This window comes from Leptopilina heterotoma, unplaced genomic scaffold (assembly GCF_015476425.1).
Source record: "Leptopilina heterotoma isolate Lh14 unplaced genomic scaffold, ASM1547642v1 Lhet_82, whole genome shotgun sequence".
Lineage (NCBI taxonomy): Eukaryota > Metazoa > Arthropoda > Insecta > Hymenoptera > Figitidae > Leptopilina > Leptopilina heterotoma.
The window spans coordinates 812,626-884,714 of NW_025111187.1; the positions used below are offsets into that span (position 1 = coordinate 812,626).

At 25.8% G+C, this 72,089-nt stretch overlaps 1 long non-coding RNA gene and 1 other non-coding gene across 2 annotated transcripts; one reads left to right on the forward strand and one right to left on the reverse strand.

The window, feature by feature from the left end:
- Positions 1-16,359: 16,359 nt before the first annotated feature.
- LOC122511442 lies at positions 16,360-51,635 on the reverse strand. The gene is made up of 3 exons (XR_006302520.1): positions 51,448-51,635; positions 32,486-32,638; positions 16,360-16,592 (listed from the first exon to the last, which is right to left on the reverse strand). It is a non-coding gene; the product is annotated as an uncharacterized LOC122511442 (long non-coding RNA).
- A 16,790-nt stretch (positions 51,636-68,425) lies between these two features.
- On the forward strand, positions 68,426-68,545 carry LOC122511447. The gene has a single exon (XR_006302521.1). It is a non-coding gene; the product is annotated as a 5S ribosomal RNA (ribosomal RNA).
- The last annotated feature ends 3,544 nt before the right edge of the window (positions 68,546-72,089 follow it).

The window sequence follows — 72,089 nt, forward strand, 5'->3', positions numbered from 1 at the left end:
CGATTTTCGGATCGCATTCCTTAGCGAATTTTCGGAATAAAATCGAAAACCGGATTAGGGTTAGGGTCTAAGTAGAAACTACTAGTTTTAATCACACCCCTAATTTTCGATTCTGCAAATTATTTATAATTATTTACTAGTTGGAACAATTAGAAATAATTCTTCAGAGTAAAAATTGGCTCTTCTTTACTTCAGAAAAAGTAGAGTAAAAGTAATGAAAAATCGACGTGTTTTTAAACAAAAGTTTACTTAGAATATATTACTTTAGTTTCGATATTTCTATTAGAATTTTGAATTGTAAAAATTAGGAATATTTATTATTGTAAATAGTGAGAGGAATATTTTGGTCGTGTAGTGAGAGAAGAAAAAAAAACCAAGTCCGGAGCTTGAGAGGAATACATATAGTATAACCAGGCGTGTTTCGATCGGAATAGGACCGCAGGCGTGTCGAGTCGAGAGCAAGGGCCATTTTCAAATTCCAGGGATTTTAGAAGGGAACCACCCCCGTGACGTCATTGGACAAGCGGTCGGCCATCATGAGGCTCATTATGCAAACTATGTTTGGAATCCATGATGGCCGCCGTGGCTCGCACCAATCAGAAGGTCGTGAGCGGCGGCCATCGTAAAAAGGGTCGATCCCGCGCTCTATCGGCAATTCGCTCAACATTCAGGTTCACTCACCACCAGACAGATGTCTCTGCTCCGCAGATCGACAACTTCAATCAAACCTCTCACACTTTTCGCTTCGTTTCCCCTCCTTCATCCTCCTCCACCACATCGTCGCTCTTCTCCTCTTACTCTTCTTTTTATGTCTTCATTATCCACAAAACTTTCTTTTCCATTTTTATCGTCTTCAATTATTCTACATTATCTTCAATTTTTCTCTGCTTTCTAGAATTTTCTTTGGTTTTAATTTATGTTTGGGGTTTTTAATTTATTTTTATTTACTGTTTTCGGTTTTGTTTATTTTTGTTTTCTATTAATGTTACGATTTTGTTTTCTTCGTGTTTACATTCTCTTACGATTTGTTTACATTCTCTTTTCTTTAACTTTTATTCATTTTCATTGTCTTCAGTTTATGTATCTTTTGCGTTGACTTTAGTTTCTTTATATTTCTATTATACGTTGTCTTCAGTTTTTTTTTAAATAATGGTTGCGTTAACTTCACTATGTTTATATTTGTTTTACATATTTTTGATTTGTCTATATTTTCGTTGTCTTCAGTTTGTTTATATTTGTTTTTAATACTTTCCGTTTGTGTACACTTGTGTTGTCGTTAGTTTGTTGCCATTTTCTTGCGTTACCTTCAGTTTGTTTATACTTTGTTTACACTATTTTCTGTCTGTTAACTTTCTTTGCGTTACATTTGTTTTCACTATTTTTTGTTTGTTTACATTTCGTTGCGTTACCTCCAGTTTATTTTTAAAATTTTCTTTTTTTACATTTGCGTTGTCTTTAGTTTGTTGCCGTTTGCGTTAATTTTTGTTTTCACTATTATCTCTTTGTTAATTTTTTTCCCGTTACTTTTGGTTTTACTTTTTTTTGTTTATTTACAATTCCTTGCGTTACCTCCAGTTTGTTTTTAATACTTTCTTTTTTGCATATGTGGGTTGTCTTTAGTTTGTTGTCATTCCTTTGCGTTAACTTTTGTTTTCACTATTATCTCTTTGTTAATTTTTTTCCCTTTACTTTTGGTTTCACTATTTTGTTTGTTTGTTTACTTTTCTTTGCGTTACGTTAGGTTTGTTTATAATTTTTTTTTATATTTTGCGTTGTGTTTAGTATGTTGTCATTCCTTTGCGTTGCTTTACATTTTTTTTATATTTTGTTTTCACCATTTTCTGTTTATAAACTTTTCTTTACGTTACTTTAGTTTGTTTTTATTCGATTTCTGATTGTTTACAATTTCGTTGACTTTGGTTTGTTTACAATTTTTTGCGTTACCTCCAGTTTGTTTTTAATATTTTTTTTTGGATATTTGGGTTGTCTTTAGTTTGCTGTCATTCCTTTACGTTAACTTTTTTTTTCTCTATTATCTGTTTTTAATTCTTTTCCCATTACTTTTGGTTTCACTATTTTTTGTTTATTTTCTTTTCTTCGCTTTACTTTTTGTTTGTTTTTAATATTTTTGTATATTTTTTTGTATATTTTTGTAAATTTGCGTTGTCTTTAGAATGTTGTCATTCCTTTGCGTTACCTTTAATTTTTTTATGTTCTTTTTTCATCATTTTCTATTTATAAACGTTTCTTTGCGTTATTTTAGTTTGTTTTTATTCGCTGTCTGTTTGTTTGTTTACATTTGCGTTGACTTTAGTTTATTTACAATCCTTTGCGTTACCTCTAGTGTCTTTATACATTTTTACATCATTTCTTTGTTTACGTTCACGTTGTCTTTAGTTTGTTTACATTTCTTCGAGTTTCCTTTATTTATTTACAGTTTTAATTGTTCCATTTGTTTACATTTACGTTGTCCTTAGTTTGCAAGGCGATTTCCACACGGGCTTGAATCTTCTTTTGTTTTCTTCTTTTAGTTAATATTTTGAATGTTCACGTTCTGATTTATTTCGAATTGTTGCAAAATTGTTTCGAATTGTTTCTAGAATTACATTTTCAATTCATTTACAATGTTCTCCAACTTGTATTTTTTCATTTTTTTATCTTCAGTTTCGCATTATTTGATTGCGTTTATCTTCAATTTTCTTACATTATCATCTGTTTACCAACATTGTCTTCAATTCGTTTCCTAAATTATCTTCCTCAATTTGAATACATTTAGCTAAAAGTATTTCAATTAAAGACTTAAATTTCATTTAATGGAATTTTTATACCTCTTGAACTCCCGAAAGTTCATTAGTTGTAGGAGATTAAAAAAAAGAATTAAGCAATTAAGATAAAGCTGAGAAAAAATTTTTCTTTCGCGGTCTTATCAAAATAATCCATTAAACATTTAATTACGATTCTCCTTTTATGGTGCGCAATTAAAATTGACTTGGTTTAGGACTTAAATGAAAGGAATTATTTCTAAAAAAAAAATGATTTCTAGTAAAACACTAATTTAAAAAAAATCCAATTGTTTACATTTCGGGGAATCGAACAAGGAAATGTGATTTTTTAATGAAAGAGAAAAAGAAAAGTTTTCATAGGAGTTCGTTGTCGAGTTTATTAGAAATAAATAAATACAAATGTCGAGAAGCAAGAGATAATCCAAAGTTTTTTTTTCCTCTCTTTGCTTCGAAAATGATATTCTGATTCTTTGTCATGTTCCCTATGAGGCGATTACAAACGTGTATTTACAACCTGATAAAAATACTTGACGCTGAATGAGATTCAGTCGGAGTAACTGAATCTCGAAACGAATCACCGGTTTTTGTCCCTTAGAAAGAGTTTCAACTTGAATCCGGATGATTATATTCACGGGTTTATTATGCCCAGTGTTCGCGACTTTATTTCACCGGCATAAGGTATTATGAGAGAAAGAGGTAGATAGGCAAGACAAGCGCGCATTGGCGGTGCAAAAACCTCGACAAGAAAAGCTCGTTGGAATCCATGATGGCCGACTTGTAGTTTTTTTTTCTTCTTTTTTTTTTTTTTTTGTTTCCTTCGAATCCTCCGACGCCGCCAAGCCTTGTAAATGGCGGATATAATACATATATAGATGCGCTTTTATAAAATGTGTTAGTGAGTACAGAGTATATCTAACCTGTCGCTCGTGTATAGCGGGGCACGCAAGTCCCCATCAAGATTGGTAATTTAGCAGAGATGTCTCTGGCAACACCCGAGAATCCAAGTAGCCCTGCAATAAAACTTGTTGTTTTCTTTTGCAATTTTACTTCCCAAGAGGATTTGCATCCCTTTGACTTTAATAACAGTTTAGGATCCTCTTTTTTTTCTCCATTCCTCCATAACGAAATTCAGGTTTCGCTGACCCTTCACGCCCTATTTGATTTTTTCATTTCCTAAAGTGTCTGTTTCTAAATCGAACAATTTCGACGCATCAAAACTTTTATTCCGAATATTATATTCACTTTTTCATTTCTTATTCTTAAGAATTCTATTTTCGAAAAAAAGGAATTTAAGGAAAAGGAAACTCTAAAAAAAACCGCAACAAATATTTATGGTTATATTGTCAACAGTCCTTTTTTCCGTTCATTGTAAACCTTTCGCGGAGCAAAACGGTTCAATGGACTTAGGAAATCCCGAAAACCCAAACGAATTTTTTTGGTGAAGAGAGAAACTTTTATGGCTCTACGAGTTAAAAATGGAAGGGTGAAACACGAATCTGTCGTGACACATACACAAGAGAGAAAAAAAAAAGAGAGAGAGATCCAATATGCCGCCGCTTCCCCCTTTTTTTTCGCCCATGGGTCTTTCATGGACAGTTGACACGTAACTCAATACCAGCGTGCGTTGTTTACGACGCCATAAAATTACCGAGTTGATGCTTTAAACTGGAATAAAACGATTGCAGCGAGCGTGCAGTTCTTTCTCTCTCTCTCTCTCTCTCTTGTGTCTTGTCTGGATCGCTAGTTATCCACTCGGCTGACCGACACTGGATATTCCTCTTCGACAATGAGTGCATCTATATATGTATAGTTAATGGACAACGTGGTTTATAAGATGGTTAAGCACCAGTGAACGAATAACCAAACCGCCTATTTTAACTTTACCTGTTCCTCAAGTTAACGAACCTTGATCATGTTGGAATTTTATGTTTTGCGCAAGAGAGAAAAAAAAATCTTTCACTCTTTTGATGAAGAGATAAAAGTCCTTTCCCAATGGCTACTAAAAATAGGGCACTTATTATCTTTATTGTATACTGGGTCAATATCAACAAAAAATTTAATTTTCATTCTGCTCTGTATTAAATTATTCATTCGTTTAATGCACTGAAAAGAAATGTCAAAATTAAGAATTTTTCTTTAGTTAAAATAACTGTTGTTCTATTAACTAAATCTATTAAATAAATTAATAATTATTAACTATATTAATCTTCAATATTCTTTTATTCTCTCTAAATTTGAATCAGTTAAAAATAACTGATTTAGAAGCAAAAAGTCAGCCACTAATTAAAATTCTAATATTTCTAATTTTCTACTGACAATTAGTTAAAAATAACTGATTCCCAGTTAAAAATAAATGATGTTTCAGTAAATTTTTTTTTCACTGATTCAAATAGTAAAGTTTAACTGATTTTTCAGTTATTTTTTACTGAAAATCAGATATGTTTTTTTTTTACTGAAAATCAGTTATTTTTTCACTGATTCAGAAGCAAAAAGTCAGTCACTGATTTTTAGTTAAAACCATGATTTTTAACTAATTCAAATTAAGAGAGTTCATTCTGTCCGCAATTTTAATAAAATTCAAAGTTTTTTAAAAATAATGGAAAAAAATGTTTATAAATTCTATTTGTCAATTACAAATTATTTAATTGAAAACAAAATTTTTTGAATTTTTAGAAAATAAAGGAAAAAATTTTACTCAAAAAAATGTTCTGTTACATATTTATTTACGAATTTCTTTAATTGAAAAATTATTTAGAAACATCAATAACTTCTTTTTTAAATAAATATTTAATTTTAAAGATGTTTAACTTTTTTGGATTGTTCTAATATAGTAGAAGATGTTATTTATTTTTTAAAAAACAAATAACATCTTTTAATAAATATTTAATTATTATTTTTTTCCTTAGGAATTAAGATTTTCAAAAATTTCAAATTCAAACCTTTTTGAAATTAAATAACTTTAAAAATATTGTTATAAAAAATGAAGAAATCGATCACTCCGAGTCTTCTACTCGAAGCAAACGATTTCTTCATTTTTTATAATAATTAAAGATGTTCGAAAGATAAAATTTTATATTATAAAAATATTGTTATTGTAACTTCTTCAAAATTATTTTCATATTCAATTGTTATCTAAAGTTTTAACTAAAATACATTTTTGAATAAATTTTTATTGGAAATATCGAAATATTGGAAATATCTACAAAAATTCGATTATTTAAATACAAAAGTAAATTATTTATTGAATAAGTGAATGTTTTTTTAAATTTAATTCTTTTAAAGAATTTTATTACCTAATTTTTAAATTATTGAATTCTTTTAACGAATTTTTATAAAATTTTTAAGAATAATTACATTTTTGAGGAATTTGATTAAAATTGTATTAAAAATTATTGAAATTCTGCGCTGAGTTTTATTATTTATGAAAATTATTTAATTATTAAGAAGAATGTTATAAAAAATTTGTAAATAATTGAATTCCTGTGAAATTTTTATTATTTATGAAAATAATCTAATTATTGAAAAGAATCTAATAAAAAATTTGTAAATAATTGAATTCCTGTGGAATTTTTATTATTTATGTAAATAATTAAATGTTTGCGTACAATTTTATTTAAATTTTTAAATAATTGATTTTTTTTTAATAGTTTTATTAAAATAGTAAAGATATTGAAAATTATTGAAATGAGGAGAATTTTTAAAAATAATAATTGAATTTTGAAGAAGAATTTTTTTATTTATAAAGATAATAATTGGGGTTTTGTCGAGATTTTTTTTGTAAAAGTTTTGAACATAATTGAATTTTGTGATAAGAATTTTATTACTTTTTAGAAGATTTTGACTGATTAAAATTTTTCAAAAATTTAAGTTCTTTAAAATTTCTAATTATAAATTCATTTAAAATTGAAATTTTATAAAATTTCAAATTATAAATTCATTCAAAATTGAAATTTTATAAAATTTCAAATTAAAACCTTTTGAAGTTCAATTTACAAAAAACCTTTTCAATTTATAAAAATTGTAAACGCAACTCTTTTAAAATTGAATTAATTGAGAAATATTTGAGTAAAGTCATTCATTTAGCTCAATTTGCTATCCTTAAAAAAACAGTGATTCTTGTATTTTTTTATTTATCTTTTAATTGCAAAGAAGTGAATAATTACAACTTTTGAATTTTTTAACTGCAGGATCCTAGTCCTTGGTATTTTTTTCCCTACATCGACAGTTTATGACAAAATACTTTGCAAAGTCACGATTTTGTTCGAAAATAATAGAGATAGATTTTAAAAGTCGATCCGTCGGTAAATTCTACACTTCTCGTTCGTCTACTTTCTGAGAAAATTTGTAAAAATCAAGTAAATATTGTTGTTAAAATATGGTCAATAGATTATGAAAAAAAGAAAGTTTTGTCGGGACCACCCAAAAAAGAGACGAAAAACGAAGAATAAATATCAAGATGGAGAGAAAAAGGACAAATTTTCTTCTTTGGACGACGATGTTATCCTTTTCCATCCAACAGGTGTTGGTAACTTTTTTCCCTTTAAAAAATATAGATAAATATCATTTTCTTTTTGTCAAACGAAGCAGAAATTTTCAAAAATATACAATGTTTTTTACTTTTTATTCTTTTTTATTTATTATTTTCGTATTTCAAAACAAAAAATTCTTGAAAATAATTTCGTGTTTAAAGATTTATTGATAAACATAATGGAAAATAGAGCATGAAGAATACAAAAGTTTCGGAAAATTTTTCTAAGAAGCCACAAAAAATTGGGGGGTATTATTTTAACACCAAATTGATTAAAATAATCTGTACTATTAAATTAATTGAAAAAATAGTATATTGTGCATCTAGAGAGGAAAATGGTTATTTTCTTCCCCCAAGTTTATTTTCCTTAATAATTTTAATTTCAGAATTATTTTCAATTTATTATTGAGTTAATTAATTAATTTGTAATTAGTCAAATTTTTACTGATTTCTTTGTTATTTATTTACTAATTTAGAGAAATCTTTTAAATTTAAGTTAATATTTTTCTAGTTAGTTATTTCCTATTAATTTATTATCTATTTTCTACCTGATATTCTAGTAAAATTCTATAGAAACTCCTACTCATTTATATTTTTTATTTTCTCCATTTATCTTTTATTTTAAAATGATTTGGTATTTTTTTATTACTTACGGAGGATAAGAAGCAAAATTTTTTAAAAATTTATAACTTGTAATTATAAAATATAAAGTAATTTAAAAAAAATGCAAAAAAAAAAGAAAAAAAAAACGAAAAGAGATGAAAAATAAATGAAAATGAAATGAAAGTATAATTACAAAGTGTAGGTGTAAAGAAGTAATACAGATTAAATAAAAAGTAAATTATCATTTTGGGAACAATTTTCCAAGCGAGTTTTATTGCACCACTAAAAATTGAACGTCTCCTTATTCAAATGATTTGAAACTTCCTTTACACAATGCACATATATCAAAAGAGACATAAAAGATCTAAACAACTTATTCAAAATGACAATATAAACTTCATTTATGGTAAAACGGATTCTCAACTTTGTTGTATTACAAATCCAATTTCATTTCAAGTGCGAGTATACAAAAAGTATTGCGGTTTTTCTTTTATACTTATTATGTAAAAATATTGTTGTAAGGAAGTGAAAATGATAAAAAGTGGCTAATTTCCTATATATAAGAGAATAATTTTCTTTTTTTTTTTAATAAAATCTTTCAATTGCTTCTGTCAATTAACGTGTTAAAATATAGAGTCGTAAAGAGAATGTTTATATAGAGAAGGCAAAGAGGAACTGAAATTGACTTCATGGATCATTAGATGATAAAATTAATGATCAAACATTTATAAATGTGTCATTTTAATTCACGAATAGGTCTTTCCTGTAATCATTGCGAGTACCATTAATTTTGCAATTTTTACTTATTTTCAAATGTTACTCTTCGAATAATCGTCGATATTTAGTTTCGAATTTGTTTTCGGAAAATTAATACTCAACACTTTTTTTTTATTTCTATTGAAAACAGTGTATTTTTCTAGAAAAGTCTAATTTTAATTTAAATTAAAATGTGATTCTAAACAAATTATTAGTAGATTCTATTTAAATATTTATTTCTCTAAATAAATAAATAAATAAATAAATAAGTTAATTAATTAATTAATTAATTAATACTGGGAGGCGATTTTTTAATTTGACTTTGCCATTCGATTCGATTTTGTCTTTCATTTTCACTCTGACTATTACTTCGACATTGACTTTCAAAACTTAAAGTCAAAGTCAAAAGTGAATCAAAAGTCAAAGTCAAAATACAAAATGACATTTTTAAAAAATTTTAAATTTTAAATTAAATATAAAAGTTTAATTTTAAATTCAAATATTAAAATTAAAATCGGGTTCTAATTAAAATATGATTTAAATTGAAATCTGTTTTAAATTAAAATAGGATTTGAATCAAAATATAATTAATATTAAAAGCTGATTAAAATAAAAAACAGGTTTAAAATAAAATATGATTTAAATTAAAATTTTATTTAAATGGAAATATGAATTTAAATTGAAATATGATTTAAATTGAAACATGATTTAAATTGAAACACGATTTAAATTAAAATATGCCTTAAATTGAACTAAGATTCAAATTTAAATCTGATTAAAAACATAAAAATGATTTGTCACTTAATCACCCAAAAAAGAATACTTTCTAATTATAATTAAGTATCTACACTGAAAAAAAAGTTCTGGTTGGAATTACCAGAAAACCTGTTTTTAACTAGAATTTCGTGTTAAATATGCCCTAACTAGATTTTTTCTGGTTAGGTTAACCAGAATTCTAGTTAATTTAACCAGAATTCTGGTTGTTTTAACTAGAATATCGTGTTAAATATACCCTAACCAGAACTTTTTTTTCAGTGTAGAAATTAAAAAGAAAATTCTTCAAAAATACTACGCAAAAATGAATTGCAATAATTCTAAAAGATTAATTGTCATTTTGTATGGATTAGATTTTAGCTTTATTAATAGAAAATAAAGTTCTTTTTTTCTTCAATTTTAATTTCAATTCAAGATTAGCGAGAATCTCAAGTTGTAAATTTAAAATCCCAAAGACGGAAATCGTCGATCTTGAGATGTGGATAATGTATTCTGTCAAAGCAGTTGCAGGACACTTGAGTTCAGAATAAATTGCATATTTATGTATATATGATGCCTGTAACATAGAAAATTACTGTTCTTGATTTATCACACTTTCAACCTTTTAATGACATTGTCTTGTCTACCTCATTTTAATAATTGCAATAACAAAAAAATAAATAAATAATATAAATAAATAATATAAATAAATTAAAATAAATTCCAATTCTTATTATTATTTTTCTTAATGACCATGATCTAGATTTGTTTTTGGTTTTAGAGAAAATTATTGTTTTATTCCCAATTGGAATATGTATAGAATTTCACTAAAATAATCTAGAATCACTAGAATTGAACTAAATTAATTTCATAAATTAATTAGGGTATCCATTAATTAAATTAAATTAATTTTATAAATTAATTAAATTAAATTAAATTAAATTAAAACTTCTAAAATTTCTACAGAAATTTTATTTATTTATTTCTTATTACACTTTTTCCGTTGTTCTTCGGGAAAAAGTAAAAAAAAGTAAAGGTAAAAAAGTAAAAGTAGGGAATAAACTCTAATAAATATTTTGTAGAAATTTACGCAATTATTTTTTTATCGATATTAGTTTGTTAGATATTATGATAAATAAATAAATAAGTAAATAAATAAATAACTAAATATTAATATATTATTAATTAAATTTTTCCTTTTTTGAATTTCGCGCCAATAAGTTCATTAAATCGCCGCCTACATGGCATGAAAATTCTCTCATAAACGAAATTAAGCAAATATATTTCTTAATTATTAGTTTTTTCTTCAACACAAGTAGTAAAAATCCCAAATAGTATAAAAGTAAAAAATTAAATGAGGAAAATTAAAAATATAAAATAAAATAATTAAAAAAAATAAAAAAGTAAATTAAACAAATTTTTATTTGTTTGAATTTCGCAAATGAAACGAAGTGAATATATTTTGTCTTAATATTTGCTTCTTATCCACTTTAAGTGACAAAAAAAATATCCAAACAGTTTTAAAAACAAGATAAATGAGGGAAATAAAAAATATAAATGAGTAAAAATTTCAATAGAATTTTACCAGAATATTAGGTAGAAATTTACTCTCTAAATCTAAATTAGCTAAAAATAACTATAATTATTAGTAAAATCGCCCAGTAAAAAAAAACTAATTCAAATGAATTGAAACGAATTAACATTTTTGGTAGGCTCCAATTCGTATTTGTCACAAAGCGGGATTCACTCAAGCTCTTTGTATATTCAATTGAATTTAATTCAATATGTACCAATTTGTCCAAACGAATTCGCATTCGAAAGAAATGGCCAAGGAATGCATTGAATTCGTGCTAACGAATTGAAAAAAATTAAAGGCTCAAAACTTGTCCAGTGAATTGGTACGGATAGAAGGTTCGGAAGTTCAATACAGTTTCACGAATTCAGGAAAATTGCATCATGGCTCCAATTCGTATTTGTCACAAAGCGGGATTCACGAAAGCTCTTTGTGAATTCTTTTTAATTCATTTCAATTAGTTTTCGTTTACTGGGCGTAGTTGACTTTTTGCTTCAGAAATTAGTAAAAAAAATCAATGGATAATTACGAATTATTAGTTTATAGTAGAAATAACTAATTACTAGTTGAAAATAACTAAATATTGTCAGAAAATAACTAATTATTACTAGAAATGTAATTATAAGTAGAAAATAACTTATTATTACTAGAAAAATAATTATAAGTAGAAAATAACTAATTATCACTAGAAATGTAAATATAAGTAGAAAATAACTAATTATTAGTCGAAATTGCTAATTATTAGCAGAAATAGCTAAATCTTAGTAGAAAATAGCTAATTATTAATAGCAAATAACTAACTAGAAAAATACTAACTCAAATTTAGAGAGTTCTCTAAATATAAATTAGTTAAAAATAACTTATTGTTACTTATTGTGGACTTAATTGTTGACTAAAATTTTGACTAAACTTGTGCTTCAGCAATTAGTAGAAAATAATTATTTATTAGTAGAAATTAGTTAATTAGAAAATAAATAACAAAAAAAAAACAGTCAAATTTTGACTAATTGACTTAGTTTTCAAAAATTTCAGTTAGTTACTTATTTTTACATAAATTAAAAACTGAATTTAACAATTAGTTATTTTTAACTATTTTATTAGTAAATTAATACTGTTTGAATCAGTGACTGACTTTTTGCTATCAAATTAGTTATTTTTAACTAATTCAAATTTAGAGAGTACAGAATTTACATTATTTCAATTTTTTAATTACAATTGTTTTAATAAAATTCAAAGTTTTTTTTAAAAATAAACGAAACAAATGTTTATAAATTCTATTTGTCAATTACAAATTTTCATTGAAAATGAAAATTTTAGAATTTTTAGAAAATAAAGGAAAAAATTTTCCTAAAAAAAAATGTTCCGAATAAAGACATTCAAAAATTCCAAATTCAAACCTTTTTGAAATTAAACAACTTATAATAGTATTTTGCTATAAAACATGAAGATATCGATCACTCCGAGCCGAAGACTCGGAGTGATCGATTTCTTCATGTTTTATAATAATTTATAATAATTAAAAATTTATGAAAATAATTGAATTATTACGAAGAAATTTATTTAAAAAAAATTGTAAATAATTGAATTCCTGTGGAATTTTAAATATTTTTGACAATAATTAAATGTTTGTGTACGATTTTATTAGATTTTTTTTAAATAATCGAATTTTTCTCGTAAAATTTTATTAAAATAGTAGATATTGAAAATAATTGAAATTAGGGCAAGAATTTTATTGTCATTTTTGAAAATAATTGAACTTTGGGGAAAAATTTTGTTATTTACAAAGATAATTAGGATTTTTAAGAGAATTTTTTTTTAATTTTAAACATAATTGAATTTTATGAAAAGAATTTTATTACTTTTGAAAATAATTGAATTTCTGCAATAAATTATTTGCAATTTCTCCAAAATTGAATTATTTTAGTGTTTTCAACAAAAATTTGAATTTAAAATTTTTGAATTCTATTATTTTTAAAATTGCTAATTTTATTTAAAAAGTGAAGTAAAAAGTTAGCCGCGCGCTAAAGCGAATTGTCGCTGGTTGCAATAATAAATTATGAAAAATTAAAGAAAGAGAAAGAAAATATATATTTTTATTTCTATTAATTTATTATTACATTTTTTTTTCATTTATTTATTTTTCCATAGAATTTTTTTTCGATCGTTTTTGTGTAAAAATTATGAAAAATATTTATAATAATCATCATGCTTAATGAATCGGATGAAAAATATTTTTTTATTCTGAATGAAAAGATAATTTTGTTTTTTTCTTCCGTACTTTTCTCTTTTGACTTTTATAGATTTGATGTCCTCGAATGGATAGAATAGATGGAAAGTTCCTCTCTTTGAAAGGAGGTTTTTTGTCGTCTGGAAAAAAAAGAGTTGGAGGAAAGACCTCAGTATTATCGATCAGAGCGGAGGAGGGTCACGAGAGTTCGACCGCTCGCTCTTTTATACTTTGCCAAGGGAGGCGCGTCGGCAAGAATCGTGAGAGCCATATGGCCCGGATTGAAAAACCGGAAAGAATATAAAACATCACACAGTCGCATGTTCGGGGAAAAAAAATGCGACGCACTCAAAAAACATGTACTTATTCGATCCACTTGTCAAAATTTTTCTTTAAATATGGCCGAACCCAAGAAATTCGAATAACTTCAAACCCAATAATCTTTGCCGCGTGAATAATTTCGAAAAAATTGTTCCTAAATTTAAATCGTACTTTGAAAATATTCTCTGTCTCAATTTACAAAAAAAAAAATTCAATATTTTCAGAAAATTCTCTCTCTGGGTAAATTCTAAAAATTACTTCTAAATTTTTTCGAAATTCCGTTTTTTTGGTGTCAATTTCAAAAATTTAATTAAATTAAATAATTTTAATTTTTAAAATTTTTTTTTATGATTTTTACTGAAAAATGAAAAAGTAAATTATTACATTTCTGCGGGAATATTGACGTCACTTGTACAACACAGAAGTTGTATTTATATCGACTAGCCGCTTTATGCCTCCCCTGACGACTCAATTATCGTTTAATTTTACTCTAATTGCACAATATTCTGCTCGTAATACATTTTATAAAATTGGCGCCTACTTTCGAGGGAGTTGTATTTATTAAAAAAAAAGCAACAAAAAAAAAAGATTTTTTATTCTACCCAATTCGAGTAGTTTTGCAAAGACACAAATCGTAAAAAATTCCTATAAATATATAATTGATGTACTAAAAAAACATTCCAACAACATTTAAAAAATTCTTTCCAGTTTATAATTTCTCGTTCAGAAAATTTTTTTTCCCCATTTTCTTCATTCCAATCGTTTCAAGTTCATCAAATTTTACATTTCCGTCTTTTTATTCATTTTATTTGTTTAAATAAAAATAAACTTGTTTAAATAAAAATAAATTTGTTTAAATAAAAATAAATGTGTTTAAATGGAAATAAATTTGTTTAAATAAAAATAAATGTGTTTAAATGAAAATAAATGTGTTTAAATGAAAATAAATGTGTTTAAATGAAAATAAATCTGTTTAAATAAAAATAAATTTGTTTAAATTAAAAAAACTTGTTTAAATAAAAATAAATTTGTTTTAATAAAACAAAATAAAAAATCTTGTCCAAAAAATGGAATTCGATATAAATTGGAACAAAAGTGTTAGAATAAAATTTTTCTTATTTAAAATATTCTCCAAAAATACGAAAATTGATAAAAATATGTATACGAGAAAAATTATTTTCAGTATTGAAAATTAAAAATTGAAGTTCGTTTTCTTCTAAATATATACTGGGATGAAAAAGATCGGCCTTAAATTTTTCCTATCAGATGTTGTCAATTCATTAAATGTGCAAAGTTATTTCTGTATTCAAGACGCGCGCATTGCCGTTTAGTTGAAAATGTGCATAAATTCACTAAAAGTATGATCTTGAAGGCACATAATTTTTGGTCAATTTCGTGCTTCCACATCTAAAGGTTTTCAATGCAAAAAAAAGAAGAAAGAGAAAATATTAATCATATTATTTATTTTATTTCTCGAATATGTTTAACAAATAAATTATTTATCAACAGAAATATTATTCTAAAATGATTTTTTTTTATTAAAAGTCGATACATTTTTAAAGATAAAAAAATTTCTGTTTTTCTCGAAACATATTAAGAAGGAGAGAAAAATATTATATTTTATAAAAATATTTTACAATTTTTGGGGAAAAAAGCGACAAAACGAAATTTTTTTATAAAATACTAAAGTTTTAGAAAAAACTTTAATTTCTCAAAATAGCAAGAATATTAATTAAATAAAAATTCACTAAATTTCAGAGAGTTTCTTTTAAATTTTAGTATTTTTTTAATCAAAATTTCGCTTTGACGCACTTTTTACCCGATTTCTAAAATACTTTTACAAAAATTTAATATTTATTTCTCTCTCCGTTTGCATAATTTCGAAATTCAATGTTTAACGAAACATTAAATTAAATTAACATTTAATTAAACATTCAATAAAAATTCAGAAATAAAATTTTTTTGTAAAAAGTCTACACTTTTAAAAATTTGTGTTTCTAGTTTCTACGAACTGAATAATTTTTAAAAAAGAATTTTTCACAAAATTTAAAATTATATCTAAAAGTACAAATTTTTTTTTAAAGTTTACACTTAAAAAAATTGTTTTTCTTTCAAAATTATTTTGAAATTATGTTTAAAAATTTAGTGAAAATATTCGATTAGCAAGTAAATTTTGATTATAACGCTTTTTATAGTCGACGATTAATGAAAATTATTGTCAATTGTATAAACTAAAAATTTAGTGAAAATAATATTTTTTTTCCACAAATTACAAAATATTTTTTAGAAAATTTTGATTTTAATGCTTTTTATAGTCGATGATTAATAAAAATTATTGTTAATTATATAAACTAAAAATTTATTGAAAACATTAGATTAGTGAGTAAATTTTGTTTTATAGTCGTTGATTAGTAAAAATTATCGCTGATTATAAAAATTTTAAATTTAATGAAAATTTTGATTATAACGCTTTTAATAGTCGATGATTAGTAAAAATTATTGTTAATTATAAAAATTAAAAATTTATTGAAAATATTATATTATAATGAGTAAATTTTGATTAACGCTTTTTATAGTCGATGATCAGTAAAAATTATCGTCGATTATAAAAATTAAAAATTAAACAGTAAAAATGTTGAAAATATTAAATTAGTGAGTAATTTTTGTTTAACGCTTTTTATAATCTGATTAGTAAAAATCTAAAAATGATTATTTATTAGAAAAATTAAAGATTTAGTAAAAATTATTTTTTTTCACAAAATTCAAAATATTTTACAGAAAATTTTTATTATAACGCTTTCTGTTGTCTCGATAATTAGTAAAAATTATTGTTAATTATATAAATTAAAAAAGCGAAAATAATTTTTTTTTTCACTTTCAAAATATTTTATAATATGAAAGTTTATAAATGAAATATTTTTAGATGATTTCTCCCCGGGGCAAATGTCCTTCAAATGTTGCATGTCACACATCCTGTTTATGTCGAACTGAACGTCCATGAACAGTTGAATAATGACGGTGTGTGTGGGTGTCCTTGCGCCGAATATTCTGTAATTAAAAAAATCACCCGTTATCCTTCGTGCAAATAAATTTTCAAAAAAAAAAATTCTATTTTTCTATTTTTAAAGGGAAGAAAATCCTTTTGGAAAAAATTCACCTTTTCTTTGGGGGCGAAACTTCATTTTTGAACGAACATCATTTAGTTTAACATAATTTAAAAAAAATCATTTAGCTAAAAGTGATAATATTTATTGTGAAAATTAATTAAAAATCTCTTCAGGAAGTAATAAAAAAGCTGACAATTTAATGAATAAATTGAGTACTTAATTTCTTTTTTGCTTCGTTCGACAAAAATTAATTACCATCATCTCTCATATATGCGAGAGTGAAAAGAGTACGAAAAGAATCAGAAAAAAAGAAGAAAAATATTTATAAAATGTATTTTTTCGAGAATAAAAAAATTATTATACATTTCAGATTATAATGAATCAGTTGCTCAAAAGTTATCGACTTGTTGGTTATAAACTTTTCAGTTATAATAAAGTGATAGTAATAAAGTTTATAATGAACAATTTGTTCGAGACGAAAGAGTCTTTTAATGAAAGAGAAGGATGCTGTAAATTATAACCAACATTTTTTCTTAAAATTAAGTAATGAAATATTCGAGTAGCCGCGCTAAACAGAAATCAAAAAACTTTTAAATATTTTTGAATTTCAAATATCAAAATTTTCCCTCATTTTTATCAATTTTACTACTAAATATATATATATATATATTAGTGGGAGAAAAAAAATGAATCTTTAAGAAAACAGCAGGAAACTGTTGGAAACAGTTTCGTGACATTTTCTATAGTTTTTCTTTGAGATCGAATTTCTTGTTTTAACTTCCATCTTGTGAGGGAAAATTTTTCCCGATAAGATTATATTTAAATGAGTGAACGTGAGATAAACTAAAATTAGTTTTTCACTAAATGCGAGCGTCGCAATTAAAATTAGAAAGACTCCTAATTGATGCGCGTGCTTGTCGTTCATCCATTACTGAAGCTATTTTATGACCCTTGAAAACTCGTAAAAGAGTCTCAAAGTTTCTACCAGAATACATACTATATCGTTTTGGAAGTGTCGGTCGTCTACCTACCATACTGACTGTAAAAGGCATCTTTTTCGATAACAACGCTCCATTTATAACTGACTCCTAACGATGGAGTCACTCATCGTGGGCAGAAACATTTTTTTTTCTATTTATCGCAGGGGGAAAATTGAAATCATTCACAAATCGTTTGGTGCATTTTTTTCTAATCAAGTGTTGATAAATTCCTTTCGAATTTTTTCACTATTTTTTACTTATTGACGATTTTTTTACATATTCACGATTTTCTTTACTATTTTTACTAATTGACGATTTTCTTTACTATTTTTACTAATTGACAATTTTCTTTAATATTTTTTACTTATTATCGATTTTCTTTATTATTTTTTACTTATTAACGGTTTTCTTTACTATTTTTTACTTATTGACGATTTTCTTTACTATTTTTTACATATTGACAATTTTCTTTACTATTTTTTGACTATTCTTTACTTATTATTGATTTTCTTTACTATTTTTCACTTATTGATGATTTTTTTTACTATTTTTTACTTATTAACGCTTTTCTTTACTATTTTTTTTACTATTCTTTACTTATTATCGATTTTCTTTACTATTTTTTAGTAAAGTAATTTTTAGTAATTTTTAATCGTCAATAATGACGATTTTCTTTACTACTTTTCACTTATTGATGATTTTTTTACATATTGACGATTTTCTTTACTATTTTTTTACTATTCTTTACTTATTATCGATTTTCTTTACTATTTTTTACTTATTGACGATTTTCTTTACTATTTTTTTACTATTCTTTACTTATTGTTGATTTTCTTTACTATTTTTTACTTATTGACGATTTTCTTTAGTATTTTTTACATATCGACGATTGTCTTTACTATTATTTAGTTATTGACGATTTTTTTACATATTGACGATTTTCTTTACTATTTCTTACTTATTGACGATTTTCTTTACTATTTTTTTACTATTTTTTACTTATTATCGATTTTCTTTACTATTTTTTCTTATTGACGATTTTTTTACTTTTTTTTACTTATTATCTGGTTTCTTTATGACGATTTTTTTTCCTATTCTTTGTTTATTTTATTACTATTACTTACATATATTTTTTAATTATATGGAGCACGGTAAATTTTTTCCAATTTTTATTTTTTAATCTCACTTTTATTTATTTTTCAATTTTTAAAGTTTAAACGCTATATTACGAGCACTTGGGCAAAAATGGCCTATTTTTCTCCCGAGGTTTAAAAAAGCTTGTTTCAAAATTAATAAACTGTAGTTTGAATGTTTAAAAAAAACTTTTTTCCTAGTATGTTGAAAGCGGTCATTTTTATTTTGGTTTAAATAACGTATTTTTTCTTCCTTAGAGTAAAAATTGCAGATTTTATTCCCGAGGAATATTAACTCAATTTTTCATCCTAGATTTTAAGAGATTTTTATTTCTATAATTAAGACTATTTTTTTCAAGTTTAATAAAACGCCTCTTTTAATAAAGAAAAAAAATTGAGTTAATATTCCTATGGGAAAAAATAATTCTTTTTGTTAATTCATAAAAATTTGTTAATTTTTTAAATGGATTATTTTTCCCATGCAGATACTGACGCAATTTTTCTCTCTAGAGTCAAAAAGGCCTATTTTCTACCTTCTTTCTTTGAAAATCACTTCGTTCCTTAAAATTAATTAATAACACACTTTCCCTCTCAATTCTATAAATTTTTTTAGTTAAAAATATTCACTAAATTTTTCTGCCTGGATTTATGAAACTTATTTTTCTCTCTAGAGTTAAAAAAATTCTATATTTTCATTCTTGGAATTATTAATGGCGGTATTTTTCCCTCGATATTAAAATGGCACATTTTATTCCCTAGGAATATAAACTCAATTTTTCGGCACAGATTTTAAGGAATAAGAGATTTTTTTAGCTTTTAATTTTTTAGAGTTAAAAACGTCTTTTTTACTTGGGTTTAATAACGTATTTTTCCTCCCTAGAGTGAAAATGGCTAATTTATTCCCTGGGATATTAACTTAATTTTTGAGCCTAGTTTTGAAGAGATTTTTATCTCTAGAGTTAAGAATACTTTTTTCCATTGAAGTAATTATTATTTCTAACATTAAAAAAAACACTTCTTTTGTTCCCTAAAGTAAAAAAAACCTCTTTTGTTTCATAGAAGAAAAAAATACTTCCTCAATTCCCTAGAATGAAAACCACTTCTTTTGCCCCTTGGGATAAAAAATGCATTTTCTCTCCCTAGTTTCAAAAAAGTATTTTATGTTTTAGGAAAAAAGAAGTATTTTCTATTCTAGGGAAGAAAATAAGTATTTTTTGTTTTAGATAAAAAAGAAGAATTTTTTGAATTTTAGAAATAAAATAAATAAAATAAAATTTTAGTTTTAAATCTAGGGAGAAGTGTTAGTAAACGTAGAAAAAATGCTGTTTTTCCTAAAACAAAAAAATACTTCTTGTTTCCCTAGAATAAAAACACTTCTTTTATTCCCCTTTGATAAAAAGAGAAATTTCTCCCTGAGGAGTAAAAAAAAAATTCTTTTCGAGAAATTTTTAATCAAAAATTATAAAAAATTTCTTTTTCGTGTGATACACTAAAAGGGGTTCAAAGTTCTTATGCGTCTGATATGGAAAGATGGCGTCAAGTATAGTCTGGCATGTATGTATATACACGTAACTATGACATATAACTGCATCACGTTCCAGACAGGACGTCGACGGTATAAAGCAAGAGCAGAGTTTCGTATCGATCGAACCGGATGCTGGGAGCCTAGGGGCAAGTTGGGGAGGAGGATGCCAGGGGCAGACAGAGCCGGGTCGAACCAACCCCCAGAGCAGCTAGCAACGATCCTGGGGTTTCAGAGATTCAAACTTTACGCCGATTCTGCTCTCTCTCTCTCTCTCTCACTCTCTCTCTTGCATACCGGAAGAATGGTCCAGAAAAGGCGTGCCACACTCTTATATACACATGCCATTCTTCTCCACGTGTATTAACCATATTTTTTCTTCACCCCACCCCCGCCCCCTTTTTTCTTCTCTCTCCACCAAAAACTTTGACCATTTCATCCTTTTCTTAGAATCGTTATCACCTTCTGTTTTTTATCTACAATATTCAGAAAAAAATTTCTGGACACCAGATTCTTGATTGGCTAGAGATAAAATCTGCATTCATGAACATTTCGATGGAGAGAGAGAGAGAGAGAGAGAACGAAGAAATTATAAAGTTATTTTGCCTTTGAACTGGATCGATGGTAATTTCTTCTTCTTCTTCTCCTTCTTCTTTTCCTCTCAGAATGCGAAGGAACTCTAATCATTAGTTAATAATTGTGCGAATATTTGTTTTTTGCTGAATGCGGTAAAGTAGTTTGAAAGTCGTTTCAAGAGTTTATTTAAGATATTTATATAGGGATTAAATTCCTTTTTTTCAATCAAGAAGAAGAAGAAGAAGTTGGTTTGGCATTTCGTTAAGTTAACAAGGCGAGTTCATTAAAATTAACATCGAAATTTAGTCGATAACTTCAATGTCTTACTTTTCAAAATGTTTCTTTTCTTTTCCTTTTTTTCCTTCTGTCTTTAAGCAAATTCTTGGAGTAAATTAATTTACAAGCGTACTGTTTTATAATTGTCTCTCGTTTGAATTTTTTTTCTTTATAAACTGCTGCTTATTGCAAACTGAAAAAGAATTTAGTCGAAAAATTCAACTATACCATTATGTATAGGAATTGAGTGGAAAGTTATTAAATTAATTACTTTTAGTTATACGAACAAAGTTTGCTTTTAACTTAAAAATATCGAATTGCAACGAATTGATATAAAAAATGTGGATTAAATAAAAAATTGATTCACATTTTTGGCATCAATTTGATACTTTAAAGAAGACTGTGACAATATAACTTCTTAAATTCTGTTGTCACATTTTTTAAATTAACATTATTTATTGGAAAAATTCTTTAGAGTAGAAAAAAAACTAATCAACCATTTTTTATTCTGTTTCAGGTGAGTTCAGTCTCCATTGTTCGATAAAGAAAATCGTGAGTTAAAAATCATTTCATTTGGACTTTTCTTACTTTTTTAATTAACCAACGTTAATTAAGAAATAATTTGATTAAAAAACAAAAATTGGAGCACAATTGGTAGATGTACAATATAATTTTTTTTATTTCATACATTTTTGCTACGACACATTATCTAATTATAAAGGGATAAAAATAAGATTTTTGTAATCCTTCCAACGAACCCTTATGCTCTTGCTAAAATCTTGGTCAAGGGCTACCAAGTTTTTTCTTTCAGGTGCCCCGACCCTGAATGCTCCGCTCTTCCCCAGTAGAATAAAACCCATTAATCTCAATTTGAACAAAAGGAAAATATTTTTACACTAAAGTCACCATGGAATCTTAATATCAAATATATAGTGTTTCGAAACGAAATCCACAAATCCAAGACCATAAAAAGTGGAATTTGCCTCTCCCCTAATAGAATATATTCATAAGATTGAAATATCACGTCTGCAAATATCTATCTCCTATGTATAAGATTGCAGAAAACTTGACTCTGCATTTTACCAAGCGACTTAAGCGTCTTGGGGGTAAATATTTAGCCAGCAAGTCTTAGCTACTTTTTTCTAAAAGGACGACGTTGTACCTATATCACAAGCAAGGCGCCGTTCCTCGTCGGGTACAGGGCGCTAAAAAATCCGGGGAGTTATGTCGTAAAGAACCGACGCGTCTCCGAAGCGGAAAGAGTATGAAATTGCTTATGCCTTATAAAAAGAAGGAGAACGAGAGACAGAGAGAGAGAGAGAGAGGGTCACGCACATGATGAAGGTGAGACGGTATATATTGACGCCAAAGAAAATAAGATGCAAGAGGAGGAAAGCAAAAAGAAAAAAAAAAGGAGAAAAATAATATAATAAATAAAGAACATGTCTAGTCGTGAATAAACGAATGCGCCTCACACCATGAAAACCATTTTTTTCCATTTTCTGTGAAGGTAAAAGGAACGTGGGTGTAAGTTTGTGCCGTAGAGGTGTGGTCTTGTCAACTTGCATTGCTCTAAAGTCTTAGGATAGCAGAGCAACGAGCATATAAGACATTGTATATACGACTTGTAGCTAACCCTCCTGCTATATCTGTAGACCGATCCAATCCTCCGGATGATAGAGCGGGATATTTTTTTCAGAAATAGGTCCCGAAGGCGTTTATACACCGATAACCAATTGATTCTTACTGTTTTTTGTTTTCCTCTCATTGTTTTTATTGTCCTTTTTCTTTGGTTCCTAAAAATGTTTCTAATCTTGTTTCTAAAAGTACTGTTAATTTTGTTCTTAAAAATGTGTCTTATTATGTTCCTTATTATGTTCCTCATTAGACGATGATGACGAAGCTAAAATTGTTACTATAGAGTAAGAATTAAAAATGCAACTACCATCTAATATTTGTCAAAAAATAGTTTGGATGATGATGAAGAAGCTAAAGTTGTTACTAAACAACAAGAACTAAAAATGTACTTATCATTACAATCTAATCTTTATCAAAAAATTGTTTGGATGCTAATAAAGAAGCTAAAGTTGTTACTAAACAACAAGAACTAAAAATGTACTTATCATTACAATCTAATCTTTATCAAAAAATTGTTTGGATGCTAATAAAGAAGCTGAAGTTGTTACTAAACAACAAGAACTAAAAGTGTACTTATCATTACCATCTAATCTTTATGGAAAAATTACTTGGATGCTGATGATGATGCTGAAGTTTCTACTATGCAGTAAACATTAAAAATACATCTACCATTATCATCTAATCATTGTTAAAAATCGTTTTATTGATTCTTTCATTTATTTCTGATAATTACTGAAAGGTTGATGATGATGATGAAGCTAAAGTTGTTACTAAATAACAAGAACTAAAAATGTACTTATCATTACAATCTAATCTTTATCAAAAAATTGTTTGGATGATGACGATGAAAAAGCTAAAGTTGTTACTAAACAACAAGCACTAAAAGTGTACTTATCATTACCATCTAATCTTTATGGAAAAATTATTTGGATGCTGATGATGATGCTGAAGTTTCTAATATGGAATAAAACTTGAAAATACAACTACCATTATCATCTAATCATTGTCAAAATTTTTTTTATTACTTCTATCATTTATTTCTGATAATTACTGAAATGCAGCTATAACTTTTACTTTACAATAAGAACTAAAAATGCAACTACCATTATCATCTGATTAATAAAGAAAAAAATAATAATAATCGTACAAAATGCACAACAGATTCTGATGATAAATGAGGAACATTTTTAACAACAAAATTAGGAACAGTTTTAGGAACAACATTAGAAACTTTCTAGGAACAAGAAAAACAGGATTAAAACAATAAGGAACATAAGAAGAAACATGATAAGAAACATAATAAGGAACATCCTTTCAGTAATTATCAAAAAGAAATGAGAGAAACAATAAAACAATTTTTTGACAATGATTATATGATAATGCTATTTGCATTTTTAATTCTTATTATTTATCATTAGAACGATTTTTGATAAAAATTAGATTGTAACGATAAGAACATTTTTAATTATTGCTGTTTAGTAACAAATTTAGTTTCAATCATCATCATCCTTTCAGTAATTATCAGAAATAAATAAAAGAATCAATAAAACGATTTTTAACAATGATTAGATTGTATTTTTAGTTTTTATTCCATATTAGAAACTTTAGCATCATCATCAGCATCCAAACGATTTTTACATAAATATTTAATTGGTAATGATAAGTACACTTTTAGTTCTTGTTGTTTAGTAACAATATTAGCTTCTTCATCATCATCATCATCCTTTCAGTAATTATCAAAAATAAATGAAAGAAGCAATAAAACAATTTTTAACAATGATTAGATGATAATAGTAGATGTCTTCTTTAAATCTTATTACATAATAAAAACTTCAGCATCATCATCAGCATCCAAAAAATTTTTTGATAAAGATTAGATTGTTTAATTTCTTCATCATCATTCTTCAAGAAGCAAACAATTTTTTGATACAAATTAGATGGTAATCATGGTAGTTGCATTTTTAATTCCTAATCTACAGTAACAACTTTAGCTTCATAGTCATCACCTTTTTATTAATTACCATAAAGAAATGAAAGGAACAATTTTTTGACAGTGATTAGATCATAATGCTAGTTGCAGTTTTAATTCTTATTACATATTAGAAACATCATCATCATCATAAGCATTCAAACAATTTTTTGTTAAAGGTTAGATTGTAATGATACGTTCATTTTTAGTTCTTGTTCTTTAGTAACAACTTTACCTTCATCATCATACTTCAATAATTATTTGGCTGAAGTAATAAAAAAATTTTTTTTAAATAATTAGATGATGATGCTAAATGTCTTTTTTAAATCATATTACATAATAGAAATTTCAGCAACGTTATCAGCATCCAAACAATTTTTTGATAAAGATTAGATGGTAATAAGTACATTTTTAGTTCTTGTTTAGTAACAACTTTAGCTTCATCATCATCATCATCATCATCATCATCCTTTCAGTAATTATCAGAAAAAAAGCAAACGATTTTTTGATGAAGATTGGATGGTAATGATAGTTACATTTCTAATTCTTTTTGTACAGTAAAAGGTTTATTATCATCATCATCATCATCATCATCATCATCATCATCATCATCATCATCTTTTCTGTAAACATAAGAAAACAACGATTGACTTTATTCTGATTATCTTCATTAGATTCCTTATTTCAGATAACATCCTATTTTCCTTCCTGGGAAACATTTCCATCCAACTACTGTTGAACAGAAATATAGTCTTCCTTTGTTCGATTCCTCCTCTTGCTCTAATAACAAAAAAACAAACCTTGACTTATCTCAAAAACTATTTTGAAACAACAAAGAATAAAAAGAAAAAAAAGTTTATCTATACGTCAGAATTAGAATTGTCTTGGATCTAAATGGACCAACATAAGAACAGAATTTGGTTACTGAGAAAATCCGGAAAAGAGAAAATGTCCGAAAAGAACAGATCGGATCTTAAAAATGAAAAAAAGATATGGTTTTCTTTATTGGAAGTGGACTCAAAATAGATAATTTTTCCTCTATTCTAAAAAGAGAAGAATCGATTAGACTAAAATTACCTTGCTCAGCATACATCCGGTATATTTTTTTTTTTGGGGTAAATTCTCGGTTATTTTGTCTCCTATATCTCTATCCCATAAGATCCGAGTTTCTCCGATAGTAGCGAAACGTGTGTGGAGGACAAACTCTCCTCTTTCCCTTCCCTCCTTTTATATATACCCTAACCATATAACCCTTTCCAGAATCCAATTTATACACGTTGGGATTATTCCGCGTAGGCTCGAACTGACGCAGCAAAAAGTATTTTCGTTATCGTGGGTATAATTTGATTGCAAATTACATGGAAGACATCCTTTCGTGTACAGTAGCATTTTTCTACCTTTTAACAACAAAAACAAAAAAAAAATTCCCTTGTCGTCGTCTAAGTTACGACCTATTTTCTAATGAGGTTTTCGCTAAATCGATTCACGTCTCTTTCGATTATGTTTGGAAGAGTACAAGGACACGAGACTTGTGGTAATAAAATACTATCTTTTATTATACCATTTAGTCACTACTTTCCATAATTGAAAATATGTCATAATTTATCGCATTCTTTTGACTTTTTTCAAAACAATGATAAATCCGAGGATGAATTAAAATAAATCTTTGATAATTTCCGAAAATTGGAGTTGTATTTTGAGTATTATTTCTTTATTGCGAATTAATGTATTATTAAATGTATCGCAGAATGTAATTTGACACCTATTGAAAGCAATTCAACAATTAGGAATAGTCAAAAGACCGCAAAAGAGGCTTTTTGTGAACCATAGTTTATCCAATAAATTACGGAATATTGTCGAATGTAATGAGATTTTCTGAAGAGCGAACTGAAGAGAAAAGAGGGATTTTCATCCAAGTTTTGGAGGTGTGTTGTGTGTACATATATATTGTTCGTGTTTGCGCACTGTTGGTACACACCCTCAAATGTTACCCTTCGAGAATCCAATTTATACGCTGGGATTATTCTGGGGACGTAGAAGCTGGAGGCTGATTCGCCAAAGTCGTAGGGATTGTCTGGCCTGGAGCTTGAATTGCCGAATTGTAGAGAATTGGATGAGTATATAGTGTAGGATTCAGAGAAAAACGGGCATGCCATTTCCGGACTTTTGGAACGAGTAACTGTCGATCAAATTTGTCATTCTTTTTTTCTTTGGTTTCAATGTATTTTTCATTCTTCTTCATCGCTTCTAAATCTTTTAAATGAAAAATGTTTCTGTATTTTTAACTTTTTTTCTCAACAAAAATGTTCTCAACATTTTTGTTGAGAAAAAAAGGACAAGAGGTTAAAAATTGTATACATTATTACTTGGTGGTATGAAATAATTTTCATCTAATCAGATGATGTTGATCGTAAAAATAAATCTCTTTAACAAGCATTAAAGGCAATGTCAAGAGGGTCATGTGAGCTCATTAATTTTTTTTGAAAAATGTCTGATTAAAACGCATGACAGGTATAGATAAATTTAGTTATTTGTGTTGAAGAGTGAGATACATTTTCCCACCTTTATTATTGTAGGTTGTAATTTACCGTCTCTTTCTTGCTCCGTAGAATGTTCAACAAGGCGTGTAAAAGTGCGCATTAATTACAATTTTTTCTTTCTGCTCGACGAAAGAATAAATTCTTCTGCTCGTGCATTGGCTTCCATTCGATTTACGTTAAACGAGGGCGAGCAGACGCTCCCTTCATACAATGGTGTGTCACGCGAATATGGCGCCTTGTGAATACAAAGCTCACAAGAGAGAGGTATTCCAAACCTAGTACTGAATACCAGAAGTGATGAACAAAACAACGGAACCCGCTAAAAGGTTTGTAATATAAAGACCAAAAGTGAAGAAACTAAAAAGCGAAAAGAGGATTTTTATTAGGTATTCAGTTTTCTTCCGTTATTCGGATATGCTTACGATTTATCTTCATTACAAACCTTTCTGGATTTGCTTTAGCAAACTACTATTTTTATTTATATTCGATTGTTTCCTAATATAAACAAAAATAGTAATCGTTTCAATCTTTTATTTGTACGTTTTAAGCTATTTTTTCAATTATTTGTAGATTTTGTATTTGCAACAACAGAAACAGACGAAAATAGGGTGAGGGTTTTTTTTTGAAGAATTTAGTAGCAGCGTAAATTTTCTGTCATTATATGTATGTATACACAGAAGCAGCAAAGAGTAAAGTCAGTGTATTATATTAAGGAGTATAGTGCCATGGTGAATATAGTAGATGAGTATAGTGGTCGTAATGGGGTCGTGTAACTTGACAGTGGCGCTTGGAAGGAGGCCATTTCCTAGACCTAGACAACTTACGACAAGAGAATATCGCGTGAATTTATCGTTGCGTCTCTCGTTCACCCCCAACATAAATCCTAATTCCACTTTCCTCGGGCCTAATTTACACGCAAGTTATTCTCCGTTGCAAAAATGAAAAAGGAGAAAGACACAACATTTTGCATACCACAGCTTTCAAGTGTCTAATAGAAGCCTTTATCTTAATTGCTTTATCCTCAGTTCGAAAGTGTGTCTCTCTCCTATAAAACTGTTCACGAGAGAATATTCGCTACTCTTCCAAAAAGAAAAAAAAATAATTAATAAAATTCATTGATCGAACTTCGAATTTAGAAATCGTTTCGTTTACAAAATAGAAATCGGCAGAAGTCGGTCTAAAAATAGGTGCACTATTTAAATGATGTTGATTTGAATTCCCTTATACATACAAAAATGTTGAAATTAATACCGCTTGTGAGAGAAAAAATTACTTTTTCAAATAGATATAGCGAAAATGTTTAATAACTTAATTACATTATTTTATAAATCTTCTTTAGACTTATTTTTATCATTGTTAAATAAACTATTTTTTTAAGCTTATAGCATATTTTTTATATGACATGCAAATGCACTCATCTACTAAAACTTACTATTTACTACTTTTTTTTACGTTATGCTACTATTTAGGCACTTTTTTTAGATTTTAGCCATTAAAAGCTACTATTTCTGTTTTTTTTTTTAGAATTTCCACTACTTTAAAATCGCTAATAATAGAAATAAAAAAACTATTCTCAAAAATTGTAATCAAATTCTTTAAAACGATTCAACTATTTTCAAAAAATATTCGAAATTCATTTTCAATATCTAGTATTTTATTTATTTATTTATTTAACGTGAATTTTCTTCGTATTTTCTTAATATTTCGCAAAAGAATTCAATTATTTAAAATAAAAATTGATAAGATTCATACAAAATTCAATTATTTTCATAAATAATAAAATTTCCACATGAATTCAATTAAATTAGAATAGCATTTTAAAAAAAACATCAATTATTTAACAAAATTTTTATACGATTCTTCACAATAATTCAATTACTTTCACTAATAATAACATTTTTCATGGAAATTCAAATTTTTAAAAAAAAATTTTGATAAAATTCTAATCAAGAATTCAATTATTTTTATAAATAATAAAACTCATCGAGGAATTTCAATTATTTTTAATATTATTTTAAATTAATTAATCGAAAAATTCAATTATTTTCACAAATAAAGTTTTCCACAAGAATTGAATTATTTAAAATAAAATTTTCATAATATTTATTATATGTTTCGAAAAATTTAATTATTTAAAACAATGTTTACAAAATTCTTATGAACAATTCAATTATTTTCAAAAATAACAAAATTTTTCACAGACATTCAATTTTTTTTAAACAGATTAATAAAATTTTTCGCAATAATTCAATTATTTTCATAAATTATAAAATTCTTCTCAGGAATTCAATTATTTTTGGAAATTTTAATAAAATTCTTTATAATTATTCAATTATTCTCATAAATAAAAAAAAAATTCATCGCAGGATTTCAATTATTTTTAATACAATTTTACATGAATTGCTCAAAAAATGTAATTATTCTTAAAATTTTAATTTCAATTCTTAAAAAAATCAATTATTTAAAAAACTGTTTTTTTTTTAATTTTTCGGAAGAATTCAATTGTTTACAAAAATATTAGTTTTTCACAGGAATTTAATTATTCTTTTAGATTTTAATAAAATTCTTCGCAAGAATTCAATTATTTATTAATTAAGTCGATAAATAACAAAATTATTCTCGAACATTCAATTATTTTGAGTCATTTTAATAAAATTCTTTGCAAAATTAAATTATTTTCATAGACAACCATATTCATCACAAGAATTCAATTATTTTCAAAAGTAATAAATTTCTTCTTGAAAATTCAATTATTTTAAAAAATTCTAATAAAATCGTTCGCAAGAATTCAATTATTTTCATAAATAATAAAATTCTTCTCAGGAATTCAATTATTTTTGTAAATTTTAATAAAATTCTTTTGCAATTATTCAATTATTTACAAAAATATTAAAATTTTTCACAGGAATTCAATTATTTTAAAATATTTTAATAAAATTGTTCGAAAGAAATCAATGATTTTAAAATTTTAAATACAATTTGATTTAAATTTTTTTGAAATAATTCAATTGAGGCCTTGGATCCAATAACTCGCCCGACGCTTGGAGGAACGCGCAACTGCCAGTCAGTGAGCAGTGAGCGCCTCTGGGCCACTCACTGCTACCCGACTGGTATTAGCGCGTGCCTTCGAGCGTCGGGCGAGTTATTGGATCCAAGGCCTCAATTATTCTTTTAGATTTTAATAAAATTCTTTTCAAGAATTCAATTATTTACATAAATACTTCTTCGAAATGAATTCAATTATTAAAGATAAATAACGAAATTATTCCCAAAAATTCAATTATTTTGAGGCATTTTAATAAAATTTTTTGCAAAATTCAATTATTTTCAAAAGTAGTAAATTTTTTCTTGGAAATTCAATTATTTAAAAATATTTTTATAAATATTTTTCTTCGTAAGAATTCAATTCTTTTCATGAATAATAAAAATTTCTCAGGAATTCAATTATTTAAATTAGAAGTTGCATAAAATTAGTCGAAAGAAATCAATTATTTAAAAATTTTTATAAAATTCTTTACAGGAATTCAATTATTTTTATAAACATTTAAATTCTTTCATGAATAATAGAATTCTTTGTAGGAATTCAATTTATTAGCAGATTAAGAAAGAAGTAAATATTTTTGATGAAAAGTAGTAAAAAGTCAGAAAAATAAAAATATGGAATGGAATTTTTGTCAGTTTTGTGAAGTGTCTAAAACGAGTTTTTTTTGGTCGTCAAGTTTAATTTTTCGATTGCTAATTTTTTACTACTTTTTAAAATTTGAAAGCTACTTTTTGCTACTTTTTTAAAATTAATTATCGAGTGCGAAGTCTATAATTTAACAAAATTTTATTTAAAATAATGGCAACACTTATTTCAAACTAATTAATATTTTTTTAATAAAATAGTATCAACCTTACATCTCAACATTTTACATATTTCATTAGACAACATTATGCTTCTAGTTCTAATTTACAAATTATTATATTTTCATATTTTTTTAATTCAATACAGAAGTTATTGCTTCAAAAAAATTGAATTCAAATAGCATTTGCGCTATTGGGCCAATAGATTTTTTTTCTCTTTGTGGCGCAGATAATTCGAAATTTGAGGGATAATTTCGAGTGACCTAACTTTTTGCAATTTATCAGTGACATTTTTAATTTACTAAAATGACTGCAGAATAATATCGAAGACGGAGCGGTTTTTATTAATAAACCTTTCCAAATGTAATTCATAGAATGACACAAGTTACGTGTTATTGTGCTCGATTGTAAATAGAACAATAAATTGTGGGAAAGAGTCAGTCGGTTAACTGACATTCAAGGCTAGAAGATTTGATATATTAATGATGATTTAGCCGACGGATGATTTATCTCCCTCTCAACGAAGTCTCTGTCTAAAAATTCTCTACGCACACACACAACAAGTTTCAAAAACTTTTTCCCCTTGGCCTCCATTTTTTTTTTTTTTATATAAACAGCAAAACTTATTAAACTTAAATAAAGCTTTTATGCTTTTAAAAGGTAAGTTTACATTTTATACATTTTATACATTTTTATACATTTCATACATTTTATTAGGGACCCCGGTGGAATAGTGGATGAAAGTATGAATTTAGAGCTCGGAGAGTATTTTTTTCGGCCAATAAGGAAAGGGAGTATAATATGTGGCTACTCGTCTTGGGTTTAAACTCTAAACATGGATTTCGCTCTGTAGCTTGTCCGGAATTGCAATTTTTACGATTTCAGGATGTAATACATTAAACGCGGTACTTTGGTGCCCGCATCCAGCTGCCGTGCATAAATTCCAAGATTTTCGACCCACACGAAAAATTTACCCCCAAAAACAAGAAGATTTTTTCTCTTTTCACAATTAAAGCTCAATTCCCTTTAATTTGAAATTATTATCAAAAAATTATTTTTAGAGTAATTTTTCCAAAAGATTTAAATTTATTTGTCCAACACATTTTTCCTGCAGATATCAAATTGAGACAAAAAACGAATCAAAAAAGTTGCTTAGCAACATTTCGTTTTTTGTCTCAATTTGCGATATTCTTAGAAAAAACTGAATTTTTAAATTGAACATGAACGTTAAAAATTCAAAAGAGGGAAAATGATCGAATTTCGAAAAAAATGAGAATTAGTTTAAGTAAGAGAGAGGGAAAAAAAAGAGAGAGAGAGAGACTTCTGGTTTTGAAAATAGTCTTGTGCACTTTACCTTCATTATGGCCGAGGAGCGTCGGCAAGAATACGAATGGCGTTTCGTAATGGGGTGTCATCTAAATTTCAAAGGGCCTTCCACTTGATCTTCCAAGTTTAATATTCCCACAACGTCTCTTTGGGTGACTCCTTTTAGTGGTTAGGGCTCCTCCTTACGAAACAAAACGTAAAATCATGTAATTGGCCCCCGACAGTAAAACTATATAACGAACTGTTTATCACGAGATGAAAATCTCAGATGACAAAATTCCTCGTTACTTTATATATACGTATGTATAGAAGAAAACATAAATTCAAGCCCTCGACATTTTTAAAAGGTTTACATTTCAGAAAATTGGATGACTATACATTTATTTTCACACTACAATAATTCCAAGTGAGAAAGTGTTAATTTTCATTGTGACGATAATGTCGTACAATTTGGCAAATCACTGAAATGAAAGTTTTAAGAGAAAAAAATACAATTCATTGCGTTGGTACTTTTGTATTTAATTTCCCCTTCTTCTTAACTTCACTTTTGTTTATATTTTTCATATTTTTTATTTTTTTTTTATATTTCGTACTGTGAAGCCTAATATTTGTTTTGGTACATATTTTACGGTTTCTTTAAATTTTCGTTATCAATTATTTTGCTAGATTATTTGTTTCCATTCGTTAACAATTATTCTTTATTCACATCTCCCGAAGCAAAAACTTTTATTTTCTCTAATTTGTTTTATCTAAAACAAATCCACAAAAAAATAAAATCCAAAAAAAATATCGTTTAACTTCACTCTAAGATATTTAATTATTTATCCTTCATTTACATCTCCCAAAGCAAAAACTTTAATTTTCTCTAATTTGTCCTATCCATCTAATTTGTTTTTATCTAAAAATTAATCCAGAAAATGCAAAAAAATATCGTTAAACTTAACTCTTAAGATAATTCAAAGAAATAATTCCGTCACATCATCTTCTGTTCTCTCCCAATTGCCTGTTTATGTACAATATACAGCAGCTAAGTGAAGAGAAGATACAAGGGGATTTTATAACTCACTATATATATATAGTTGTTATATGTCTCATCGTATCGTCAGTTTGAAACGATTGCATCGTTGTCAAGTGTCTCTAAATGTTCCTCATGTCAAAGCAACGTCAGCATTGCTGACATCTTCAAAAATAAAGGAAAAAAAAAGTAAAAACTCTCTTCATATTGCTACATATAGTTACTGACGTCAAAATGGCATAATCACGAGCTTCCAAATGGTTCACAAAATCTTCAACTTCTCACTTCTGCCACGTGTGTGTCTCTCTTTATATCCACCAATCGAGCAATGTTGTCAATCTCTTTGTCACATATTATACATAATATACCCACTAAGAAATTCTTTACGGGCCTTTTGCAATTTACGCAAAGACTTGACCCTCTTATTTTATAGTTTATTGACTTTCAAACGAGCCTCTAAAATCAAATTTTTTTAAACCCCTTTTAAATATTAAAATTTTAAACACTAATGTATCCTAATTTTAATTTTTAATACCACAGTAAAACGTGAAGTGTTAAAATAACACCAGAATAGATTAAAATAATCTGCAACAGTTTAATTCCTCTAGGATTAAATTAACACCAGAAAGGATTAAAATAATCTATTTTGGTGTTATTTTTAACTATGAATGAAATTTTACTTTAAATAAAACACCAAAGTCAACGATTTGTAAAAATTCAACGAATTCAGCTTCTCCAGGGAGAATAGTTAGTTACTAACTTAGTTACTAATTTACTAACTAACTTAGTAACATAGCCACTAAATTCAATTGTGTTCAAAATTAAAAAAATTCTCGTCAAAATTTCAACTCTCTTTATAAATAATAACATTCTTCTCTGATATTCAATTATTTTACAAAATTTTAATAAAATTCTTGTCTAAATTTCAATTATTTTCAAAAGTTTTATAAAATTCAATGATTTTCAATATTTACTATTTCAATAAAATTTTCCAAAAGAATTCCATTATTAAAAAAAATTTGAATAAAATTCTACGCACACATTCAATTATTTTCATAAATAATAAAATTTTTTACAGGAATTCAATTATTTACAAACTTTTATAAATTTATTTGCAATAATTCAATTATTTTCATAAATAATAACATTTTTACAGGGATTCAATTATTTTTATATATAATAAAATTCTTTTAGAAATTCGATTATTTTCATAAATAATAAAACTCATTGCAGAATTTCAATTATTTTTAATGCAATTTTAATCGAATTCCTCGAAAAATGTAATTATTCTTAAAAATTTAATTAAAATTCGTCCAAAGAATTTAATGATTTAAAAAATTTGTTGATAACATTTTTTATGTGAATTTAATTTCAAGAAACATGAAATTAATAATTTATTTATTTTTGTATTTAAATAATTGAATTCTCGTAGAATTTACTAATAAAAATGGTTTTAAAAATGAATTTCAGTTAAAATTTTAGATTATAATTAAATATTAAAAGCATTATAACGTGGATTTTTAGAAATAATTAAATTTTGAAAAAGTTTCCAATTAAAATCATTGAAATTCTTAATTTTTCATATTTTTGACAAACAATTCTTTAGAATTAATTCTTTTTCAAAGTTTAATAGGATTTTTATTGAAATCATTTCAAGTTTTTATTTTTCAATATATATTTAATTGCAGAATTTCCGAATAATTGAAATTTTGTAAAATTGAATTGTAAACGAATGAATTTGAAAATTCTCAAATAACTTATTTAAAAATTATTAAAAATAATGGATTTTTTGAAGAATTTTAGTTGAAAACACTAGAAAAAAATTTAATTTTAGAGAAGTTACAAATTATTGCAGAAATTCAATTATTTTCAAGAGTAATAAAATTCTTCTTAATGATTCAATTATTTTTACTAACAATAAAACTCATCGCAGCGTTTCAATTATTTTTCATACAATTATTATCAATTATTTAAAAAAATGATTTTTTAAAAATTCTTTTGAAGAATTCAATTATTTACAAAAATATTAGAATTTTTTATACGGAATCAAATATTTTCAAATATTTTAATAAACTTGTTCGAAAGAAATCAAAATATTTTAAACTCAATTTTAATTCCATTTTTTTTGAAAAAATTCAATTATCCTTTTAGGTTTTTATAAAATTCTTCCCAAGAATTCAATTATTTACATAAATAAATTCTTCGAAAGAATTCAATTATTTAAGATAAATAACAAAATTACTCCCAAAAATTCAATTATTTTGAGGAATTTAAATAAAATTTTTTGAAAAACTCAATTATTTTCATAAATAACAATATTCATCACAAGAATTCAATTATTTTTAAAAGCAAAAAATTTCTTCTTGGAATTTCAATTATTTAAAAAAATTCCAATAAAATTGTTCACAAGAATTCTATTATTTTCATAAATAATAAAATGCTTTTTAGGAATTGAATTATTTTTAAAAAAGTTAATAAAATTCTTCCCAAGAATGCAATTATTTACATAAATAATTCTTCGAAAGAATGATAAATAACAAAATTATTCCCGAAAATTCAATTATTTTGTGGAATTTAAATAAAATTTTTTGAAAAATTCAATTATTTTTATAAATAACAATATTCATCACAAGAATTCAATTATTTCCGTAAATTTTAATAAAACTCATTGCAAAATTCAATTATTTTCATAAATAACAAAATTCATTACAAGAATTCAATTATTTTCAAACGTAATAAAGTTCAATAATTTTCAAAAATTTTAATAAAATTCATGGCAAAATTCCAATTATTTTCAAAAAAATTTCTTAATTAAATGTTTTCCAATATTCTTCTATTTTAATAAAAATTTCCAAAAGAATTCAATTATTAAACAAAAATTTCGATAATATTCTACACAAATATTCAATTATTTTCGAGAGTAATAAAATTCTTCCTAAGGATTCAATTATTTTTACTAATAATAAAACTCATCGTAGCTTTTAATTATTTTTCATACAATTATAATTGAATTGCTTGAAAAAAAGAATTATGTTCATGCAAGTTTTAATAAAATTCGACAAAAGAATTCAATTATTTAAAAATTTGTTAATAAAATTCTTTATGAGAATTGAATTTTGAGAAACATTAAATTATTCAATAAATTATTTACTTTTGCATTTAAATAATTAAATTCTTGTAGAATTTTCTAATAAAAATTGATTTTCATTTCATAAAAATGAATTTCAGATAAAATTTTAAATTATAATTGAATATTAAAAGCAATATAACGTGAATTTTTAGAAATAATTGAATTTTGAAATTAATTTTTTTGAAAAAGTTTTATTTTCTTTTATATTATTTGAAGTTTTTATTTTCTCATATGCATTTAATTAAAGAATTTGAGAATAATTGAAATTTCGTGAAATTGAATATTGTAAACAAATCGATTTGAAAATTGCCAAAGAACTTTTTCGAAAATTATTAAAAATAATTTATATAAAGTAAATTTGTAGTGAAAAATTTTTGAAAATAATAATTGAATTGAAATAATGAAAATAATTTTGAAGAAGATTTTTTTATAATATAAAATAATGATTTTATTACTTGGTCATCTTTAATTATTATAAAATATGAAGAAATCGATGACTCCGAGTCGAAGACTCGGAGTTATCGATATCTTCATGTTTTATAGTTATTAAAAAATTTAATGAACTAAAATTTTATTCATTGTAAAAAATATCACCAAAATTGATTATTTTAATCTTTTTTGGTGTTAATTTAGTCTGCAACACTTTTTAATGCCTCACGATTTACTGTGACGACGATAAAAGGGGTAAAACAGTTTCTTAAATTTTTGTTCAAAAACAAATTTTTATGTATGGTAAAGAGAATATGATTTTCTGCTTTTGCTGCGGGTTTATTAGACCGGAGAAAACATAATATATAATTTCTTCAAAAAACTTTTGTATTCGGAACATTTTCATAAAGTAAAATTTGTTTTCTTCTCTAAATTTTCGTATGAATATAAACCACTAAAAATTTTTTCTCCTCAAAAAAAGCAAAAAGAAAAGGGGGGAAAAACACGAACATTATTTCGTCGACTAGAAAGAGTAAAGCGACTGCAACGAAAATGGTTTTCGCTCTCGTAATTCTGGACCGCGGTCCGAACGGAATTGGAATGTTGGACCCTGGGGGGGTTGCTGCATATCTGCGTCGGTCGTATAATGTCCGGCATAAAACGTCTCATATCCCATAGAGAATGCGAGCGAGTATGTGACGTTAATGTCGGCTTTTCACTTTGTACATGCGCTTTCTCATATTTTGTCAGCCACACATACACAATATTCCTCGAAATTTTGTTTCACTTTAACAAAAATTTTCTTTATTTTTTTTTTGTTTTTATTTCTTTCTTATTTCTACTCTATTTATTTTCTATTTTGATTTTAATTTTATATCTGTTAAAATAAGTTTCAATTTTCAAAATTTTAACGTAATTATTTAAAAAAATTTAACCATCTTAATAAATACTAAAATTCTTTTCAGAAATTCAATTATTTTCAAAAATTTCAAAAAAAATATTCTTGTCAACTTTTCAATTATTATTAATTATTTAAAAAACTGATTTTTTTAAAATTCTTTTGAAGAATTCAATTATTTACAAAAATATTAGAATTTTTCATAGGAAATCAATTATTTTAAACACAATTTTAATTCCATTTTGTTTGAAATAATTCAATTATCCTTTTAGGTTTTAAAAAAATTCTTCCGAAGAATTCAATTATTTACATAAATAATTCTTCGAAAGAATTCAATTATTAAAGATAAATAACAAAATTATTCCCGAAAATTCATTTATTTTGAGGAATTTAAATAAAATTCTTTGCAAAATTCAATTATTTTCATAGACAGCAATATTCATCACAAAAATTCAATTATTTTTAAAAGTAAAAATTTTCTTCTTGGAATTTCAATTCTTTAAAAAAATTCTAATAAAATAGTTCACAAGAATTCAATTATTTTCATAAATTTTAATAAAATTCATTGCAAAATTCAATTATTTTCATAAATAACAAAATTCATTACAAGAATTCAATTATTTTCAAAAATAATAAAATTCAATAATTTTCAAAAATTTTAATAAAATTCATGGCAAAATTTCAATTATTTTCAAAATTTGTTCTTAATTCAATGATTTTCAATATTCTACTATTTTAATAAAATTTTCCAAAAGAATTCAATTATTTAAAATAGAATTTGCATAAATTTTTTCGAAAAAATCAAATGTTTCAAGATTGCTGCAATTCTTCGCAGTAATTCAATTATTTTCAGGGATTTAATTATTTTCATAAATAATAAAATCATTCGGAGGAAATTGCAAAGCAACACTTTTGATTCGTTTTTCGTCTCAATTTGATATCCTTAAAATTTTTTTTAACAAAAATTCTTCAATTAAATATAAATTAGAAAATTAAAACTTGACATAATTTAAGAAATATTTAATTATAATTTTTGAAAAAAAATAGTTCTATAGAATTTTCAATTAAAAGTGTATAAAAAATTCAAATTATTAAAGATTTTAATTTGAAAACTTTACAAAATTCAATTATTTCTAAAAATTGCAATTATTAGAAGCTTCTTCAAAATTCAATTTATTATTATCTAAAACTTTGACTGAAATTAATTTTTAAATTAATTTTTATTAAAAAATTCTACGAGAATTCAATTATATACATAATTTTACGAAAAAAATTTCAAATAATTGAATTCTTTAGACGAATTTGATTGAAATTTTTAAGAAAAATAATATTGTTTTGAGAAATTCGAGTAAAATTGTATTAAAAATAATTGAAATTCTGCAATAATTTTTATTATTTATAATAAATAATTCATTTTTAAATAATTGAATTCCTGTAAAATTTTCATTATTTTAGAAAATAATTGAGTATTCGTGTAGAACTTCGTCAAAATTGTTTTTAAATAATTGGAATTTTGCAATGAATCTTATTACTTTTCAAAATAATTGAATTTCTTGTTAAATTTTTTTTTTCTTAAATAATTAAATGTTTTTGTAGAATATTATGAAAATTTTTGTTTAATAATTGAATTCTTTTGGAAAATTTTGTTAAAATAGTAGAATATTGAAAATAACTAAATAAAGAAAATTTTTTGAAAATAATTGAATTTTATTATTTATGGCAATAATTGAATTTTTCAATGAATTTTAATAAAATTTATGAAAATAATTAAATTCTTGTAATGAATATTGTTATTTACAAAACTAATTGAATTTTACAATGGATTTTATAAAAAATCTTGAATATAATTTTGCTATTTATAAAGATAATAATTTAAATATTTATAAAAATAAATTAATTTCTGCAAAATTTATAAAATTTTGTAAATAATTGATTACACAGCCACACAAAAAAAAAAAGTTCTGATCTGGGGGTCTCACTATGTAGACTTTATGTTTTTTGGGTCGCTGAATTTGAATCCGAGGTCCATTTAACCTCATCAGATCAGGATTTTGACATAACCTTAAAAAACCAATATGGCGGACACATTTTTGAAAAGTTCATTGGATTCGCTTCAAATTCGTTACTCGGGGGTTTTTGGGGTCGCTGATTACGAATTTGAAGTCTGATTTCAAAAATTCAAAATGGCGGATCCAATATGGCGGACACGTTTTTGAAAAATTCATCGGATTCGCTTGAAATTCGTTACTCTGGGGTTTTTGGGGTCGCTGATTACGAATTTGAAGTCAGATTTCAAAAATTCAAAATGGCGGATCCAATATGTATGTGTCAGCCATATTGGATCCACCATTTTGAATTTTTGAAATCTGACTTCAAATTCGTAATCAGCGACCCCAAAAACCCCAGAGTAACGAATTTCAAGCGAATCCGATGAATTTTTCAAAAACGTGTCCGCCATATTGGATCCGCCATTTTGAATTTTTGAAATCAGACTTCAAATTCGTAATCAGCGACCCCAAAAACCCCCGAGTAACGAATTTGAAGCGAATCCAATGAACTTTTCAAAAATGTGTCCGCCATATTGGTTTTTTGAGGTTATGTCAAAATCCTGATCTGATGGGGTTAAATGGACCTCGGATTCGGATTCAGCGACCCAAAAAACATAAAGTCTACATAGTGAGACCCCCAGATCAGAACTTTTTTTTTTTTGTGTGGCTGTGTTATTTGTTAATTGATTAATTTATTATTAATAATTGATTTATTAAAATATTTGAAAATAATTGAATTCCCTTGAAAAATTCTAATATTTTTGTAAATAATTCAATTCTTCCAAGAATTTAAAAAATTCAATTGCTAAAGGTTTTTAAAAATATTTTAATTTTACAAAAAATTCTATTAAATTTTTTTTTATTTTTAAAATTTTTTTAAAATAATTTTTTAAATAATTGAATTTCTAAGAAAAAATTTATTATTTTTTAATTCTTGGGATGAATATTGTTAATTATGAAAAGAATTGAATATTTCAATTAATTTTTATAAGAATTCCTGAATATAATTGAATTTTGGCGAAGAATTTTGCAATTTGTAAAGATAATAAATAATGTTGAAAAGTTGACGAGAATTTTTTTTGGAAATTTTTGAAAATAATTGAATTTCTGTAAAGAGTAAATTTTAATTAAATTATTTTATTAAATTTCTGTAAAGAATTTTAATATTTATCAAGATGGTTGAATTCTTTCAAAGAATTGCGTTAAAAATTTGAAAAATTGAAACTAATTTTAACTGAAATAAAATTAAAATTAAAAAAATACTTTATTAAATGATTTATTAGTAATAACTTTGTAACAGTTCTTCAATAGAATTAAGTTTGTTTAAAATAAATTATTGTCAGAAAAGGAAAAAATTATCATTGGCGCTATTGGGCCAATAGTTTTTTTTTCTCAGTGTATTTTTGAATTTTTTGTTTTCATATGTTTATAGTTTTCGCAGAATTTATTGAACAATTCTCGCATATGTGTTGCGTTACTTTAAGAATGAAAGTATATATGAGAGGGTTGAAAATATCGATACAAAAGAGTTGTCAAAAGTATCATAAAAGTAATGGGTAATAAAGAGTGAGAGAGAAGAAAAAAAGGTTAAGGGTAGTTTAAACAGAACTAAGAAATTCTGAGTCGTTTCGTCACGCGTGTCTTCGACCTCGTTAAGTTGGCCATTTAAACGAGTTATTTCGACATTGAAGACACTCTGCGAAAGAGTTTACGAGCGAAACAACTTGTCAGGCTTTGTCAACTCCTCCCAATGATCGGGAAACCTGACATTGAGTTGACATCATTTTACAATTTTAAATTGCACTCTGATTTATTTCACTCCCCGGCCAGGAGATTTTTCTCTCCTGATAACAATACTTTATTAATAACAGACCATTCTTCTAAATCATTCTTTTTTATGATTCCATTTTTAAAAATTCTATTTTTCTAATTCTATTTTTAACAATTCCATTTTTAATAATTCCATTTTTCAAATTCCATTTTTCTAATTCCATTTTTTCTAATTCCACTTTTTTATGTTTCCATCTTTTTTTCGTTTCATTTATTTGCATTAGAAATTCGATTTTTCCTCTTCTTTGTTTAAATATAATCTACAAGTTGACTTTGAGTCTTTGACTTTGATTCTGACTTTGACTTGAACTTTAAGAGTCGAAGTGAAAGTCAAAGTGAAAATGAAGGAAACGTCAAAGTCGAGCAATGTTTTGATTCGTTTTTTTGTCTCAATTTGATAGAAAAACTGTAAAAGCTGAATAAAATGGCAAAAATTTAAATTCGAAAGTGAACGAAACTTAAATATGTTTAAAAATCGAGAAAAGAAGAAAACGAGGAAAAATGGACAAATTGTTAAAAGGCAAGGCATAAATAGAGGAAAAAAAGGAGGTAAAAAAAGGTTTAATAAGGGGTAATAAAGATTAGAAATAGTGTTCCCTGTTATAAAAAAAGCGAGAGTAGCATAAAACTTGAAAGTTAACCATTTCCATTGAGTAAGGCACTTTTAGTGCTACTCGGGAATCACAAAAGAGTTATTTTAGTGCTCATCCTGTTGTGCCCAAATCTATTTTCAACTAGGATTCGTTTTCGTCACATCCTTTAGAGGAACTCGCGCAGTAAAACGAGTTTCTTCCTTTTAAACCCCTTTTTTTAAGACACAGTTATTTACAACCTTATCCCTCTCTCTTTTTCTCTGTCTCTTTTTTCCTAAATGGAAAAACTTTCACCAACCCTTTTTTCCTAAAAAAAAACGAAATCGTCACACGCGAGACGATACTTAAAATATTTCATATACCCCCCGAGGGTTTTTTTTACCTCTAACTTTCCATTTTCAAAAATATCTTTAAAACGATTCAATTTATTTTCAAAAAAATATTCGAAATTCAATTATTTACAATATCTCGTATTTTCATAAAATTCATCCAAAATTCAATTATTTTTATAAATAATAAAAATTCCACAGGAATTCAATTAATTTAGATTTTAGAATAGCATTTTCAAAAAAATTTCGAAAAAATCAATTATTTAACAAAATTTTTATACAATCCGTCACAATAATTCAAATACTTTTACTAATATAATAACATTTTTCAGGGAAATTCAATTTTTAAAAAAATTTTTGATTAAATTATAAGCAAGAATTCAATTCTTGTCATAAATAATAAAATTCATAAAAGAATTTCAATTATTTTTAATACTATTTTCAATTAATTAATCAAAAAATTAAATTAGTTTCACAAATAAAGTTTTCCACAAGAATTGAATTATTTAAAATAAATTTTTCAAAAAAAAAATATGTGACGCTCCACGAGAAAAGGGACCTTATGACAAGAGTAAATAAGGTCCCTTTTCTCGTAGAGCGTCACATATATATTATAATTTGAAAAAAGTTAATTATTTAAAACAATGTGTATAAAATTCTTATGAAGAATTCAATGATTTTCAAAAATAACAAAATTTTTCAAAGATATTTAATTCTTTTTAAACATTTTAATCAAATTTTTAGCAATAATTCAATTATTTTTATAAATATTAAAATTCTTCTCAGGAATTCAATTATTTTTGAAAATTATAATAAAGTTCTTTGCAATGATGCAATTATTTTTATAAATAAAAAAATTCATCGCAGGAATTCAATTACTTTTAATACAATTTTACAGGAATTGATGAAAAAATGTAATTATTCTTAAAAATTTAATTTCAATTCTTCGAGAAAATCAATTATTTAAAAAACTGTTTTTTTAAAATTCTTTGGAAGAATTCAATTATTTACAAAAAGATTAGAATTTTTCACAGCAATTCAATTATATTCAAATATTTTAATAAAATTGTTCGAAAGAAATCAATTATTTTAAACAAAATTTTAATTCAATTTTTTAGATTTTAATAGAATTCTTCCCAAGAATTCAATTATTTACACAAATAATTTTTCGAAAGAATTCAATTATTAAAGATAAATAACAAAATTATTCCCAAAAGTCCAATTATTTTAAGGCATTTTAATAAAATTCTTTGCAAAATTCAATTATTTTGATGAATAACAATATTCATCACAAGAATTCAATTATTTTCAAAGGTAATAAATTTTTTGTTAAAATTCAATTATTTAAAAAAATTCTAATAAAATCGTTCACAAAAGTTCAATTATTTTTTATAAATATTAAAATTCTTCTCAGGAATTTAATTATTTTTTAAAATATTAATAAAATTGTTTGCAACTATTCAATTATTTTCATAAATAAAAAAATTCATCGCAGGGTTTCAATTACTTTTAATACAATTTTACAGGAATTGATCAAAAAATGTAATTAATCTTAAAAATTTAATTTCAATTCTTCGAGAAAATCAATTATTTAAAAAACTTTTTTTTTAAATTCTTTGGAAGAATTGAAGTCTTTACTAAAATATTCTAGGATTTTTCACAGGAATTCAATTTTTTTCAAATATTTTAATAAAATTGTTCGAAAGAAATCAATTATTTTAAACACAATTTTAATTTCATTTTTTTGAAATAATTCAATTATTCTTTTAGATTTTAATAAAATTCTTCCGAAGAATTCAATTATTTATATAAATAATTCTTCGACGGAATTCAATTATTAAAGATAAATAATAAAATTATTCCCAAAAATTCAATTATTTTGAGGCGTTTTAATAAAATTCTTTGCAAAATTCAATTATTTTCATAAATAACAATATTCATCACTAGAATTCAATTATTTTCAAAAGTAATAATTTTTTTCTTGGCAATTCAATTATTTAAAAAAATTCTAATAAAATCGTTTCCAAGAATTCAATTATTTTCATATAATAAAATACTTTTTAAGAATTGAATTATTTTCAAAAAAATTTAATAAAATACCACACAGACATTCAATTATTCCAAAAAAATTTTATTAGAATTCTTGGTAAAATTTAATTATTTTAAAATTTTTTTCGCAATTCAATGATTTTTAATATCTACTATTTTCATAAAATTTCCAAACAGAATTCAAATATTTAAAAAAGTTTTTGTAAAAATCTTCGTAAGAATTCAATTTTTTTCATGAATAATAAAAGTTTCTCAGGAATTCAATTATTTAAATTAGAAATTGCAGAAAATTAGTCAAAAGAAAGGAATTATTTAAAATTTTTTATAAAACTTTTTGCAAGAATTAAATTTATTTTAGAAATATTTCAATTCTTTGATGAATATTAGAATTCGTTACAGGAATTTAATTTATTAGTAATAGGATAAGAAAGAAGTAAATATTTTTGATGAAAATTAGGAAGAAGTAAGGAAAATAACATGTAGAATGGAATTTTTGTCAGTTTTGTGAAGTATCTAAAACTTTTTTTAGTTTGAAAGCTACTTTTTTAAAATTAATTATAGAGTGCGAAGTCTGATACAGAAAAATGATTCTCCTCTGTAAAGTAAATTTTATTTTTTGTTTCAGATTACTTCTTTTAAAAATGATGCTGGGTCGCTTCGTGCGCTTCCAAAACGAGGTGAGTTTCAAAAAAATTGTAACACATCATTTCAAATTAAAAAAATATTTTTGTACAATATTTTCAAGAATATTAATTCATTCATACAAAAAAGGAAAAAAAAAATCCTATCAAACCTACTTTAGCTTTTATTTTTATCCTATAAATTGAGTACAAAAGTGTTAAATTTGTCTAATTAGGGAACTTGAAGGGGAGAATAAAATAGTAAACAAAAAAGAAACATTTCTTGATCATCGTTTCTTAACAGATAGTGAAATCCAGCTGTGTTTTAAATTGCAATTTGCAAAACCTCACGGTCAACACTGTGCGATGGTAAATGTAAATAAACAGCATATATGAGGAGGGATGAAACGAAATAGTTGGAAGTTTTTAAAAGCCTTGAATTACTCTCCTCGGCAATTGGGAAAAATAAAAAAAAAAGAGAGAGGAAGAAAAAAAAATTGCCTATTACTTTTGCCCGAAGATCATTTGTTTGATTGTAAAGTCAACGACTTTACAAACGCACGTCGAATAAAATAATAAATTAACTGCCTCATGATCGTCTTCAAGTGTCGAATAATCTGATATTCGACTCATTTTACTTTCCATTTGCGAATCGTTATTTTTTGCTGAAAACTTTTTTATGTACACCACTAGAGACGTTGCAAATTACATTTTAAAAATGATAATAAAATATTTCTGTTAAAAATGTATACATATATGTTTATACGATTATATCGGCGATATTTTAGGGAATTTTTATTTAAGATATTTATTTAGGGTCAATTGATGTTTTACAACATCAATTGACCCTAAATAAATATCTTAAATTAAAAAAAAAATGTTTCCTTTTCTTAAAAAATTGGTTTCTTCTTGTTGGGAATACATTTTTTTTTTGTATTTTGTATTTATAGAATTTTAAACTTTGGACTTTGGAGTATTGCTTGTTGAACAAAAGACAAAAATTTGACAATTTTGTTTGTAATTATTTTTGTTTCTTTGTTGTTCGTTCACGTTCCTTTTTTGTTGGCAATTAACAAACAATTTGTGAGAAAAGAAATAATAAATAATTAATAAATAATTAATAAATAATTAAAATAAATAATAATAAATAAGTAGCAAAGGAATTAGCAAGCAGAAACATGAATGGACAGAATGGAAAATTAATTTCCAGGAAGAAACGGAGAGAAAATAAAATGGTAAAACGTAAACAAACAAAATAGTAAACAAATGGACCTCGTGCTTCTTAGTAGTAGAAAATCAAAACGTAAACAAACAAAATAGTAAACAAATGGACCTCGTGCTTCTTAGTAGTAGAAAATCAAAACGTAAACAAACAAAATAGTAAACAAATCGACCTCGTGCTTCTTAGTATAGTAGAAAATCAACACAAAATTAAATAATCAAAACAAAAATAAATTTCATCTAAAAATCCCCCGCTCTTTAAAATCACAAAGAGGACAATTGACAAATAGAGGAAAACTTCACTTATCTGCAATGCAGAGAATCTCGTGTGTTTATATTACATTTAAGAGTATTTGAGAGTAGAAATCTCTTTTGGGAATTCTTCTCGTGGGTGTTTTAAGAATGAAAGAGAGAGAAAGAGAAAAAGAGAGAAAAAGAGAGAGAGAGAGAGTAGGAAATCTCGAAACTCTCGAGGTTTGAGATGCATTTCCGTCGTAGCTTTGGAGCAGCAGCACAGCATCCCATGATGGCTGACGGGGAACCCCTCCCCATTCAACTCTCTCACAAAAGCCACCGTCCTGAAGGACCAGTCTAACATAACCTAGCCTAACTTAACCTAACCCTAGTTTAAGCTCCCTTTTGCACGTGGCAGCCATGTTTCCCGAGGGTTGGGCCACTAAAATGAGACGACGACTCATTGGCCACGGGAGAAGATTGGCTTTCTCACTTTCTCTCTCGGTATCACGTGAAAAAGCCTTCTGTCTCACCTTTTTTCTCTCTCTTTCACTTTATCTCTCTCTCTCTCTCTCTTTCTAGCCTCCCACCTTGTGCGTGTTGCTCTCACTCTTCTGGACCACGAAAAAATTGTTCACTGCCATCTTCAGGAGCCACGTCTTTATCGACCTTTCGTGGTCGCGAATTCTTTTTTTTTCCTAACCATTTAATTATTATCGTATTATTGTTTGTTAAATTCCCATTTCTTTCATTTCACTTCAAATGGGGCATTGTTCGGTTTATCACTGGAATAATAATAAATAATAATAATAACTAATTTTTAAAAATTTTATTATTAAAGAAGAAGTGTTATTTTAACAAAACCAGAGACGTTTTTCAAGATGCAAATTTTTTTTAAATGAGAAGTAAATTCTAAAAAAGTTCTGAGTACATCCGTGTTTTGGAAAAAGCTCTTCTTTAATAAAAAAAAAAAAACCCTCCAATTTGATAAAGAAAAGCCCAAAATTGATATTTGACTCCAAAAATCGGAAATAAATTATGAAAAATTCTGAGTACCTCCGTGTTTCGGAAAAAGCTGTTCTTTAATAAAAAAAGCTCTAATTTGTTAAAAAAAAGCCCAAATTTGATATTCGACTTCAAAAATTGTGAAAATAAATTGTCAAGATTAGCGTCGTTTTTCAAGCCACAAATTTTTTTCTGAATCAAAAATATATTTTAAAAAAGTTCTGAATACCAGAGTATTTCGGAAAAAGCACTTCTTTAACAAAAAAGCTTCAATTTGATGAAGAAAAGCCTAAATTTGTTATTCAACTCCAAGAATTGTGAAAATAAATTTACAAGCGTCGTTTTTCAAGAGACAAATTTTTTTCTGAATCGGAAATAAATTATAAAAAATTTCCGGGTATCTCCGTGTTTCGGAAAAAGCGCTTCTTTAATAAAAAATAAACTTCAATTTGATGGAAAAAAGCCCAAATTTGATATTCGACTCCAAAAATTGTGAAAAAAATTTACAAGCTTCGTTTTTCAAGATACAATTTCTTTCTGAATCGGAAATAAATTAAAAAAAAAATTTCCGAGTATCTCCGTGTTTCGAAAAAAGCGCTTCTTTACTAAAAAGGCCCCAATTGGATGAAGAAAAACCTAAATTTGATATTCGACTTCAAAAATTGTGAAAATAAATTTACAAGATCAGCGTCGTTATATTCAAGATACAAATTTTTTCTGAATCGGAAATAAATTTAAAAAAAAAAATTCTGAGTACCTCCGTGATTCGGAAAATATTTTTCTATAGTAAAGAAAAGCTTCAATTTGATGGAAACAAGCCCAAATTTTAAATTCGACTCCAAAAATTGTGAAAAAAAATTGTCAAGACCAGCTTTTTTTTCAACATATAAATGTTTTTTAAATCAGAAGTAAATTCTAAAAAAAAATTCTGATTACCTCCGTGTTTCAAAAGAGCCCTTCTCTAATTAAAAAAAAAACTCCAATTTGATGAAAAAAGAATAAAATAAATTGATAAACGCCTCCTAAAATTGTTAAAAAAACAATGTCAAGACCAGCGTCGTTTTTCAAGACACAAATTTTTTCTAAATCGGAAATAAATTATAAAAAATTTTTGAGTATCTCCGTGTTTCAGAAAAAGCGCTTCTTTAATAAAAAAAAGCTCTAATTTGATAAAGACAAGCCTAAATTTGATTTTCGACTCCAAAAATTATGAAAATAAATTTGCAAGACCATTGTCGTTTTTCAAGAGACAAATTTTTTTCTAAATCGGAAATAAATTATAAAAAATTTCCGGGTATCTCCGTGTTTCGGAAAAAGCGCTTCTTTAATAAAAAAAATTTCAATTTGTTGAAGAAAAGCCTAGTTATTCGATTCCAAAAATTGTGAAAATAAATTTACAAGCGTCGTTTTTCAAGACACAAATTTTTTTCCGAAACAGAAATAAATTCCAAAAAAGTTCTGAGTACTTCCGTGTTTCTGAAAAAACTCTTCTTTAATAAAAAAGCTTCACTTTGATGAATAAAAGCCCTGATTTGATAAACGCCTATAAAAAAAAGAAAATTGGCAAGACCAGCGTCGTTTATTTTTAAAAAGCCATTTTTAACAAAAAAAGCTCAAATTTTATGAAAAAAGCCCAAATTTGATATTTCCAAAAATTGTAAAAACAAATTTACAAGACAATTGTCGTTTTTCAAGTCACAAATTTTTTCTGAATCAGAAATAAATTATAATCAAATTCTGAGTACCTCCTTGTTTCGGAAAAAGCTTTTTTATAAAAAAAAGCTCCAATTTAATGAAAAAAAGCATAAACTTATTTCTGTTTTGGTTTTTGTTACTTTTAAACAATATTTTTTAATTTATCGAAAAATAAAAGACGTCTTCTTTTACTCTATAAAAAACGGATATAATCTCCTATAATAAAGTTAATTTGCATTAAATATTAACATTCTAGCAACAAATATAATTTTTTAAAGTTAAATTAAAGTATATTTGGCACAGCCTGCAAAATTATTTTTGTTTGTTTTAAATACAATTTAATCGTTACTAATTGAATTTTTATATATGAACCAATAAAATTTATTTGGACCAAATAAAATTTATTTGAACAAAATAAAATTTATTTGAACAAAATACAATTTATTTCAACAAAATAAAATTTTTTGAACCAAATACAATTTATTTGAAGCTAATACAATTTATTTGAATCAAGTATCTAAAATTTATTTGTACCGAATAAAATTTATTTGAAACAAATAAATAATTTCAAACGCTTTAAGTCGAATATATATCTTGAACCATTAAAATTTATTTGATCCAAATACAATTTATTTGAAAAAAAAAATTTAGAATTTTCTGAGTCAACTATATTTTTTTCCGGGTTTTCAAATACTAATGCGTAAATAAATAATTGATATTTTCGAATATTAAATAAAGAATAAATATTTTCCAATATTAAATAAGTAAATATTATCAAATATTAAATAAATTTTCATAAGTTCCTTAACCTTTAGGAAAGCAGTAGGAAAAGTTTTTAACTCATGAAAAAAGGGGTGTTTACCTAATTAATGAACAATAGTGCAGTTATTAATATTATTACAGAATATTATTTATAAATAAAAAATTATTTTCATTGACGTAAAACTAAAGTATCTAAGAAGCACAAAATTTGAGGTTATGTTTGTAATCGTTTTGAGTGAAAATAAATAAGGAGGATCAACTAAAAAAACAAATAATTGATATAATTCTTCATTGTAACTAAAATAATTAATGAAAGTTGATTTTAGTTTTTGACAATTAAATAGAAATGTTTAATTACGGTAAATATAACACAAACATAACCTTAAAATGTTTTGCTTCTTGGGTAGAGCGTTGCTTTCTTCGGACCTCGTCACTTTTATAAACTACAATTATAAATGTTGTGGTAAATTTAATTAAATTAAATTATTAATTAATATTATACTATTAAAATAATATATTATATAATAATTATTATTGTAATAACAAAATAAAAATTACTAATTTTAATAGTTATTTTTAATATTTGTAATTTTTTTTTATTTTTTTTTTATATTTAATTTTAATTTGGAAAAGGGTTAAAAATAAAAAAAATAAAACTACAGTCAAACCTGTCGGAATGCAACTCGAGTTTTTAAAAATTCTATTGCAGTAAAAAATTGTTTTATAAATTAATCTTGTAATTAATTATTTTGCAATATTCTGGAGGAAAGCGAAAATAATTTGGACATTTTTAAATAAAAAAAATCTTTTTTTAATAAAGTTGCATTCCGACAGATTCGATTGTAGACAGAATTGCAAATTTTAATCTCAACTAAAGCTCCCTCACTGTCTATATATGTGATAATTCATCAAAGAAAAAAGCATAAAAATTAGATTATTTTCAAGGTGAAAGTAAATATTCACAGTGAATACGGGAGAAATAAAGCTATTATAAAATAGTAAACTGATCTGCCTGCGAAGGAGAAACGGGAAGTACTATAACTCAGGTTCAAGAGGCAAATTATAGAAAGAGTGATGCTTCGAGTATTAACCATAAAACTTTTTACAACCCACTATAAAATAATTGACTTACCTGAAACATAACTGTTCAACAATCTTCTTCAACCAGCAAGAGAACAAATTTTTACTAGAAATATAAATCCCTTTTCGCGAGAGAGAAAAAAAAAGAAAAACAGAACGCACGTTTTCGAACACCGTTTTCAAACTAACGGTTTGAAAAATATTTTCGTTGGCACGAAAAAGTGAAAATTTACCCCTTCTCCTGGCGTTTTCTAATTTTATTGCACCTTATTGTCCTAGTAAACTTTCACCAATCCTTTTTTTTTACCTTTTTTTCGGTCTTAAGAAAAAAAACCCTTTCACCCTACGAGTGACCCCCTCAGGGGCAACAATTTTCTTGGTCTCTTCTTCGTCTCTTTTTAGTTTCCCTTTGCTCTTCCATCTTTCTCAACCCTTTTTTACGACTGTCTTAAAGGAGAAAGTCTGGTGAGCAACCCCTGCCGACTCTCGGCCAATAAAACTTGTAAAAATGTTATTCTCGAGAGAAATACCACCGAAGGAACATTTTCAGCTTCTTTGCACTTATATATCTTATTATTTCACATCCTTCAAGCTCTTCGGCGTTTTTACGATTTTTCCGAAAAATACATTTCATAAGAATTCATTTTTTAACCATTTTTTTGATACAAAGTATAATTTTTTACACGTCTTTCGAGGGAAAATATTTTTTTTCTGTTCTTGCGCAAAAAAAAGTAATTTATTTTTTTTATGCAAAAAATAAAAATGTATTTTTTGTTTTTCTCGAGTAAAAAATGTATTTTTTATATTTGGATCTGCTAGAAAAATTATTTCTCTGTTAAATAAAAAAAGACTTTTTCTGATAAATAAAAAATATGTTTTTCTGTTAAATAAACTATGCAAATTTTTCTGTTCAATAAAAAATTTTGTCTAAAAAATAAAAATGTACCTCCTTTTTGTTTCAGTCCAAAAATTAAAAATGAATTTTTTTTTCTTTATCGAAAAAATAAAAATAAATTTCTCGTTTCAGTCTAAAAAATAAAATTTTATATTTGCAATTGTAAAAAAAATATTTTTTCTGTTATAAATAAAGTTTATATTTTTTCTGTTGAATGAAACATATTTTTTCTGTTAAATGAAGAATATTTTTGCTGTTAAATAAACTTTGCAAATTTGTTTGCTCAATAAAAAATTTTCTTTAAAAAAAGGTCTTTTTGTTGTTGTCTAAAAAATAAAAATGTACTTTTTATTTTTGTCTCCAATAAATAAAAATAAATTTCTCGTTTTTATCCAAGAAATAAAAATTAAAAAATTTATAAAAATAAACAATGAAAATAATTCCAGATATTTTTAAAACTACACATTTTTTTTCTTTTATACATAATAATAAAAAAAAAATTTCCAAAAAGGAATTTCAATCTAGAAAATTTATTCTCACTTATACTACTCAAAAAAAAAAGAAAAAAAATCCGGGAAAAATTTTTTTTCGAACAAAGAGTTAATAGAAAATTTGCATAGACTGAAAAGTCGACTGCAATTTTACTTGTCTCTTAAATTTTTGTAGTTTGTCTCCCTTTGGATACTTTTTTTTTCCTTTCCCTACTGGCTTGTTATTTATGTAAAAAGTGTTTTGTTTGCATAAATATTGAAGCATTAACCCCTGTGGAGTTTATAAAATATCTATGTGTGTTGAATTGCATTTCTCTTTTTTATTATGAACTTCTCGAATGGTGTTTATAAATATTTTTCCATTCTTTAACATATTATAAAGAGGAGAGCAAAATTTACAACCCCCCTGACTATTGAAGACAAGTAATATTATTATTCACTTTTACGATTTATAATATTCATAAAATATAATGTTTCATGAGAATTATTAACAAAACAAATATTTAATTAATTCAGTCAATATTTAGGAATTTTTTCATTTTTGTACTAAAAATTCTTTTCAATTTTTTTTTTTTAATGGATTTTTAAATAGTTTTATATTTTTAATTATATTTTAAATAGTTTCTTCTTGTTCTAATAATAACTATCAACAAATTTCCAACGAATGAAATAATAATTATCTTCATTAATAGTAATTAGGTGTAGTTGTAGTTTCGACTTGTGGCTAAATAAATAAAAATATTTTCATTAATTTTATTTATTTTTTTTATTCATTTTTATTTATTTACATATAAGAAATATTATTTTATTTATTTATTTACATATAAGCAATATTTTTTAAATTATTTATTTACATATAAACAATATTTTTTTATTTATTTATTTACATACAAACAATATCTTTTTATTTATTTAAGGGCATTTGAACCTTGATGACGTTACACTTTGTGCAAAGCATGTGTGACGTCATCAAGGTTCAAATGCCCTTAAATATAAGAAGTATTTTTTATTTATTTATTTACATGTAAAAAATATATTTTTACTTATTTATTAATTTATTTACATAAAACAATATTTTTTTATTTACTTATAATATAAATAAATATAAACCGGACAATACGTAACAATATTGTTGATAAATTAATAAATAATATATATTATATTATTATAGAAATATTATTTATAAATTATAATATTACTATAATTATATTTATAACAATAATATTACTATTATTATTATATTGCATCCAATAATTATTTATTTATTTATTAAATAAATAAACGGAGTTTAATAATAAATTATTATTGTTTATAATATTAATAAATAATGTTAATTATAATTCCAATAACTAATTTTTTTATTTTGTAAATAAATAAATAATATTAAATATAAATTTGTATAATACCTATTATTTGTAATTTACATTGTTAATACTTTTGTGTATTAATTTTGGAGAAAATGCAATTTTTATCTGTCAAAAAAAATATTTGAAGAAAATATAAGTAGAAATAAGGGTTAAAAAATTGAATTTACCATTATTTGTTGTTTACATTTACTACTAAAAGTTAAGTAACAATAATTACAACAATTTTAATATTTATTTTTTACTTATTTACATTATTTTCTTCAACAATTTTCGTTTTTTTATATTTTAATATGAAGAAAGTACATGGATTTTTAAATTTTATTTAATGAACCAACTGGAATTTTCAAGTTTCAAAAAAATGAATTTGTTTGTTTTATTACTTCAGAAAAACTAAATCCTTTTGTTTCAAATTTTAATTTCTTATTTATTTCAAATTTTATATCCGTTTGTTCAAAAAAAAAAAAAAAAACTTCAAATTAAAAATTTTCTTTAATAAGATACTTTATTTGAATTAAATAAACGTATATTTGTCTCAGAGCCAAGTAGGTTATTTATTTGTTTTAAATAAAAATTTTATTCGACATAAATAAAACTTTTACTTGAACCAAATAAAATTTTATTTAAACGAAATAAAATTTATTTGAAAAAAATAAAAAGTCTAGTTAGCTCTGAGCCAAATATATCTTTTCTTTGGATTATTCAAAGAATAAGACAATTTTAGTTTAAATCAAACGCAAAAAAAGATATGAACTGGAGAATAAATTTGGTAAAAAATTGGAGCATTAAAAAAATAAGGAAATAAAAATAAAGAAGCAAAAAATAATTAAAAATGCAAATTAAATAATAAATAAAGAAAAAATAAATTAATTGATAATTTGCTTACAACTTGAAAAAAAAATTAGCAAAAGAAATAAACAGAAAATAAAGAAATTAATTAATTAAAGAAATAGTTTATAAATAATTGCGATTAAAACAAAAAATGTGTAAAATAAATTAACAAAAGTCAAATAAACAAAAAATGAGGAAAATAAATTAACAAAAGTTAAATAACCAATAAAAATAATAAATTAATTTAAAAAATAGTTTATAAATAGTTCTGATATAAATAAAAAATGTGGAAAATAAATAAACGAAAGTTAAATAAAAAAATAATAAGGAAAATAAATTTACAATAGTTAAATAAACAAAAAATGAGGAAAATAAATTAACAAAAGTTAAATAACAAAAAGAAATAATAAATAAATTTAAAAAATAGTTTATAAATAATTGTGATAGAAACAAAAAATGTGAAAAATAAATTAACAAAAATTAAATAAACAAAAAATGAGGAAAATAAATTAACAAAAGTTAAATAAGCAAAAAAGAAATAAATTAATAAATTAAAGAAAAATTAGTTTATAAATAATTGTGATAGAAACAAAAAAATGTTGAAAATATATATTTCTCTTTATTGTATACAAAAATATCGGTGTGAAATTCGATGTATTTTCTACAATATTACAAACAGTTGGTAATATTTTTCTCGAAATAAAATAAAAATAATTTTTTTCCAAATATTTAGAAGAGGAGAATTATTTTAAATATATAGAAGAAGAGAAGTGAGGCTGCCATGGAGTCTGCAACGTTGTCCGGTGTAGCCTCCTGTTACGTATACTGAAGGTATACCGGACAGGAATACACTCAGGATACATTCAGTATACGTACAGGGGGTTTCACATTCCTCATCAAAAAAAAGAGATCTGCTCCACATGTTGCCACAGCATCCGGATATTGTCCATCGATGAAAAATCTCGAGGTTCGTCTGACACTGCATGTAGTAGTCCATTTTTCAATTTAACAAGGAACTACCAGCATCGTGCAACAAACGACCTCGATTATGTGGGGGTTGAAATTCGTCCAAAATTTTCTCTTTGAAAAATTTTACAACTTCACTTTTGTATTTTTTACATTTTTTCTATTTTTAAATTTACTTTTTGACACGTTTTTTTTTTATTTTTTAAATTACTTTTTTACATTTTATTTTTTAATTTACTTTTCTACATTTTATTTTCTGTGACTGTTAATAAAAATTAAATTAATTAAAATAAATAAAATTAAATTAAATGTAAATTAAAATTAAAAATAAAATTCATTGTTAACTCGAAAGTATGAAATAGCTACGATGATACTAAAAATATGGATCGAATAAATTTAATAATTTTTGGTTTTGATCCAGATTGGTATCAATTTGATACTTTCAAGAAAACTGTGAATTATTAAAGTATTTAAACTATGAATATTATTTACTTATTAACAAAGTAAACAATATTAAATTCACACTTTTTTCGAAAGTATCGAATACTAAATTCTATCAATTTGATACCAAAAATTTGATCAATTTTTGATCCACAATTATTGTGTCAAATTGATACAGTTTAGTATTCGATACTTTCAAAAAAAAACTGTGTTATATTTTATTATATTGTTATTGTAAATTCGAATATATTATGATATCGATTCTCCTCTTGTTTCAAAAAATAAAATAATATTTTACAATATAATATAATAATATCATTATATTATATAATGTAACAATTATTTATTAGCAAAATATTAGCAAAATATTTGAATGCAAAATTATATTTTGCTATAAAAAGAAAATAATATAAATTTTCGTACTAATAGCGATTTTTATTTCTAAACACTGAGAGAAAAAATAATTAAAAAAAATTAATAAACAACATAAAAAAATCATAAAATTATTTAAAAATTCTCATGAAACATTAAATGCGAAAGAAAGAAAACTATTTTCAATGCGTTGACAATTCAAACCATTTTCTTTTATTCTCCACAGTATTTTCTTTTCGATTCTCCAGTCGAGTTGATTTGTATTCGAAAAACGGACACTTTCCGTCCATTGTCAATGCGATGATGCAACTTTTTTTTTCTGAAAAAGAAAATTAATCGTACAATAAAAACTATTTTTAAAAATTTTCCCTTCGAAGTTACAAGAAAATTTTATTTAGAAAATATTCAAAATTTTCTGAAATTGTTTATTCTCAACGTGTTACTATTTCAAGAAATCGTTTTAAAATTTTGAAATTTGAAAAAGTTTTCCTAAAATAGTAACGGGAATAAACAACTTCAGAAAATTTTGAATATTTTCTAAATAATATTTTTATCAAGAAAACTCTTTTGAAAATCGAAAGAAAAGGCAAAACTATTGAAGATGTCAAATTTGAATAAAATAACTGATAAAAAGTGTCTAAAAAGTTTAGATCTCAAAAAAGAGGAATTTAATTCAAAATAAACTTATTTACTTCTTTTTTTCCACAATTTTTTTTTTGAAAAACAAATACGAAACAATTTTTTCCAAATGTAATAATTTTTATTATAAAAAATACTTTCGGTTTTCTAAAAAAAATCTAAATTAAAAAGACTCAAAAATAGAAATAAGTTTTAAGAACACAAAAAATTTAAAATAAAATCAAACGTCAGAAAAGTTAAAAAAAAAAAAAAAACATAACACGAAATTAGAAAAAAGAGGAAAATTTAAAATAAAATGAAAATGAGAAAAAGTTTAAAATAAAATAAAAAAAAAAAAGAGAGAGGAAGATGGAGAAAAAATGAATATATGGTAATATCTCCCACAGAAAGAGTGAAAAAATAAATATCTATTTATAAACGCCCCTTAGAGGAACAATAAAATGGAAGCAGTAAACAAACCAAATCTCCTCGTCTTTTGAAAAGCTCCCATGGGCTTGGGGATCCAACCTGCCTCCGTGTCGTGCCGGTTGCCTGCTCTCGGGGAGACCCTTCTTAAAATACGAGCCTATCGCGTGACAGCCAATCGATACAGCCTCACGCACAACAGCTAATTTTTTTTTTTCCCCCAAAACAAAATTCCCAATGAACAAAAAAAAAAAGAATCTAATTTTTCAAAAAAAAGAAGATAATTTAAAAAAAAAAAATTTTTTTTTCTATTAGAGAAACTTTTGAATCACCAGAGAAGAGGAGAATCTCTAGGGAAAGTGTCCAACGTGCCCGAAGCACGGCCGGTGTCTGACTGGTGACGTCTGCCGCCGCGGCGCTGTTCACCGGTGGAGGTACAACAACTAGTACGTCACTCGCGATACGTGTACAATGTCAAACTCTCGTCGTCTTTCTGCTGCTTTGGTGGAAAGGATAAGGCAGAGAGCGCGCGGACTTTTCGAAGGGAATATAAATATATATATATATATATATATATATATCTAGAGGAGAATTATTTTGTATGTGACTTGCGACGCCGACGCTATGCGACGTCGCTCTTGCCTGGGGGCGCGGAGCGAAAATGTAGTTTTGCTACCGCTGCAGAGAATGGTTGGCTTCCGTTGTGCTTAACGGGGGGGTTGCTTTGGACGCCGGGAGGGGCGGTTGAACGTTAAGGCGCAGGGTCGAAACAACCCCCACCACCAAGCATCGCCAACCACCATCATTGCCATCATCCCTAAAAACTAGAGAGAGAGAGTGTTCCTAAAGCTTCTTCCCTTTCACCCACACAATGACGCTAGGCAGGACAATAGTGAAGTGAGTTTGTGTGTGAGACGCACACACTTGTGCTATATAGCAGGGATCACACTCGCTTTTTGGGAGTGAAAAGGATTTTTCAACCACTACCCCTGAAGCTGCGTTAGGTTTTGAGGAGCGTAGACTGGCGCCACCAAGCGATTTCAAGTTGAAACACTGCTGCCAGGGCTCTCTCTCTCTCCCTCTCTATTCTCCTTTTTTCTCTATTGCTTACTCTCTCTCTCTCTCTCCCTCTCTATTCTCCTTTTTTCTCTATTGCTTACTCTCTCTCTCTCCCTCTCTCTATATTCTCCATATCGTTCTGTTTCTCTCTCTCTCTCTATATTCTCTCTATCGTTCTGTTTCTCTCTCTCTCTCTCTCTCTCTCTCTTTTCTCTATTGCTCTCTCTCTTTTCTCTCTATCGCTCTGTTTTCCTCTCTCTCTCTCTCTTTGGAAAGAGAGTTACAAGGTATAGAGAGAGAGAGAGAGGGGGGGGGGAAGAGTGAGAAAGAGAGTTAGAAAGAATAGAGAGAGAGAAAGGGTGAAAAAGTGAGAGAAAAGCAGGGAAATAGAAAAAGAGCAAAAAAAGAGAATAGAGAGAGAAAAAGAGAGCGATAGAGAGAAAATAGAGAGAGAGAGAAAAGAGCGAGAGAGAGCGATAGAGAAAGAGAGAGAGGGAAAGAGAACGATAGAGAGAAAAGAGAGAGAAAGAGAGCGATAGAGAAAATAGAGAGAGAAAGAGAGCGATAGAGAAAAGAGAGAGGGAAACAGAGCGATAGAGAGAAAAGAGAGAGAGAGAGAGAAGCCTTTTTGAAGGGGTGGGAGACAAAAGATCCGTCCCGGACTAGATTCGCTTCCAGCTCTTCCTCCACAGGTAGGATTATACGACCTCACGAGACTGCGAAATTCCATGTCACGCCTTGGAATTATTAATCTGGCTGGCTGGTTTTGTAAAGAAAAAAGAGGGAGAGAGAGAGAGAGAAAGAGAGAGGTGCGTGGGACTGAATAAGAAAAGTTCAGTTTACAGTTGGTTACCCGCGGTTTGCCTCAAGCCCCCCACACAGGACCTTAACTCTTTTTGTCTCATAGATTTTTGCCCATTTGCTGTTTTTTAACCCGAACCCTCTCACTTTATGAAAAAGGAAATTTGAATTTTTCCGAATACAGTATTTTGCATTAACTATGAATATTTTAGGTAGAAATCAATTTTGGGGTGCTTTTGTACCCCAGGGGTGCGATTTTGTAATTTGACTTTGACAATGACTCTAAAGAGCTTAATTTTGACTTTGACTTTCCTTTTAATTGTGAATGTCACTTTGACTTTGACATTAAAAATAACTTTTATTTTCATTTTGACTTTCACTTTCATTATGACTGTCATTTTGACTTTGACATTAAAATTAACTTTCATTTTCACTTTGACTTTGACATTAAAATTAACTTTCATTTTCACTTTGACTTTGACATTAAAAATAACTTTCATTTTGACTTTGACATTAAAAATAACTTTCATTTTCACTTTGACTTTCACTTTCATTATGACTGTCACTTTGACTGTGACCTTAAAATTAACTTTCATTTTCACATTGACTCTGACATTAAAATTAACTTTCATTTTCACATTGACTTTGACATTAAAATTAACTTTCATTTTCACTCTGACTTTGATATTAAAATTAACTTTCATTTTCACTTTGACTTTCACTTTCATTATGACTGTCACTCTGACTTTGATATTAAAATTAACTTTCATTTTCATTTTGACTTTCATTATCAATTTCAAAGTTAAAATAAAAATGTCAATAAAAGTCATTGTCAAATTTGAAACGAAAGTCAAAGTCAAATTTTCAAAAACACATCCAATTTTGTAATTTGACTTTGTCTTTCGATTCGAATTTGACATTAACTTTCACTTTAACATTGACTTTGATTTTAATTTAGCTTTTTCAAATCTTAGTTAATATTGTAGTGAAAGTTAAAGTTAATGTCAAAAACTAATTACAGTTAAAATCAAAGAGAAAGACAATGTCAAAGTCAAATCTCAGTTAAAATCAAAGTGGAGGCCAAAGTCAAAGTCAATTTCCAAGTAAAATAAACTATTTTTAAGTGAAATGAAAGTCAAAGTCAAATCGCAGTTAAAATTAAAGTGAAAGTCGATATCAAAGTCAAATCACAGTTAAAATCAAAGTGGATGCCAAATTCTGAGTCAATTTCCAAGTAAAATAAAATATTTTTAAGTAAAATGAAAGTCGAAGTCAAATAGCAGTTAAACACAAAGTGAAAGTTAATGTCAAAGTCAAATCATAGTTAAAATAAAAGTGAAAGTCAATGTCAAAGTCAAAACACAGTTAAAATCAAAGTAGAGGCCAGAGTCAAAGTCAAAGTAAAATAAAACATTTTAAAGTGAAGTCAAAGTCAAATCGCAATTAAACTCAAACTAAAAGTCAAAGTCAAATCACTGTTAAAATCAAAATTGAGGCCAAATCAGAGTCAATTTCCAAGATAAATAAAATATTCCAAAATGAAATTAGAGTCAAAGTCAAATCGCAGTTAAAAATCAAAGTGAAAGTCAAAGTCAAATCACAGTAAAATTCAGAGTGGAGACCAAAGTCAATTTCAAAGTGAAATAAAAAATTTTAAAGTGAAATGAAAGTCAAAGTAAACGTCAAATAAAAATTAAATAAGTTAAAAATCTAGTCTCAGAGTCAAAATCGAAAGTGAAAGGCAAATTACAAAATCGCATCCTTAAGGTGCGATTTTGTACTTTGACTTTGACTTTGACAATCAATTTAACGATTGACGTTTACTTTGACATTGATTTTCGACTTTGATTTTTGAAAGTAGAAGTGAAAGTTAAAGAGGAAATGTAAGCCATTGTCAAACTCAATGTCGAAGTCAAAGTAGAACTCCTTCTTATCTTGTTGTAACTATTTCTAAATAGTTTCAGTTGATTGTAAATTACTTCTGACTACTTAAAACTTGTGAAAAGTTGTTTGAAACTGGTTAAAACTATTAAACTTCTGTTGTAACTGTTTCTAAACTGTTTTGATTAATTTTAAATTAGTTCTAACTACTTAAAACTGGTATGAAGTTGTTTGCAACTGGTTCGAACTATTTTATTTTATTGTATCTAAATCAAGAAGGCTAGAGACAGGAGGTGAAACTTCGGTAGTGGGGATGAGTCAAATGCCTTTCATTAACCAGGCGTTTTTCGTTTCGAAAAGTCGCCGGCGCGGTGCTTCAGCACATCACTCACACATTCAAATTCTTGTATGCCATATGTTTTACATATGTGTATGATATGATTTTAATTTGAGGTTAACTTTAAAGTGCAATCAGTGCAATCGAGACACAATTGACAATGTGTGTCATAACGGATATATAGAAATAATATGAGTGATTATTAAATTAAGTGTTATTCAAATAGTTGAAAATTCCGAAAACGTGCTGTGTGAAAAGTTGTAACAAGAAGAAAGATAAACCTACACAACACTATGACTATTACTTTTTGTTAACTTTTAATACACTTCATGCTACAGTTTACACATTTTTTTGTTTTTAAAACGTTTTTTTAATAACTATAAGATGTTTGAAAATATAAACACTTATATTTCATATTGTATTTGTATAGAATATATTTTCCCGTGTTTACGTCTGTTAGATTGCGCAGAAGTCCGTCTGGTCTACTGCGGCGAAAACTTTTTTTGAAAGTAAACGCCTGACCATACATCAGCTGAGCGACTCAGCATTGCCATACCCCCACTACCGAAGTTTTACCTCCTGTCTCTAGTCTTCTTGATCTAAATCAATCCTGTTATATTGCTTCTAAACTTAAAATGGTTTTAAATTAGTTCGAACTACTTAAAACCAGTTGAAACTTGTTTGAAATTGGTTAGAGCTTTTTCAAATCTTATTACAACTGTTTTCACCCCCTTTATATTAATTTAAAACTAGTTATAACTACTTAAAACTGGTAAAAAGTTGATTTTGAAACCGGTTAGTAACCATTTCAAATCTTGTAACTGGTTTTAAAGTGTTTAATTTGGTTTTAAACTGGTTCCAATGGGTTATAACTTGTAAGACATGGCTTTTATTTCTGTCAAACTATTTCAAATTTAGTTCTAACTACTTTTAAACTATTTCAATTGATTTTAAACTAGTTCCAACTACTTAAAACTGGTAAAATGTTGTTTGAAACTAATTGGAATTAGTTTCTTTTGTTGTTTATGTATCAATTCTGGTTCAACTGCTCCCAACTGTTTCAAATGGTTTTAAACTGGTTCTAACTATTTTAGACTTGTAAAAAAAGTTGTTTATAACTGTTTAGAACTGGTTTGAACTAGTTCATTTTGTTATATCTGTATCATGTTTTAACTACATCTAAAAAATATTCCAAATGGTTTTAAACTGGTTCTAACTACTTACAATTTGTAAAAAGTTGTTTGAAACAAGTGAAAACTACTTCAAATTATGGTGTAACTACTTGTTAACTGTTTGTTTCGATATTAAACAGGTTCCAATTAGTTAATACTTGTAAGACGTGATTTTTAAACTGATTGCAGTTAATTTATGACTTTTTCAAACTACTTTGAAACTTGTTAAATAGAATTGCATAGGTTTTATCGAACCAAACCGTTTTGTTTTACATACAACAATAAAGAAAATTCATTGTTTACACATTTTTATTGCTGGAGCCAAACAATTTTCTCAGTAAATTTTGCTTACGTCTTCTTGAAAATCGGAAGCAACTAAATCGTAATTACTATTTAGTATTTATTATTTACTGTCTAGTAATTACTATTTAGTATTTACTACTTAGTATTTACTAGTTACTATTTACTAGTTACTATTTACTAGTTACTAGTTACTATTTAAAGTTACTATTTACTTTTTATTATTTAGTAATTAATATTAAGTACTTACTAGTTACTATTTATTTTTTACTATTTAGTAATTTCTATTAAGTATTTACTAATTACTAATTACTATTTAATATTTAGTATTTACTATTTATAGTAATTACTAGTTACTATTTAATATTTAGTGTATTTAGTAACTACTATTTAGTACTTACTAGTTACTAACTACTATTTAATATTTAGTATTTACTTTTTATCAGGGACCGCCACCGACACGATGTGACACGAAAATGAGTATCGTGTCGGTATCGTGTCGACGCCCGACACGATGCATCGTGTCGAGAAAAGTATCGTGTCGCGACACGATACGATACGAAATTAACGTGTCGCACATGTTACATTACAAAATGCTTTTTATCAGCACATGACGCATATCCGGCCATCTTGTAAAAACCAAAAAATATATATTTTAAGTTGCGCAGTGTACTACCACTGCACTTGCACATGCGCAGTAGTGGAATTTAGTATTTATTGCTGCGCAGTATGCTACAACTATATGTAAACATGCGCAGAAGTGCAATTTAGAAGTGATTGTTGCGCAGTAATCTACTTTAGTAATTATTGCTGCGCAATAGTCTACCACCACACTTGGACATGCGCAGTAGTTTAATTTAGTATCAATTGATGCGCAGTAGTCTAGTTTAGTATTAATTGATGCGCAGTAGTGTAATTTGGTATTTATTGCTGCGCAGTAGTCTAATTTAGTATTAATTGATGCGCAGTAGTCAAATTTAGTATTAATTGATGCGCAGTAGTCTAGTTTAGCATTAATTGCTGCGCAGTAGTGCAATTTACTATTTATTTCTGCGCAGTATATTAGACCTACATACTGCGCAACAATTAATACTAAACTAGACTACTGCGCATCGATTAATACTAGATTAGACTACTGCGCAGCAATTAATACTAAATTATGTTACTGCGCAGCAATAAATATCAAGTTACACTACAGCGCATGTCCAAGTGCTTTGATAGGCTACTGCGCAGCAATAAGTACTAATTTGCACTACTGCGCATGTCCAAGTGGGGGGCAACTACTGCGCAGCAATAAATACTAAATTGCACTACTGCGCATGTCCGCCATATTGAATTTGTTACTAAGTTACCTAAGTTATGTAATTACATAAATTACGTAAGACATTTAGGGGGTATGGGGGTCTGCAAATTCTTACAAACAATAAAAAATGGCGCTAATGTATGTAAAATATCTTACATGAGGGGGAGGGGGGGGGGTAAATTAAAAAAATTACCTTATGTAATTTATGGATGGCCCATAATATTATTTTGTACTTTTGTATAATGTGATTGTCCATGTGTCATTTAATTGATTCGGCTATTTATGTAATGCGACACGATACGAAAATCGGATCGTGTCGGTATCGTGTCGGCATCGTGTCGCGACACGATACTTTTCTCCGTGGCTGAATCCTATCGTGTAGCGACACGATACCGACACGATACCTTTGCTTCGTGACGGTCCCTGCTTTTTATAGTAATTACTATATACTATTTAATATTTAATATATTTAGTAATTACTATTTAATATTTACTATTTAAAATTTACTTTTTAGTAATTAGTATTTACTATTTATAGTAATTACTAGTTACTATTTAATATTTAGTATTTACTATTGATATTAATTACTAGTTACTATTTAATAATTAGTATATTCAATAATTATTATTTAGTATTTACTAGTTACTAATTACTTTTCAATATTTAGTATTTACTATTTATTGTAATTTCTATTTACTAATTACTATTTAATATGTAGTATTTACAATTTATAGTAATTACCAGTTACTATTAAAATATTTAGTATATTTAGTAATTACTATTTAGTATTGACTAGTTACTAATTACTATTTACTATTTACTATTTATAGTAATTACTAGATACTATTTAATATTAAGTATGTTTAGTAATTGCTATTTAGTATTTACTAATTACTATTTAGTAATTACTATTTAGTATTTACTATATATAGTCATTACTAGTTACTATTTAGTATTTATTAGTTACTATTTACTATTTCATTTGTACTATTTAGTATTTACGAGTTACTATTTACTGTGTATTTTTTACTATTTAGTATTTACTATTGTGTCTTAACTGGTACATACTAATTAAAATGGTAAATGCTCAATAGTAAATACTATATAGTAAATACCAAATAGCAAATAGTAACTAGGAAATACTGAATAATAAATACTAAATACTAAATACCAAATAGCAAATAGTAACTAGGAAATACTGAATAATAAATACTAAATACTAAATAGTAAATAGTAACTAGTAAATACTAAATAGTAACTATTGAAAACCAAATAGTAAATAGTAAATACTCAATAATAAGTTGTAACTATTTAATACGAATTAAATACTAAATAGTATCATGTAATAAGCAACGTTTAAATGGTAAATACATAGTTAATAGTACAAATAGTACACAGTATAATAAAATAGTTCCACCAGAGTACTAATTAAAATACAAAAATCAATTTCCCACACACTCTATACATTGAAAAAAACGATTAGCAATTCTAGAATGTGTTTAAAAATTCCAATTAGCATGATACCCAATTAATCGATATTGATTTATGATTCCTAGTTCAGTTGACGACCTTGACCGCGCACAACAAAAGTACCTTCACTTAATTATCATAACATTCGAATAAATATAAATACACAAATCACCGTGTGCGCAATATAATCTCCGGGAGTAGATAAAATTTATTTCCACCTATCATTTCAAATGTTATACGATGACCATTATTGTTTAATATTAACAGATAATATTGCCAAAGTAATTGTAGAAAAATTTTCAATGTAATGCATAAAATTGCCAAAGTAATATATAAAATTACCAATCGCTAACAAATTTATAAATCATCATCATTATATATTCTATACTCTGTGTGTAATATTCTTTCGCAAATAAACATTATACACGAAATGATTACAATTATTGATAGGTTTTTTTTTTATTATAAACTATATATCACATTATTCTCACGAGATTTCTTATGTACAAGGAATGCAACATAATTCAATGAAAATAATCTTGTGTAATTGATTTTTCATTTTTTTCCAATATCACTTGCTTTTTTCCATTTCTATTTGAAAATGGAGAAATACTTTTCTTCCTTATTATTACGATTGTAATTCTTTCTCTCGACTTTCGGTATTAATTAATAATTAGGGTAAATACAATATTAATTAATAACTAGGTACATTTAGTAATAGTAACTAATTGAATTGAATTAATAATTATTTTTTTTATTACCGTTTTCGGTTCAAATGAAATTAATTATTTAATAATTAATATTAAGTCGTTTAATTTAATTGATAAGTAATTTTTTAATTGTTTTGGTAATAAAAAAGAACTATAATAATAAACTAAAAATAAAAGAAAGGGAATTATTAAGTAATAGTTAGTTAATATTAATTTAATTGAATTAATAATTAGATATTTTTTTTATTTATTTTTTTTTGGGTTTAAATAAAAGAAAGGGGATGACGTCCTTCCTTTTTTGTTTGTTTTTTCTTTTTTTGGAGAAATTGCAGGATCTCAATTTGATTGGTGAAATTTGATGAAATAAAAAGAAGAAAAAACTACTGTCGTTTGCTGCTGCCATCTGCGAGAAAATGCCTGAACCATTTGAAGCGACGACCCTGAGCTCACGCTCACAATGGACTTTGCGGTCAACCGAGTCCACTAAAGGGAAGTCTGGGGGAGTCTGCCCAAAGGACATGGCAAACGTCCCTCTCCCCTTGACTTTAATCTTGCCCCCTTGGCAACGCCATTCGAGCATCGAGCTGAATTGCTCTTCCCTCCATTGAGATTATATCTGAAAGCACAGGAATTTAAAAAATAATTCAACAAATGCATTCCACTGTTTTCATTTTTAAATTTTAAATTAGATTACGAAATGTTAACGAATATTAACAATTTAACAATTTAACAATGAACATTAACAATTTAATTTTTTGAATAATAAATATTTGAATAATAATTATTGTTTGAGTAATAATTATTTTAAATAATAATTTTTTGAATAGGAATTGCTGAATAATAATTGTTTGAATAATAATTACACAGAATTCTAAGGATATCAAATTGAGACAAAAAACAAATCAAAAGTGTTGCGAAGCAACATTTTAATTCGTTTTTTGTCTCAATTTGATATCCTTAGAAACACTTTGTTTTTGAATATTAATTTAAAAAAAATTAAATTAAATTAAATTAACTATTGGAATAATAATTATTATTTGAATTATAATTGTTTAAATAATAATTATTGGACTAATAATTATTATTTGAATTATAATTGTTTAAATAATAACGATTGGAATAATAATTATTATTTGAATTATAATTGTTTAAATAATAATTATTTGAATTATAATTGTTTAAATAATTTTTATTTGAATTATAATTGTTCAAATAATAACTACTGGAATTATAATTATTATTTGAAATATTATTATTATGGAGTTATGAGAACATTTTTCTGCAAGCTCACTTTGCAAGCTTTAATAGTTAATAATGATTCTCAAGAATCATTTGAAAAAAAGGAAATTTTCATTAATAATATTCATACCTTAAAATTTTGATACTTTACAATTTATTGCAAGAGAATACTTATTATATAGCAATTTTTTTCAATTTTCGATAATTTTTTTAATTTGGTAGTCTTTAATTTGATAATTTTTAAAAATTAGAAAATAAAATCCAGCCTTGCGTTTATAAAACAAAAATAACATTTCTGTAAATACTATTCTCGAGGAAAAAATTTTTCTCAAGTAACGATGAAAGTATTCTCAGTTAACGCTCATATCCCGGAGAAATCCACTGGTTCTCGTTCGATCACCAAAGTTAAGCTCCGTTGAGCGCGGTTAGTACTTGGATGGGTGACCGCTTGGGAATACCGCGTAGTGTTAGCTTCTTTTTTTCAATTTTTTAAAATTCTTTTCCTTAGTTTAACTAAAAATTTTTTATTTTTACTACTTTTAAAACATATTTTTTGAGTAGTTCTTATATTTTACTCCTTTCTAGAATATTAATCATTTAGCAATTTTTTTTATAATTTTTTATTTTAAATAGAATTATTACTAGAGGAATATAGTCTGGGTTGGACCTTAGTCAAGGTTGGACCCCCGATATTTTTTAAAAAAGAACACTAGCGCCACCCATGCGCCTAATATTAAATAACTGACTAAGAAATGGGAAAAAAAGTTAGTCCCTTGTCATAATTTCGTATTTTATTCGAAAAAGTTAAATTAAATTTTAAATTCTATTTAGTGGAACAGCTTACAGAATATGTGAAGAATTTAATTTTTAATAATTTAAACATATAAACAAAAGTTGGATTTGAATTACAAAAATTACAATTTTCTGTCAATGAGAAACGATTAAAAAATATTTCTTAATCATAGTAAATTGTAATTTTTTATTCAAATACAACTTTTCTTTAAAATATTAAAAATTAAATTCTTTAAGCCTCAAGTAAATAGAATTTAAAATTTAATTTAACTTCTTTATATAAAATACAAAACTATGGCATAAAATTATTTTTATAGTAATTTTTTGAAAGGAAATCAATGGTCAGAAAATAAAATCGAGCAGAAAATATTCTGACCCTTTTTGGATTTTTAATTTTCTTAAAAAAAATTATAGATTTTAAAATCCATCCGTAATGTAGAAAATATGTTTTTGTATCTATCTACAAAAAAATTATCGAATGAAAAAATTAATTTTTCAATTTTTGAAGCACTTTTTTGAAAAAAAAACATTGTTTTTAAGTAGAAAATGCTAAAAATACCATTTATTAAATTTTTTTATATTAAAATTTACTTGTTTATTTTTCTAACTAATTTCAAGTCATACTTTTTTAAAATATAAAAAAATTATGATAAAATTATGATTTGAAATTAGTTAGAAAAATAAACATGTGAATTTACATATAAAAAATTGTATAAAAATTGAATTTTTTAGAACTTTCAACCTAAAAACAATATTTTTTTCAAAAAAATTCTTCAAAAATTGGAAAAATTAATTTTTTTATTCTGTAATTTTTTTGAAGATTAACAAATAATACCAACATTATAATAATAAATTATAATTAACAAATAACAACAAGAATTGTAACCATAGATACAAAAACATATTTTCAACAAAATTACTGACGGATTTTAAAATCTATCAATTTTTAAGAAAAATAAAAATCCAAGAAGGGTCAGAATATTTTCTGTCTGATTTTATTTTCTGACTATTGATTTTCTCTAAAAAAAATTACTATATAAAAATAATTTCATGGAAGATTTAAATCGAAGTCTCCTCTTAATTAAATAGCATCTGTTTCACATACTGAAATTATTGATCCAAATACAATATTTAATTGACTCAAATATAAAAATTATTTGATTCAAGTAAATATTTATTTGATATTAGACAAATAATTGGTTATTTTAATTAAATAAATTTTTTACAGTGTGTTCTCATAACTCCATAATAATAATTATAATTATTATATTTGATAATAGAAAAGTAATCGGTTCTTTGAATAAAATAAATTTTTTTTCCAGTATGGAAATTTTTAGTATCAGTCTAGTGAACTTATTAATTTAAATCTAAAAAATTTGATCTTAAGTATTTGTATATATAATTTTGTCGTTTTGTCCTTGAAGTACGTGTTTATATAGTTCTTGGTCACAGATGTGTTTCACTATAATATACTCAAAATATATTCGTATGCGAATACATTTTTTTTTTTTTTTTTTTTTTTTTGTAAAGAAGCGGAGGGGGAATTGTCCAAGGTCTTGGATGAAACAAAAGATGATTCCTATTTATAGTGTAGCACCTGAATTTTGATGCAGTCATACATAAATAAATCGTAGTCTCAAAAATCGTGACTGTACTTTCGCACGCCTCTCTCTAGTGTCATAAGGCAAGAATTCCCCCTCTTTACTTCTATGTAAACACAAAAAACTATATATGTATATACATTGTTCTTTTTAAATATATTTTTTATATTTTATATTAAAATAATATATAAAAATATATTCATGTTTATAATATATATTATATTATATATATTTTTTATTTTCATGTTTATAGTGTTTTTTTTTTTGTATGTGTATGTATATCTACCATTATTGTGGTATACATATATATATATACCAGAATAATGGTTCCGATGGATATATAAGAAACGACTTTGATAATTATAATAATGATCGGTAGTGGGTCCGCGCGCATAAGCAAACCAGTGAAAAGGGGCCCCCACGGTTATAAGGCGCGTAGTTATCCTACAAAGTATACACTCTTATTACCGGAGATTTCTTTCGTGCCAGCAGCGATTGCCATGTTGAGAGAGAGCAACACGGGGTGTTATTACGCAATTACAGGAGTAATTTCGGTCACGTTACTGCTATGGATACGCTTGTCCCCCTTTTTCCGAGCAGAACTTCGGAAATAATCTCTGCGTCCTCCTTCTCTTCTCATTTTTTTCTCTCTCTCTCTCTCCATCTTGTGTTCTATTTTTAATCGTGAAAAAATATATTTTTAAATCAATATCGCTTATATGTAAAAAATAGTAATAATAATGATAATATAAAAATCAATATTCACGGGTGATATAAATGTTTTACGGTTCTCTTTTCACTTCTCCCTTCTACTCCCCTTTACTGCATTTTTACTCTCCATAGGCAGAGCTCAACTATTATAATTGAAAGAAAATTGTTACTGTCGTGTATATATCGATCCTTTATTTAGAAGTCATAAAGTGTAACAGTCGCAAATTTCATTCTCTTTCATGTTTAACTTTTCTAGTTTTTCAAATTACTTCTTCGCGGGCAGTAAATGTAGATTTCAACTGAACCACAAATTCATTTGTTTTGTCTGTTTATTTTTTATTTTTTATTGCTCTTCTAATGTGTAATATCAGTTTTCTGTTTTATTTTTTAAAATAAAAGTCAGATTCGATTGTTAAATGTAATTTCGAGAAGGAAAGAAAATAAATACAATAAAGAATAAAAACAATAAAGAAGAATGACTAGCAATAAAATGGGAAAAATAACAATAAAGAAGGCGATTCTAGCAAATAACGAAGAAAATTTATCAAAGGGAAGAAAATTTTAGCAAACAAAGCAGCGAACCTAGAAATAAGAAAGAAAAACTATACGAATAAAAAAGTTGATTCTAGCAAATTTAGAAAGAAAGCCTAGCAAAAAAAAAAAACTAATAATAAAGAAAGAAACTTAATAACAGTAAAGGAGGAAATTTTAGCAAAGAAAAAGGAAACCTAACATTAAAGAAGGAAACAGAATAACAATAAAGGAGAAAATTCTAGCAAATAAATAAGAAAACAAAAATGTAAAGAAGGAAAAACTCTAGTTAATAAATAAAACCTAACAATGAAGAAGTAAATTCTAGCAAATAAAGAAGGAAACATTGAAAAAAAACTAACATTAAAGAAGGCGATTCTAG